The 70147-nt window shown below is 49.5% G+C and overlaps 1 protein-coding gene across 1 annotated transcript; it reads left to right on the top strand.

Annotated features, from left to right (window-relative positions):
• Positions 1 to 21795: 21795 nt before the first annotated feature.
• Positions 21796 to 58344, top strand: RHOBTB3 (Rho related BTB domain containing 3). Its single transcript, XM_054178943.1, has 12 exons — positions 21796 to 22008; positions 22251 to 22470; positions 32882 to 33074; positions 37886 to 38037; positions 39096 to 39207; positions 40475 to 40843; positions 41786 to 41898; positions 45811 to 45922; positions 48569 to 48742; positions 52009 to 52175; positions 54401 to 54497; positions 57833 to 58344. Coding segments are annotated over exons 1-12 (1827 nt in total). The 5' UTR covers positions 21796 to 22006; the 3' UTR covers positions 57949 to 58344.
• The last annotated feature ends 11803 nt before the right edge of the window (positions 58345 to 70147 follow it).

The following is a 70147-nucleotide window of genomic DNA, read 5'->3' as shown; positions in this document are numbered from 1 at the left end:
ATGGAAGATCCATCAGGTCAAAGCCTTGCAGGGCCTTCAGATGCACCTGCAGTGACTCAGGTGGCTTCTTAGATGGCATTTTGTATGTCTTGGTTGTTCCCCCCACCCCCTTTAAGGTTCTGCACTAATAGAAACCGAGTTATTTGAATTAATTTGAATTCATTAAGCTCAGTTTAATAAATGACAGTGGTGAGCCATGTGCTGCTGCTGCCTGTCTGACATTTAGTGGAATGTTAGTAACAGGAAGTTTTATCTGCCAGTTCCACGGGCACCTATCAGGGGAAGGGAGCTCAGGCTTCTCCAGAGCTGATTTTCTGGGGGGCTAAAAGCCAGCAAAGTGGTTAATAATATGTTTACTGTTAATCAACTCTTGGCCAAGCTGTCAGCTCGTGGCTTGGACAGCAGCACTCTGTGCTGGGTTAGGAACTGGCTGGAGGGCCGAGCCCAGAGAGTGGTGGTGAATGGTGCCACATCCAGCTGGCAGCCAGGCACCAGTGGTGTGCCCCAGGGATCAGTGCTGGGCCCCATCCTGTTCAATATCTTTACTGATGATCTGGATGAAGGCACTGAGTCCATCATCAGTCCCCTCCATTTTATTTGGCTGACTTCCAAGGCACTGGAATATGCACCTGATTTTTAAAACCCCACCATGAATGACCCAAAGTTGACCATTTCTGAAGCTCTGGCTCCTGCCAGCCCTAAGTCTCTCTTTGTGCTGATCCATCACATCAGGACAAAGAGGAGATGAGGGCTGTTCTGAAAGGCAGCTGCCCAGGAGATGGCTGGGGACAGATGGAGGGCAGATGTTGCTTTCATGGGGGAATCACAGGGTAGTTTTGGTTGGAAAAGACCTTTAAGATTCTCCAGTCCAGCCATCCTCTGGCTGTGGCAAGGCTGGTGCTAAACCATAGCCCTCAGCACCACATCTCTGCAGCTTTGGAACACGTCCAGAGATGGGGATTCAGAAACCTCCCTGGGCAGCCTGTGCCAGGCTTTGAGAACCATTTCAGGGAAGAAGTTTCTTCTTATGTCCAACCTAAACCAATGTACAACATTGAGGTAATTTCCTCTTGTCCTGACATTAGGGAGCAGAGCCCAAGCCCCAGCTGGCTGCAGCCTCCTCTCAGGGACCTGCAGAGAGCAAGGAGGTCTCCCTCAGCCTCCTCTGCTCCACACCAACCCCCCCAGCTCCCTCAGCTGCTCCTCCCCAGCCCTCTCCTCCAGACCCTTCCCCACCTTTCTTGCCCTTCTCTGCCCCTGCTCCAGCCCTCAGTCTCCTTCTGGCAGTGAGGGGCCCAGAGCTGAAGGCAGCACTCAAGCTGCAGCCTCAGCAGTGCCCAGCCCAGGGGCACAAGCCCTGCCCTGCTCCTGCTGCCCACACCATTGCTGCTCCAGCCCAGGCTGCTGCTGCCCTTCTTGCCCCCCTGCCCACTGCTGCCTCAGCTCCAGCTGCTGCCACCCAGCACCCCCAGGGCCTTTCCTGCTGGGCACTTCCCAGACACTCTGCCCCCAGCCTGCAGCCTTCCTGGGGTGGTCGTGCCCCAAGGGCAGGTCCCAGCCCTTGGTCTTGTTCAGCCTCATCCCTTTGGCCTTGGCCTGCCCAGGTCCCTCTGCAGAGCCTCCCTACCCGCCAGCAGAGCACCACTGCTGCCCAGTTTGGTGTCATCTGCAAACTGACTGGGATGCAAGGAAGGAAACTGGGAGAAGGAAACATCAGTCAGGAAAAACAGAAGAGGCAGCAAAAGGCAGTTTTTGGGAGCCAGGAGTCCGAGGCAGGCTGGGGAACAAAAAGCTGCCCAGGGAATCGTCCCTGGTGGTGATGGAACAAGGTTGGGATGTGGCTGTTTACAAAGAGAGGGAGGAGGGAGATGAGGAGGGAGGGAGTTGAGTTAAGGCAGTGGAGCTGAGGTGGTATTTAAGGGCAAGAAAGAAACAGAAGGAATGAGTGGTTATGGGCAAGAGACCAACATCTCAGTGTCTGGATAATTAGAGCTTCCTGGAGAGATGTGTTAACGAGAGTGATGCTGAGACCAACCCTCCAAATCGTTCAGGGGGAGTGGTTTGTGGGTGATAGTTGTGGGGTTTTGTGACTTTTTTTTGGGGGGGTGGAGGGGTGGGTTAGTTTAATTTGTCAAATGAGCAAACACCATCTGCTTTCCCATCATTAATCACCCAGACAAAGAGTAGAGCAAACATCTTCAGCGCTTTGGAGTGAAAAATGTTGATGATGACTCTGGGAGACCTTCAGGCTCCTGTGGAGCTGCCTGAGGATGGGTAAACAAATTGTGTTTATCCTGTCATGGAGCCATCTCTGTGACTGCAGTGGCATGAACTGCAGCATCAGCCTTGGCCTTGGCCACCAGAAAACTCAATGAGATGATATAAGGCTGAATGTTGTCCATTCCCTTCCTGCCTGAAGTACCTGGTTCTGCAACATTCTCCTTGGCTGCATTTGGTGCTGCAGACAGAATAGAGGACACCTTCAAGGTAAGAAGGGTTGTCAAGCCAAGGTGGAGGAGTCCATGATCCTGTTATTTATAAATATCTGAGGGCTGGGGGTCAGGAGGGAGTGGAAAGGCTCTGCTCAGCTGCACCCTGCCGTAGGCCGAGGGGCAATGGATGGAGCCCTGGAGCAGGCTGCCCAGAGAGGTTGTGGAGCCTCCTTCTCTGGAGCCTTTGCAGCCCTGTCTGGATGTGTTCCTGTGTGACCTGTGCTGGATTCTCTGCTCCTGCTCTGGCAGGGGGTTTGGAATGGAAGATCTCCAGAGGTCCCTTCCAACCTCTAACATCCTGGGATCCTATGAAGGGCTTGGAGAACTGGGTTTATTCAGCCTGGAGAAGAGAAGGCTTAAGGGAGACTTTATTACCACATAACAGTCCATAAAGGGTGGCTACAAGGACAATGGAGACTCCCTTTGTAGAAGGAGTCCTATGGAAAAGACAAAGGGGCAGTGGGAACAAGTTACTCCTGGGTGGAGATTCCAGCTGGAATCCAGAAGAAAATTTTCCACAAGAAGAAAAAGTTAGAGAGTGGACTCCCCTAGACTGCACAGTTTTAAGTTGGCCATGGTGCTCCTGAGGGTCTGCTCCAGCCTGGATGTTGCTGTGAGTCTGTGATGCTGTGAAGAATTAAGCACAGTTTTCAACAAGATTCAACAAGGACGAGTGTGGAGTCCTGCACCGGGGGAGGAGCAATACCATGAACCAGTACAGGTGAGAGAGGGACCTGCTGGAGAGCAGCTCCATGGAGAAGGACCTGAGAGTGGTGGTGGACAGTAAGTTCTCCATGGGACAGCAATGTCCTCTTGTGGCCAAGAAGGCCAAGCATCTCCTTGGGTGCATGAAGAAGAGTGTGGCCAGCAGGGCAAGGGAGGTTCTCCGACCCCTCTGCACTGCCCTGGTGAGACTACACCTGGAGTGCTGTGTCCAGTTCTGGGCTCCCCAGTTCAAGAGTCAGAGGAAACTGCTGGAGTCCAGTGGAGAGCTCTAAGGTCAATGTAGGAACTGAAACATCTCTGCTATGAGGAAAGGCTGAGAGGCCTGGGGCTGTTTAGTCTTGAGAAGGCTGTGAGGGAACCTTATCAGCATCTACAAATGGACAGGGATACATACATACATAGAATACATACATAGAATAAACCAGGTTGGAAGAGACCTTCAAGATCACCGCGTCCAACCCATCAACCAATCCAACACCACCCAAGCAACTAACCCACAGCACCAAGCACCCTGTCAAGTCTCCTCCTGAAAACCTCCAGTGACGGTGACTCCACCACCTCCTCAGGCAGCCCATTCCAATGTGCAATCACTCTTTCTGTATAGAACTTTTTTCTAACATCCAGCCTGAACCTCCCCTGGCGCAGCCTGAGACTGTGTCCTCTTGTTCTGGTACTGGCCGCCTGGGAGAAGAGACCAACATCCGTCTGTCTACAACCTCCCTTCAGGTAGTTGTAGAGAGCAATAAGGTCACCCCTGAGTCTCCTCTTCTCCAGGCTAAGCAACCCCAGCTCCCTCAGCCTCTCCTCGTAGGGCTTATGTTCCAAACCCCTCACCAACTTTGTTGCCCTTCTCTGGACTCGTTCCAGCAAGTCAACCTCCTTCCTAAACTGAGGGGCCCAGAACTGGACACAGTACTCAAGGTGTGGCCTAACCAGTGCAGTGTACAGGGGCAGAATGACCTCCCTGCTCCTGCTGGCCACACTGTTCCTGATGCAGGCCAGAATGCCATTGGCCCTCTTAGCTGCCTGGGCACACTGCAGGCTCATGTTCAGCCTACCATCGACCAGCACCCCCAGGTCCCTCTCTACCTGGCTGTTCTCCAGCCACTCTGACCCCAGCCTGTAGCTCTGCATGGGGTTGTTGTGGCCAATGTGCAGAACCCGGCACTTGGATGTGTTAAATCTCATGCCGTTGGACTCTGCCCATCTGCCCAGCCTGTCGAGGTCCCTCTGCAGAGCCTCTCTACCCTCCAGCAGATCAACTCCTGCGCCCAGCTTGGTGTCGTCAGCAAATTTACTGATGATGGACTCGATGCCCTCGTCCAGATCATCAATAAAGATGTTAAAGAGCATGGGGCCCAGTACTGATCCCTAGGGCACTGCTGGGGATCTGCTGCAGGGAGTGCAAGAGAGGCTATGAGGATGAGGAAGGGTCTGCTCCATCTGTGTGATGAGGAAAGGCTGAGGGACTGAGGCTGTTGAGCCAGGAGAAGAGAAGTGCACAAGTCCTTGCCCTCAGCATTGCTCTCTATTCTCCACCCAGCCTGGACATGAGCTTGGGATCAGCCTGAGCCATCTGCAGGACCTTGCACTTGGCCCTTTGGCCCAGGACGGCACAGCAGGGCAGTGCAGAGGTTACCTTCCCCTCTTATGAGGAGACTTTGCAGTGCTCCTGGCACCATGCTTGCCCAGCACCATTATCTGGATGGGAAGGGCAGTAGCTGCCCAGGAGGCTGTGTCACCTTGCAGCACTCATGGCACTTTTCATAAGACTCAGCACTAAAGCTCAGCATCAGCTTGGAGATGCAGCTGCTCAGGTTTGGCTGCTCTAGCTTGTGCTGAGGAGAAAGGAGGCTTGGTGATGTAAATCCAAGGGCAAGGGCAAGGGCAAGGGCAAGGGCAAGGGCAAGGTCCTGCACATGGGTTGGAGCATCCCTTGGTATCAGTCCAGGCTGGGAGTGAAGGGCTGGAGAGCAGCCCTGAGGAGAAGGACTTAGGGGTGCAAAGCTGGAGAGGAACTAGCACGGAGTGCTGCCAGCCCAGAGCCAGCCCTGCCCTGGGATGATCCCCACCATTGTGGGCAGCAGGAGCCCCTCTGCTGTGCTCTGTTGAGACCCCTCTGCAGTGCTGGGGCAGCTCTGGAGTGCTTAGCACAGCACACACAGGGACCTGGTGGAGCGGGGCCAGAGGAGACCACAGCAGTGCTGGCAGGGCTGGAAGCCCTCTGCTGTGAGGCCAGGCTGGGAGGCTTGGGGCTGTGCAGCCTGGAGAGGAGAAGGCTCCAGGGACACCTTCTGGTGTCCTTGCAGTGATTCAAGGGAACCAGCAGAAAGCTGGGGACAGACTTTTTCTCAGGGCCTCTTGTGCCAGGACAAGGGGGGAGGGTTTGGAGTGCAAGAGGGAGACTGAGAGTGGAGAGAAGGGAGAAATGTTTGAGCCTGAGGGTGGGGAGAGCCTGGCCCAGGGTGCTCAGAGAGGTGGGAATTGCCTCATGGCTGGCAGCAGTGGGGGTCAGGTTGGTTGTGGCTGTGAACAACCTGCTGTGGTTGGGGATGTCCCTGGAGGCTGCAGGGGGTTGGGCTGAAGGATCTTGGAAGGTCCCTTCCATCCCAAAGCACTCTGTGACTTCATGACTTTGTGTAGGGTTTTACTCCTGCTTGCTTTCTCCATTGCTTTTTCAACAGCTCACCACTGTAAGGACACAGAGACCCAAAATATTGGTATTTAAACACAAGTGCTCCTCCTGTGTTGATGCTTTGCTTGCATAACTGGGGCCAAGATGCTTTGCTGGTAATTATAGAACCATTGAGCTTGGAACAGACCCTTAAGATCAGCAAGTCCAACCTTACCTCTTCATTTCTATGGATTTCTTCTGCAAGATTACTTTTTTTCCTGCTGTGTAGAATGGAATAATCCTTTCCAAGAAGGTTCACAACAGCAAAACACAGCAAGTCAATGAATTTGCCTCCTGTTTGCCTGCACTTTCAAATGTTATCAGTCACTCCTTGGTGAGTAAGATCATCCCAGCTTCAGAGCTGTGAAAGTGAGGCAGAGATTACCATATCAAATGGTCCCTAGGTTTGGTAAAGAGGAGCATTAGGTCTAGAAAATCAAATCAAATCAAATAAAAACTGCAAGTACTGAAAATGAAGCAAAAATAATGCAAACCCCCCCCCGTTGTTGGTTTTTTTTCCCCCTAGTGCTCGCCCAAATGCTCTCCCCCACTGCAAAATGGAAGACAGAAGGAATCCTGAAGTTCCTTCAGGCTAAACACAATAAACCTGATGGCTTATAATTCAGGATGCAATCACAGCATCCCAGCATGGTGATGGGGTTGGAAGGGACCCTTGGAGATCACCCAGTCCAACCCCACTGCTCCAGCAAGGCACCCACAGTAGCTTGTCCAGCAGCACAATGCCCAGGGGGGGTTGGAAGCTCTCCCCACAAGGAGACTCCACAACCTCTCTGGGCAGCCTGCTCCAGGCCTCCAGCACCCTCACACCAAACAACTTTCTCCTCCTGCTCACATCCAACCTCCTGCCCTCCACTTTCTGCCCCTTGGCCCTTGGCCTGTCCCTGGGCACCACTCAGCAGAGCCTGGCCCCAGCCTCTTGCCCCCCACAGCTCCTTTAGCTCTTGCTGAGCATTGCTCAGCTCCCCTCTGGGGCTGCTCTGCTCCAGGCTCTCAGCCCAGGGCTCTCAGCCTTTGCTGCTCACAGAGCTGCTCCAAGATCCTCAGCAGCTTTGCAGCCTCCACTTGGACTTTCTCCAGCAGTTCCCTGTCCCTCTGGAACTGGGGAGCCCAGAACTGGACACAATACTTCAGATGTGGCTTCTCTCCCCAGGGTAGAGTAGAGAGGGAGGAGAACTGTTACTGGTGTAAAGGAGCTGAAGAAAGCTGTAGATGAGCTGTGAATTGTTATGTGCTCAGAAATCAGCAAGAAGGAGTTCTGCAGGATCTCAGCTCAGACATATGGGCCTGAACCAATGTAAAAAAGCACCATTTATGTTAAATTTTTGCCTTGTTTTACAGAAATTATGTTTTTAAGGTTTACAGTGAAAATGTGGATGTCACAGTGATGCCACCTGGGATACAACACAGAGAAGAGCTAAGGTACAACAAAGCTCAGCAGTCAGAGAATACTTAGTATTGGGTTAAGTAATAGAATCATGGTATTGTTTGGGATGGAAAAGACCTCCAAGCTCATCCAGTCCAAGCATCATCCCAACCCCACCATGGCCACTAAATCATGGCCTCAAGTGCCATAGCCACACTTTTCTGGAACACCTCCAGGCATGGGGACTCCACCACCTTCCTGGGTACAGCCTGACCAAAATCAGGGCATTAGATCTCGAATCACATGGAACATTTTGTCTGCCTGTGTCCTTATTCACCAAATGAACTTTGCTAATTGACTCTAACCATGAGGTCCCCATATCTCGGTACATGGACTCTCTGTTAAAATCTCCTGCTTCTTTCATCTCTCCAGAGTATTTTCCCACTAAATTCCAGTCTCTCACAGGTTTGCATTTGAGAAAAAGGCTGATGTGAGGCACGACTCATCCCCTGCATCATGCCAGGCGAGGCTGCGATGGGCATGCTGACAAGGTGGGATTCCGGCACAGCTCAGGCTGTGCTGCACAGCCAGGTGAAAGCACTGGTCCAAAATCAATTGCTAGCTCATGCCCTCAAAATGAAGAAATTATCTCTAGCTGCTGCAGTATCCCTGAATCACAAGGGTTATGTTTGTGTGTGGGAACTGAGAGGGAATCTTCTCATAGAATACATAGAATAGAATACACAGAATAAACCAGGTTGGAAGAGACCTTCAAGATCATCGTGTCCAACCCATCAACCAATCCAACACCACCTAAACAACTAACCCACAGCACCAAGCACCCCATCAAGTCTCCTCCTGAAAACCTCCAGTGATGGCGACTCCACCACCTCCCCAGGCAGCCCATTCCAATGGGCAATCACTCTCTCTGTGTAGAACTCTTTCCTAACATCTAGCCTGAACCTCCCCTGGTGCAGCCTGAGACTGTGTCCTCAATGATGATCAACAGCTGAAGGACAAGGAGCAAGGAGCTGGGGCCAGGCTCTGCTCAGTGGTGCTCAGGGACAGAACAAGGGGAACAAACTAGAGGTTCCATCTGAGCAGGAGGAGAAAGTTGTTTGGTGTGAGGGTGCTGGAGGCCTGGAGCAGGCTGCCCAGAGAGGTTGTGGAGTCTCCTTGACTGGAGACATTCCAGACCCATCTGGATGTTTTCCTGTGTGACCTGCTCTAAGTAATCCTGCTCTGGCAGGGGATTTGGTCTGGATGATCTCCAGAAGTTCCTTCTACCATGGACCATGATTCCATGAGTCTGTGATTCAGTGGTGGTTTCAGGTAAGGACTCTGCACTGGAGTGAATCACAGCATGAAGTGTCAAGGAAATGAGGAATGTGTGGTTAGTCATCACACACCAACACTGGTTCCAAGTGGCTTGCCTGAATTTGCTTAAGAATTCCAGCAAGAAAAATATTCTTCAAGAGTAAGCAGAGATGTTTTTTTCATTTGTGTGGTTTTTTTTCACATCTGCAATGAACTCATCCACTCAACCTGTAAGTCACAGCAAAGTTTTGAGACAAGAACCTCTCCATGCTATCATGATCGTTGCTGCTGTCTCAACCCAGCTGCTGTCACCTTGGTAATGGACTTGAGAGCCTGCATCCTTGTTTCAGTCTGGAGGGTGATGAGGGAAGTGAAGTGCTGCAGGAAAAGGAGAAGGTGGAAGGTTCATGGAGAGCCAGTCAGCTCAACAGGAGCCTGAAGTGGTGACCTGTAGGACAAGGGGCAAGGGGCTCAGACTGGAACCCAGGATGCTCCATCTAACCACAAGGGGAAACTCCTTTGGTGTGAGGGTGCCGCATGAATCACTGCACAAAGACTTGACTGAAAAATGACTTTCAGAGGGGGAAAGTAAGTGGAAAATCAGGGTGGTTTGTCCTAGCAGAAAACACTTTTGTCAAAAACAAAGAGGAAAAAAAAAAAGAAAGGAGAACTAGCTGTTTTGTAGGGATGTTGTTAAGTGAAGTTCTGTCATGGGAAAGTCTAAGAAGCCAAAGATTTATGGAACCCCCCTGCTGCTATTACAAACACAACAGTTTGTTCCTTGGAAGTTGTTTTTCACTTGTTTCATCTTGTTCCCAATTGTTCTGCCCTTCCTGGTCTTTCCCAAACACCATCTTAGAATTCTAAGTACAAACCCAGGCTGGCTGAGGAGTGGCTGAGAGCAGCCTGCAGGAGAAGGCCTTGGGGGTGTCAGCTGGTGACAGACTCCCCAGGAGCCAACAAAGGTCCCTGGCAGCCCAGCAGGCAGCTGTGTGCTGAGCTGCAGCCAGAGCAGGAGAGCAGCAGCACTGGGAGGGGATTCTGCCCTCTGCTCTGCTCTGACCCCTCCTGCAGCACTGCCTCCAGCTCTTGGGCCCCCAGCACAAGAAAGACCTGGAGCTGATGGAGAGGCTCCAGAGGAGGCCACCAAGATGAGCAGAGGGCTGCAGAACATCCCCTGTGGGGACAGGCTTGGAGAGTTGGGGCTGTTCAGCCTGGAGAAGAGAAAGCTCCAGGGAGACCTCAGAGCAGCCTTCCAGTACCTGAAGGGGCTCCAGGAGAGCTGGGGAGGGACTTTGGACAAGGGCTGGGAGTGCCAGGATGAGGGACAATGGCTTGGAGCTGGGAGAGGAGAGATTAAGAGTGGAGAGGAGAGACTGAGAGTGGAGAGGAGGAAGAAATTGTTGGCAGTGAGGGTGGGGAGAGCCTGGCACAGGTTGCCCAGGGAGGCTGTGGCTGCCTCCTCCCTGGAGGTGTTGAGGGCCAGGCTGGATGAGGTCTTGAGCAAGCTGGGCTGGTGGGAGGTGTTCCTGCCCATGGCAGGGGCTTGGAGCTGGATGAGCTTTCAGGTCCCTTCCATGTGACCATGTTCCTACTTCCCCATTTTTCTGGAATGCAGAGGAACTCTCAAGCAGCCCTGGCAAAGGGTTCTGGAGGTATCAATCTATCCTCAACCCCGCAGCTTTCTGAGCTGCTGCCAAGTGCATAATGAGAAATCAAGATGTGATTTAAGACTCTTTACTGTAGAAAACAGAGAGGAGATGAGTGATGATTCAAATTTAAGATCAGACCCAGCTAATAAACAAACAAGAGCTACCCAAGAGTTTCCTGCAGTAAAAAAAACAAAAAGCCTGATCTAGTTTTTCGTTAACCAAACCCCACACATCAAATGTGTGCCTAAAAGTGTTAGTTTTTAGCAGTATTTAGTGTTCATGCCTATGCTGAAATATTTCAGACCATCCTATGTTTTTTTTTTTGGGAGGCTTCTGAAGATGAAGTAAGCTAAAACAGGGCCTTTGAAATAATAAATTCAATGCTATTTGTGATTGTCTACAGTTCTGAACTAGGAAGTGAGTCATACAATCACAGAACTGTCAGGGCTGGAAGGGTCCCCAAGGCTCATCCAGTCCCAACCCCCCTGCCATGGGCAGGGCCACCTCACACCACAGCAGGTTGCTCAGAGGTACATCCTGGGCAGGCTGTGAAGATTATTTTTGAAAGCCTGCATCCATTGTGTTGGTTTTGACAATTTGGTAGGGAGGAAAAAAAATACAAAGTTAACTTAAGTAAAAGAGAAGAGAAGACTTATGCAATTCAGAGAAAATGGAATGTATAGTAAGAAAAATGATCTTTTGTTGAGGTTAGTAGAAGAGAAATGATGGAAATAGATCATGTATATATTGTTATCAGAACAGCAACACCACTGCCATCAAAAAGAAAATTTGAGGAATTAAAAAGAAAAAAAAAAGGAAGTAAAAAAGGGAAGTTTAAGGTTTCAATGTTTGCCAGACCTTTGTAGATGGCAAACCTCATGTACAGCTTCCAAGGGGAAATCATAGAATCACAGAATGGTTTGCGTTGGGAGTGACCTCCAAAACTCACCTAGTCCAACCCCCTGCAGCCAGCAGGGACATCCCCAACCAGATCAGGTTGCCCAGAGCCCTGCCGAGCCTCACCTGGAATATCTCCAGGGAAGGAGCCTCAACCACCTCCCTGGGCAGCCTGCTCCAGTGTTCCACCACCCTCATAGGCAGGAATCCCTTCCTCACATCCAAACTAAATCTGCTGTGCTCTAGTTTGAAGCCACTGTCCCTGGGCCTGTCCCTGCAGGCCTTTGCAAATAGCCTCTCTCCATCCTTTTTGTAGCCCACTCCAGGAAGGCTTCTATTAGGTCTCTCTGGAGCCTCCTCCTCTCCAAGCTGAACACCCCCAGCTCCCTCAGCCTGGCCTCCTAGCAGAGCTGCTCCAACCCCCTGATCATTACTGTGGCCCTTCCCTGGACCCTCTCCATCAAGTCCATGTCCTTCCTGTGTTGAGGGCTCCAGACCTGCACCACAGGTGAGGTCTCAGCAGAGCAAAGTGGCAGAATCACCTCTGTCTCTGCTGGCAACCTGGGCTGGTGGGAGGTGTCCCTGACTGTGACAGGGGGTTGGAGCTGCATGATCTTTCAGGTCCCTTCCAACCCAAACCATTCTGTGAGTCTATGAGGATAATCCATTTATTAAAGGCACTTTGAATTATGGCAGTTTCTCACTCACTCACATCTCCATTTATCACCCAGCAAAGGCTCCTGAGCCTGGTTCTAGAATATGAGATGTGTGGTGCAGCAGACATGCTGGAGGGAAGGGATCCATACAGAGGGACCTGGACAGACTGGAGAGCTGGGCCCATGACAACCTCATGGGGTTCAACAGCACCAAATACAAGGTCCTGCAGCTGGGTCAGGGCAATCCCAAGCACTGATATAGTCTGGGCAGGGACTGGCTGGAGAACAGCTTTGGAGAAAAGGCCTTGGGGGTGCTGGTGGAGGAGAAGCTCAACCTGAGCCCCCAGTGTGCACTGGCAGCCCAGAGAGCCAAGCAGAGCCTGGGCTGCATGCAGAGAAGTGTGGCCAGCAGGGCCAGGGAGGGGATTCTCCCCCTCTGCTCCACTCTGCTCAGACCCCACCTGCAGCTCTGGGTCCACTTCTGAAGCCTCTGTTCCAGGGAGGGTCTGGAGGTGCTGGAAGGTGTCCACAGAAGGGCCCTGAGGAGCAGCAGAGGGCTGGAGCTGCTCTGCCATGGAGACAGCCTGAGAGAGTTGGGGTTGTGCAGTCTGGAGAGGAGAAGGCTCCCAGGAGACCTTCTTGTGGCCTTCCAGGATCTGCAGGGGGCTGCAGGAAAGCTGGGGAGGGACTTCTGAGAGTGTCAGGGAGTGATAGGACTGGGAAGGATGGAGCAAAACTAGAAGTGGGGAGATTGAGATTGGATGTGAGGAAGAAGTTCTGTGATCCTATGAAAGGGTTTGGTCATGGTGAGTTGTGGTGCAGAAGGCAACTCCTAACATCCCTGAACACTTTACAGCACCAGAGCTGGAAGCATTGGGATGTCCACCTTCAGGGAGAAAACCTTCCTGCATTGATCTGCTCTTCCACAGCCACAGTTATCAACCTTGCTCCATCTCCACCTCAGGTGTCTTTGCACTGCTGTGTGGGATGGCAAGGGGCATCCCCCTCTGCAGTCATCTGGGACATCCCCAGCTAGAAAGAGTTAGGAAGAAATTCTTCATGGAGAGAGTGTGACCTCTTAGTGGGGGAGGGGAAGCTGGGCCTTTCCTTTCAACCCACCACACTGAGTGATTTGCCATTGGAATGGGCTGCTCAGGGAGGTGGTGGAGTCACCATCACTGGAGGTATTTAGGAGGAGACTGGATGGGGTGCTTGGTGCCATGGGTTAGTTGATTAGACAGTGTTGGGTGATAGTTTGGATGCGATGATCTTGAAGGTCTCTTCCAACCTGGTCTATTCTATTCTATTCTATTCTATTCTATTCTATTCTATTCTATTCTATTCTATTCTATTCTATTCTATCCCCTCACACCAAACAACTTTCTCCTCCTGCTCAGATGGAACCTCTAGTTTGTGCCCCTTGGCCTGTTCGTGAGCATCACTGAGCAGAGCAGACATAGAATCACAGAATCACAGAATCATAGATTCATGGAATCATGGAATCATAGAATGATGTGGGTTGGAAGGGACCTCCAAAGGTCATCCAGTCCAACCCTTTCTGCAGTCAGCAGGGACATCCTCAACTAGATCAGGCTGCATTTCCCACTTCTCTGAGCACCCTCCAGGTCAGACATTTCTCCCTTCTCTCCACTCTCAGTCTCCCTCTTGGGGTCCAAACCCTCCCCCCTTGTCCTGGCACAAGAGGCCCTTAGAAAAAGTCTGTCTCCAGCCTTCTGCTCAGCCTTTAGGAACTGCAAGGCCACCAGAAGGTGTCCCTGGAGCCTTCTCCTCTCCAGGCTGCACAGCCCCAACCCTCCCAGCCTGGCCTCACATCTCAGATAACTTTGTTGTAAGTATACTGCATGGTAGAAATTTATTTCAGGATGATATTTATTCTTTAACTTTCTCTCCCCCAGATGCACATGAGCTCACTTGTTTAGCTGACATGGGGAGGTCACTTTCACTCACCTGGTGCAATGGGTGCTGCACCCCTCTGCTCTGTTTTACTAAGGGGAAAGCAGAAACCTCAGGCATTGCTGAGCAAAGCAGTGGGCAGGCAGAGGTCAGAGTTTCTGCAGGAGCAGGTTCAGCAGTTTGAGGCACTTCTCCCCGCTAGAACTCACGTGCTGGGTCACTTGGTCTTAAGAGCTTACCCAGGGGATCATAAAGTGGATTAAAATAGCCCAGACCTTTCAAAATATGCTGAGCAGATGCTATCCCTTCCCTGCCCCCAAGATACAGCTGCATCTCCTGCCAGCCTGGCCCCATGCCTCTCCCAGCACCATGTGGAAGGGCACACCAGGCAGCAATGACCCACAGAGTGGTTTGATCACTACATTTGGCCAGCTCCTCCTGGAACAGATCTGGGAGAGGGTCCAGAGAGGGACCAGAGTGACCTCCCTTCTCTGATGGGGAACACTTGCCCCTTCCCCATTGCCCCTGGGGCTTGCTCCATGCCCACCTCTCCCTGCAGCTCAGCCTCAGCAGATGGCCAAAGCAAGCTTGGCTAGGAGGTGAGGATGGTGCTCCTCTGTGTGACAGGATGTTTCACATCCACCTTGGAGCAGTGGCTTCAGGTGCTAGCCCATCAAAAACAGCACAGAAATCAGTGGTTTGATCCTTGGACCTGTAGTCTAATGCAAGCAGTAACACATTGAACCGTGGCATGAGAATTACACGGGGGTGCTGAACATCTGCATTGGGGTCTCACCACTCTGAGGGGGTTGTCTCCTCCTGCAGCATGTGGGCTTTCAGCCCTTCATCTCTGCAGCAAGTTGGGGCATGCAGGCACCAGGTGTGTCCCCTTCTTGCTGCCTTAGCTGCTGAAGGAAGCAAGCTCTGGAGGGCAGGCTTTGCAGTGAGCATCCGCAGCACCAGAGCTGGCTTCTGGGAAACCATGGATCAGCCTCCCACTGCTGGCAGCTCTCCACAGCTCAGCAGCTGCTTTCACAGCTTTGTTCTGCTGCAAAGTGGATCAAGGCTTAAGTTTAAAAATTGTCATTTTCCCTTTCTCCTCCTATGGGTCATTTCCCACCCGCTTCGTACTCTTGATGCACTGCTGGTCTGGTGTTGCATTAGGTGAACTGATACTAGAAAACAATTAAAGGAGATGTTAGTAAGTGGCCAGGAGTATATAAAAGTTATGAGAGTGACCCTCAGGAGCTCAGGTGAGAAACCACAGACCTGGGTGTGGTGTCTGTGTATCAGAGGAGGTGCCATCAGGCACTGACTGCCCCAAAAACTGCATTACCAAGGTCAGTGAAAGACAGCAATGGAGCCATCTGCCATTCCTGGTGAGATGATGCAGTATGTTGATAAAGAATGAGCTTAAGGGACATTGTGGGTGGACAGAGTCTGCTGGGAAGGAGCTGGAGAGGCTCCAGTGCAGTCCAGCATCGCTGGTGTTGGGAGGAAGGGCAGTGAGCAGGGGGTCGTGTGGGCAGAGTAATCCTCTTGTGTTTTCCAAAAGCCTTTGAGAAGCTTTTTTGGGTGTTTTGCAAAGCTTATTAAACCCTGTAGAGAAAGTAAAGTTGCCACAAGATTGGACAAGAGGTTGGTTTGGGAGCTGAGAGCTGTTGTAAGAAGAAGAGGAAGTGAAGGGCAGAGCTTAGTGGTCACTCTCCAGGAAGGAGGGGGATTTGTGGAGTCAGGGAATAACTGAGGTCAGAAGGGACCTCTGGAGGTCATCTAACCCAGCCTCCACTCCAAACACATCTAATGAGCTCAGATTGTGCAAGTACTTTTCCAAGTGAAACCTTGAATGCCTCCAAGAATGTGGATTCAACAGCTTGGCACAAAGGACTTGGAGTTCATGATGAGTTTTTCTTGGTGTCTCCACCAGTGACCTCCAGAAATCAGTCACCAGTAAAATCTGTTGGGCTGGAGAGACAGCTGGAAGTGCCTGTTGAGTATTCCTGTGGGAGAGAAAAAAAAAAACCCGAATCCAGGAGTGCTGACCAACCCAACACCACATTTGTGGCATAGATTCACACAACGGTTTGGGTTGGAAGGGACTTGAAAGCTCATCCAGTTCCAAGACCCTGCCATGGGCAGGGACAGCTCCCAGCAGCCTAGGTTGCTCAAGGCCTCATCCAACTTGGCCTAGAACACCTCCAGGGAGGTCAGTTCTGCTGGAAAATAATAGTGGTCCTTCACACTGTCCCATCATTCTTCCCTCACTTTCCCACACACAGGTGGCTCTTCTTGGTTTGGATGTGGCAGATGGCTGCCACAACAGAAAGAAAAAACCTCCTTCTGTTTGCTGGTGCTTTGGCCATGCAGATCCTGCTGCAGTGGTCTCTGGTGTGGATGAGCATGAAGCACAGCAAGCCTGCCAGAGGTTATGTTTTTAGGATGTTAGAAGGAAACCTTTCTGTTCAGCAAAACCTGTCACTGCTATCTGGAGCTACCTTCTGTCCTTGAGTGTAAACCCTGGAAATTCACCTCTGCTGCAACAAGGCAGGTTATTGTGCAGCCAAAGGTGCTCAGAACATTAGGAGCTGCAGTGGACTTGCACTAACTTTGAATCCAAGTGTTCTAAGTCCCCTCACTCTGAAAATCACAGAATCATGGAATGGTCAGGGTTGGAAGGGACCTCTGATGACTCCACGATCTCTAATCCTTTTGGCACCTGCCCTGCAGCTCTTGCTGAGCATTCAGAAGATCCCTTCTCAGGCTCCTCTTCTCCAGGTTCAACAGCCCCAGGGCTCTCAGCCCTTCCTCCTCACAGAGAGGCTCCAATATGAGATTCAGTAAGGCCAAGAACTGAGTTCTGCACTTGGGTCAGAGCAACCCCATGAAGGATCCAGGCTGGGGGCAGAGTGGCTGGAAACTGCCTAGCAGAAAAGGACACTGGGGGTGCTGGGTGGCAGCAGCTGGAGCTGAGCCAGCAGTGCCCAGGTGGGCAAGAAGGGCAGCAGCAGCCTGGCCTGGAGCAGCAATGGCGTGAGCAGCAGGACCAAGGTGGGGGAGGGTCTGGAAAACAGGTCTTGTGAGGAGTAGCTGAGGAAATTGGGGTTGTTTAGCCTGGTGAAGAGGAGCCTGAGGCTGAGGGAGACCTCATGACTCTCTACAGCTCCTTGAGAGGAGGCTGCAGACAGGAAGGGATTGATCTCTTCTCCTAAGCTTCTAGTGATAGACAAGAGGAAATGGCCTCAGCGTTGTACCATGGGAGGTTTTGGTTGGACGTTAGAAGAAACTTCTTCCCTGAGAGGGCTGTCAGGCACTGGCCCAGGCTGCCCAGGGAGGTGGCTGAATCCCCATCTCTGGCGTTGTTTAAAAGCTGCAGAGGCGTGGTGCTGAGGGCCATGGTTTAGCACCAGATTTGGCAGTTAGGTAATGGTTGGACTCTATGACCTTAAAGGCCTTTTCTAACCAAACCAGTTGTGAACATCTTTGCAGCCTCTGCTGGATGCTCTGCTGAGACTCTCTGTCTCTCCTGAACTGGGGACCCAGGACTCCAGTTGTGGCCTGAGAAGGGCAGAGTGGGAGGAGAACCTCCCTTGACCTGCTGTTGCTCTCTCCTCCATGCACCCCATATGGAGCTGTAAGCTGTGTCTAGATTGGTGCAGGCAGGGCTACACCTTCCACAAGGATGAAATCCTCATCCTTGGCCTGGCTGCAGCTATCTCCTTGACATGGAAAACCATCATATTCCTGCTGTTAGCAAAGGCTGCTGTTTGTTCTCCTCACTTTAGCTCTGATGCTGCTAGAAGCTTCATCAGAATTAACCTAAACCAAAACAATCATGTTCCAAGGTGCAATGCACAAGCCCAGATGTGATGTTATTGGCCAAAAGTGCCTTTTCTGCAGGGTTTTTGTCTCTGTGTGTCAGCAGCAATGGTAAATCCTTGCTGGCTGAAGCATTTGCTGGCCCCAGGATACTCCAGTTCCCCAACTGCCAAGCAGGGAACAGTCAAGAAATCCCCTGTAATCCTCTTCTCCCTCTTAAGACAATCTCTTTATGGCTTCCCCTCACCAGTGCCCACATCATCTGTAGGGTTTTTCTAGGCGGAGGTGCCAAAAGTCTTCTCCACGATGTTTGCCACCACAAATTTAGAACCACAGAAATGTTGAGGTTGGAAGAGATCCTTGGTTGGAGATCATCCAGCCCAAGCTTACCCAGAGCTCACAGTACCACCACTGCTGCTGAGACACAGCCATGGCACCAGAATCACAGAATCAACGAGGTTGGAGAAGACCTCAGAGATCTTCAAGTCCAACCTGTCACCCAACACCTCATGACTACTAAACCATGGCACCAAGTGCCACGTCCAATCCCCTCTTGAACACCTCCACGGATGGTGACTCCACCACCTCCCTGGGCAGCACATTCCAGTGGCTAACGACTCTCCCTGTGAAGAACTTTCTCCTCACTTCGAGTCTAAACCTCCCCTGGTGCAGCTTGAGACTGTGTCCTCCTGTTCTGGTGCTGATTGCCTCGGGGAAGAGACCAACCCCCTCCTCCCTCAGCACCACATCCAGGGGGCTTTGAAACACCTCCAGGGATGAGGACTCCACCACTGCCCTGGGCAGCCCTGGGCCAGTGCCCAAGAACCTTTGCTGGGAAGAAATTGTTCCTTGTGTCCAACCTGAGCCTCCCCTGGCACAACTTGAGGCTGTTTCCTCTTGTCCTATTCTTGTTCCCTGGGAGAAGACTCCAACCCCCACTTGGCTCCAGCCTCCTTTCAGGGAGCTGTAGAGAGCCATAGGTCTCCCCTCAGCCTCCTCTTCTCCAGAATGAACAACCCTGGGTCTCTCAGCTGCTCCTCAGCCAGGAACTTACTTCCTTTCCTCTTTTTCCTTTGTTTGTTGGAAACATACCCTGCGGTCCCCTCAACAGCAAGGCACTGGACCTCCTTCCACAAGAAAACAAGCCACATTTCCATCCAGCTTTAAGGATTGGTTTGCAAATCTTATGTTTTATGCCTCCTGATTGCTAAAGCAGTGCAATTTCAGTCCTTAAACTTGAAGTGCGGCTCCTCAGGTGAGATGAATCCCACACCTACCATCTGCATCATGAGCTGGAAGAGATCCTAATCAGTTTTCTAGGTGGTTCAAGAGAAGAGTGAGAAGTAAACAGGAATCTGCAACCAGTGGTGCCCATGCCCTTCACACCTGGTCTGCAGAAGTGATCAAGGGGTGTTAGTTTGGGTTTGGATTCATTTGGTCCCTTCTCACTAGGGCTGCCTCATTTACCAGCCCAGGTTTTCTTTGTCTCTATGTCTGTGCACATCTCCATGTGTATATATCCCCAAATTCCAGCATGGTGTGGGTTGGAAGGGACCTCTGGGGATTATCCAGTCCAAACCCCTGTTCTAGCAGGGCACCCACAGCAGCTTGCCCAGCAGCACAATGCCCAGGGGGGGTTGGAAGCTCTCCACACCAGGAGACTCCACAACCTCTCTGGGCAGCCTGCTCCAGGCCTCCAGCACCCTCACACCAAACAACTTTCTCCTCCTGCTCACATCCAACCTCCTGCCCTCCACTTTCTGCCCCTTGGCCCTTGGCCTGTCCCTGGGCACCACTCAGCAGAGCCTGGCCCCAGCCTCTTGCCCCCCACAGCTCCTTTAGCTCTTGCTGAGCATTGCTCAGCTCCCCTCTGGGGCTGCTCTGCTCCAGGCTCTCAGCCCCAGGGCTCTCAGCCTTTACTCCTCGCAGAGCTGCTCCAGGACCCTCAGCAGCTTCCCAGCCTCCCTGGACTCTTTCCAGTATATTCCAATCTTTTCAACTAGGAAGCCCAGAACTGGACCCAGGACTCCAGATGTAGTCTCACTAGGGTAGACTAGAGAGGGAGGAGAACCTCTCTTCTCCTGATGGCCACACTCTTCTTCATGCACCCCCGGAGACCACTGGCCTAATTAATTGACCCTAATTAATCCAATTAACCCCATGAGGGCATATTGCTGGCTGATGATGAACTTGTTATCCAGCAGCACTCCCAGATCCTTCTCCATGGAGCAGCTTAGCAGAATATCTTCACACTGCTCTCTCCCTCACCTGTGATGGTCCCATGCTGCTGGTCCCTCCTCTTGATGCAGTGGAGTTGGGCAGTGACCTGGTCCCATGGGACTGGTCCTCACCAGAAGCTTGCTCTGCACTAACAGAAATGGTGACATCCTGGAAGAGCACCAAAATCGTTTCTATTTACCTTCAGATAAGGGGAATCCCATTCAGATGTGATCATTCCTTGGGGGGAGCACTGAAACCACTCCACAGCCTGCACTGTGCAAAGGTTATGATGTCATTTTGCAGGCTGAAAACTGCCTGCATTTGGGCTTCTTTTACAGAAAAGAACTAACTAACTAACCAACAAACCAACTAACTAACTACCTGACTAACTAAGGATTTTGTTTTCTTGCTGATAAAGATTTGGAGAGAGAGGGCCTGAGATGCAGAGTCACAAAAAGGAGCTCCTGTTGACCCCAGCTTTCTCTTCTCCTCCTCCCAACCTGCCTTTTCCCTCTGGCTGCTCAGGCTGCCCAGGCTGAGACCTCTCTCCACAAACATTTGCTTTCCACCCTGCCTAATCCACCCCAATGTCACTGGGGTCTTATCCAGGAATTTCCACAGGGATTAAGTCAGTGGAGTCACTGCCGCAGTGTCCTTTACTCCTTCAGCATTGAGGGGAAGGGGAAAGGGAAGGGGAAGAGGAAAGGAAGGGGAAGGGCAGGGCAGAGAAAGGAAAGGGGAAAGCCCATAGCATTCCTAGGAAAAAAAAAAAAATCAAAGGGAAAAGACCAGAAGCATCCCCAGGAACAAAGAAAACACAGAAATTACCTTTCTATAAACAATTGTAAGAGCAATGACACAGTGTTTTGCATCTCTGTCTGCTTACATTTAGCAAATAACTGTGCACAGTGATCTGAGTGTCAAATAAATGATAGTGATAATGATAACAAGGATGATAGTGATCACAGAATCACAGAACACTAGGGGTTCGAAGGGATCTTGAAGGATCATCCCACCCAACCCTCCTACTGCCAGAGCAGGCTCACCTAAGGCAGGTCACAGAGGAATGCAGCCAGGTGGGTTTGGAGTAACAATGATGATAATAACAACAACAACAACAACAACAACAGAAGAAGAAGAAAGAAGAAGAAGATGAAGAAGAATAACAGGAAGACGAAGAAGAAGGAGAAAGGAGAAAAAGAGAAAAAGAAGAGGAAGAGGAAGAGGAAGAGGAAGAGGAAGAGGAAGAAGAAAGAAGAAGAGGAAAAAGATGAAGAAGAAAAGAAGAAAAATAAGAAGAAATAATGAAGGTTAATAAAAAATAATGAAGCAAAAGCCCCATAATGATGAATAATCAGGTTTTCAGTAAAGAGCACATCTGGAGAGATCACCTACCCACAGAGGAGAGGGCAGCAGCTTGTGAGAGAGAAACTTTCTGCAGCATCTCCAGGGCTCTGCAGCATTCCCCTGCTTCTATTTTAGCTGCTTTTACTCCTTGCAATAACTAAACCAGGAATGAAATCCTGCAATAATGGGAAACAATCTAAAATAAGAAACTTCCTGCAGCACCTCCAGGACTCTGCAGCATTCTCTGCTTCTATTTTAGCTGCTTTTTCCTCTGCAGTAACTAAAACAGGAACGAAACCCTGTAATAAAGGGAAATAACCTGAAAGCAGGGTGCATTCCCCCCATGTTGGAGGCTGTGCACCTGCCTGGCCGCCACGGGGTGGCCTTTCTTGTCTGACCTGGCTCTGCCCGCCACGTCACCTGTCTGTGCCCCTGGCGTGTGCCCCTGGCGTGTGCCCACTGCGTGTGCCCTGCTCCCGCTGGCTGACGTCAGGGCTGTGATGGCCGTGGCCGAGCGGGCCGGTCCCGGCGCACCTCGACTTCATTCATTTGCAGACAGCGAGGAGCACAGACCGCTGCTAGAGCTGCTGCTGCTGCTTCTTTTCCCACCATTCCCACCTTTCACAGACACACCCCCACAACCCCCCACCCACCCCATTTCCATCGCATTCCACCACTGGAGGTCCAGCGAGCGGCCGCGCTCCGCCGGCCGGAGCAGCCAGGCTGTATATAGAGGAGGGAATGCGGCAGGAGCCCCGGAGGTGACGACGGCAGCAGCGATGCTGTGAGCGGACAGGGACAAATAAAAGCCATCGCAGCTGGCGGGGAAGTGTGGGGGTTTGTAATGCCAGCGGCGCTGCCAGGCTGCTGCTCCGGCGCTGCGCTCTTGTCCCGCTGTCGGGTCGGAGATCATGTAGGTGTTTTGTTGTGAATTACAGTCAGGGGGGTTGGGGGGTGTGTGTGAAAATCTGGGGAGGGAAGGAAGAGGATTCGGGAGGGTTCATTTGTTAGTTGTTTTGTTTAAGGGGATTTTATGACTTTTTTTTCCTTTTTCTTGTTTCCCTCTCCCCTTCTCCCCCTCCCTCCCCACCCCCCTCCCCTCCCCCCCCCGCTTTGCTCTTCGCCTTTTGTCTTGATTGTTTTTTTCCGTTTCAGGTCAGTTACTATTGTAGCCTTCGGGAACGAAAGGGACAGGTTTTCTGAGGACAACCAGCAGCCCAGCCTGATCTGGAGCTATCTGGGGAGAAGTGCTCTCATTTCCCAGATCGATAGCAGCCTGTCTGCCGCTCACGCCGCTGCGAACCGAGGTTTCACCGAATACCAAGCCTGCGTGTTTGGAAATGTCAGGCTGCTGGTGCACGACTGCCCTGTCTGGGTAAGAAACTGCTCTCAGTCTTTTTAACCACGGAGTCAGAACTTCAGCTGATTTTAGGTTCTTTCCATTGCATTTTTATCCCTATTTTAGTTATTGCAAGGACTAAAAGCACCTAAAATAGAACCAGGAGAACGCTGCAGAGTCCTGGAGGTGCTGCAGAGTCCTGGAGGTGCTGCAGGAAGTTTCTTATTTTAGATTGTTTCCCATTATTGCAGGATTTAATTCCAGGTTTAGTTATTGCAAGGAATAAAAGCAGCTAAAATAGAAGCAGGGGAATGCTGCAGAGCCCAGAGCCCTGGAGATGCTGCAGAAAGTTTCTCTCTCACAAGCTGCTGCCCTCTCCTCTGTGGGTAGGTGATCTCTCCAGCTGTGCTGTTGAGTGAAAACCTGATTATTTCATGATTCTTCATTAGTCTTCATTTTTCTTCATCACTATTATTGATCCTTATTAATAATTATTGTTATAATGATTGTCATTCTTTGACACTTAGCTCACTGCGCACTTCATTGAATATAAGTAGTCAGAGATGAAAAACACTGTGTCATTGCTCTTAAAGTTGCATTTAAAGGAGGTAAATTTGGTGTTTTCTTTGTTCCTGGGGATACATCTGGACTTTTCCCTCTCCTTGATTTGCTCCTGAGAATGCTTCTGGGCTTTCCTCTCTCCTGCACAGGGGAAAGCAAAGGTGCTAGTGTTTGCTGAGCAAATTGCTTGGTGAAGGCCCCAAACTCCAAGGCAGGCCAGATCAGAATGAGGTTATTTCAAATGGGACCTTCTGTCTGAGTCCTGCATGTTCAGGGAGGAATTAGAATAGCTGCAGGCTGAGGACAGCTTTGTGTTCTGCAGGATGCTGCAGAAATAAAGAACATAATCGCAGTCCTTTCCCCTTCCCCTTCCCCTTCCCCTTCCCCTTCCCCTTCCCCTTCCCCTTCCCCTTCCCCTTCCCCTTCCCCTTCCCCTTCCCCTTCCCCTTCCCCTTCCCCTTCCCCTTCCCCTTCCCCTTCCCCTTCCCCTTCCCCTTCCCCTTCCCCTTCATGCTGAAGGAGTAAAGGACACTGCGGCAGTGACTCCACTGACTTAATCCCTGTGGAAATTCCTGGATAAGACCTCAGTGACATTGGGGTGGATTAGGCAGGGTGGAAAGCAAATGTTTGTGGAGAGAGGTCTCAGCCTGGGCAGCCTGAGCAGCCAGAGGGAAAAGGCAGGTTGGGAGGAGGAGAAGAGAAAGCTGGGGTCAACAGGAGCTCCTTTTTGTGACTCTGCATCTCAGGCCCTCTCTCTCCAAATCTTTATCAGCAAGAAAACAAAACCCTTAGTTAGTCAGGTAGGTAGGTAGGTAGGTAGTTAGTTAGTTAGTTGGTTTGTTGGTTAGTTAGTTAGTTCTTTTCTGTAAAAGAAGCCCAAATGCAGGCAGTTTTCAGCCTGCAAAATGACATCATAACCTTTAAAGTCTTGCAAAGTGCAGGCTGTGGAGTGGTTTCAGTGCTCCCCCCAAGGAATGATCACATCTGAATGGGATTCCCCTTATCTGAAGGTAAATAGAAAGGATTTTGGTGCTCTTCTGGGCTGTCACCACTATTACTAAGTGAGATGATGTGTGTGAGCAGATCAACCATTGTGCAAGAAATGATACTGATAATCTAAATTAAAACGTATGTAATGACTTCTTAGTAACCTTAATAAACAAACAAAGTTTTGCAGCTTTTAGAAATTAAAAAAATAATCAGTTCCAGCTCCCTAATTCTGTCTTTAGATTGATTTCCTTTTTGCAGTGAGGGAAACTTACTGTGGAGTCTGCAGGAAGTGTGACAGTCCCAGAGAGGCAAGACCAGGAGTTTGTAACCTCACCACCAAACGCCTGTGCTGCCTGTGCTGGTTCAGAAGGTCATGGGGATCCTGTTTCCTGCATGTGCAGTTTGTTGGGAGTCACTGGAGTGCAGCAATGACCTCCTGAATATTAATCAGGGCTGCAGGACTTCAAAGGACTGTTTCAGAGGATGGGGAAGGGGATACTGGTGAGGAAGGTAGGATGGCAGGCAGGGATAGCTGGAGATGGGTAGAAGAAAAGGCCTGGGCTGGAGATGCAGTTTTATGTTGGTTGGTTTGCTTGTGCTCTTCTACAAAACAAGGTTCTTCAGTTCTACAAACATTTTTTTTCCCTTGAAAATCTGGTTTCTTGTTTTCTGCAGCATTATGTTGTTGAACCTCTTGGATTTTATCCTTTCTGAGCTGAAGGAAGCAAGATCATTGTTAGTGGGAGGGATGAGGAGCAATTGGTGTCTTTTGGCTTAGAATAAGACATTTCAGGTACTCTGCAGGAAGTTGGTTGGTTGTTTCTCCTTGCCTGGGTTAGGCAGAACCAGGGCTGGGTGCTTGAGGTTTGTCAGGTCCTGGTGGTCCTCTCAGGACTGTTCCTCTGCTAGCCTGGGAAATGGTAGCGAACAACTCAAAATGAAGACTGATGTTGCCTCCAAACATGTTCTGCAAGGAATGTGATTCTTGTAGCACTGCACTAAAAGAGGGAATCAGTGGAGGCCAGGGGTCTCCTGGGTGCATGATGAAAAGTGTAGGCAGCAGGCCAGGGGAAGTTCGCCTCCCCCTCTAGTCTACCCTAGTGAGACTACATCTGGAGTCCTGGGTCCAGTTCTGGGCTCCCCAGTTCCAGAGGGACAGGGAACTGCTGGAGAGAGTCCAAGTGGAGGCTGCGAAGCTGCTGAGGGTCCTGGAGCAGCTCTGTGAGGAGCAAAGGTTGAGAGCCCTGGGGCTGAGAGCCTGGAGCAGAGCAGCCCCAGAGGGGAGCTGAGCAATGCTCAGTCAAAGAGCTAAAGGAGCTGTGGGGGGCAAGAGGCTGGGGCCAGGCTCTGCTCAGTGGTGCCCAGGGACAGGCCAAGGGCCATGGGGCACAAAGTAGAGGCCAGGAGGTTGAATGTGAGCAGGAGGAGAAAGTTGTTTGGTGTGAGGGTGCTGGAGGCCTGGAGCAGGCTGCCCAGAGAGGTTGTGGAGTCTCCTGGTGTGGAGAGCTTCCAACCCCCCCTGGGCATTGTGCTGCTGGGCAAGCTGCTGTGGGGGCCCTGCTGGAGCAGGGGGTTGGGCTGGGGGAGCTCCAGAGGTCCCTTCCAACCCACACCACGGTGGGATTTTGGGATTATCACATTCTATGACACTGGAAAAGAAATGGCAGAAGAAAATGTCACTGTGAGTGTCCCCTTCCTGCCTTGCCTCCCTTGTTCTTTGTTCTCTAATTGGGATCAGTACTGAAAGGACATCAGAGATGTTCAGTCATGTGGCTCATTTGAATGTTTATCCTTTGTAAAGCCACATGGGTTTAATTTTTTTGAATTTATGTGTGGTTTTTTATTTGGTTTGGTTTATTTTTTCTTGTGTTTTGGAGGAGTTTGGAGTTTTTATTTTGCCTTTTTATTATTTGTTTGGGGCTTTTTTGTTCTTGTTGTTTGTTTGGTTTTCTTTCTTTTCCCTCAAGGATCACCACCTCACCACCTTCAGAAACATTGTGTGGTTTCCCTTGGTTCATAAAACCTGCCCAGTTTCTCGAGGATCACTTGGAGGATCACATCAGCCCTGTTCCCAGTAGCAGAAATACTATGGAGTAGTTTAAAAAAGGCAGCAGCTGGGGGTTGTTTAGGAGGTTGCCTTGCTCTGGGGTGGATGCTCTGCTGTCTTTGTGCCTGCTCAGGGGCTTGCACAGAGCTTCCAACTTCCATGGGACTTCTAAGGCTCAGATATTTCAACTGTGGTCTTGAGAAAATGTTTTGTGAATTATGTTTGGGGTCCCCCCCCCCCCTTCCAACAATCTTTTTCCATGAGCCTTTTTCTCAGGTCTATTCCTGCTTTTTAGGGCTTTTTTTGTGCACCACCAGCAGCAGTTCCCTGAACACAGCTCCTTCATCTTGAGTTCCGCATGGCACAGCAATGTGCCCTGGGGGACAAGAAGGACAAGGGAGTCCTGGGGGGCATTCAGAGGAGTGTGTCCAGCACAGCCAGGGAGGTTCTCCTCCCCCTCTGCTCTGCCCTGCTGAGACCTCACCTGGAAGACTGCAGCCAGCTCTGGGCTCCCCAGCTCAGGAGGGACAGGGAGCTGCTGCACAGAGCCCAAGGGAGGGCTACAAGGATGAGGAAGGGCCTGGAGCACTACCTGGGGAGCAGAGGCTGGGAGCCCTGGGGCTGTTCAGTCTGCAGAGGAGAAGGCTGAGAGGGATCTGATCAATGTCTCTCAAGAGCTGAGGGCTGGGGGTCAGGAGGCAGGGGACAGGCTCTGCTCAGCTGCAGCCTGCCAGAGGCCAAGGGGCAGTGGATGGCAACTGCAGCCCAGGAGGTTCCAGCTCCAGAGGAGGAGGAAGTTCTGCAGTGGGAGGCTGCCAGAGCCCTGGAGCAGGCTGCCCAGAGAGGTTGTGGAGTCTCCTTCTGTGGAGCCTTTGCAGCCCTTTCTCAGTCTGGAGCGGGAAAGAGACTCAGCTCTTTTGAATATCCTGTGTTGTGAAACTAGAGGCACAAAGGAGGCCAAAATATCAACAGCCCTTGAGACTATTTATGAACAGAATAAAGTGGATGGAACAAAAGAAGGGAAAGAGAGAGGGAAAATAGAGAGAAAGAGGGAGAAGAGGGAGAGAGCAGAGGAAAGGAATTCTCTTACCACACCCTCACCCCCCAGGACAGTTTGGGTCTGTGAGGAAGCCTGCTGCAGCTTTGGCCTGGAGGAGAGGTCATCCTGGTTGGCTGCACTGTCCTCCAGCAGTGGAGGGGAGGGAGAGATCCCAAAGTCCCAGTCCAAGCCCTTCTCTGAGCAGCCTCTTCAGCCCCAGGAGTTGCAGCAGGTGGAACTTAGAATACAATTAACCAGGTTGGAAAAGACCTTTGAGATCATCAATTCCAACCTATCACCCAACACCATCTAATCAACTAAGCCATGGCACCAAGCACCCCATCAAGTCTCCTGAACACCTCCAGTGATGGTGGCTCCCTGGGCAGCCCATTCCAATGGCCAATCTCTCTTTCTGTGAAGAACTTCTTCCTAACCTCCAGCCTGAACCTCCTCCTGCTCTGTTGCCCCCAGGCTCCATGGTGATGTCTTCTCCTGTCTGTCCTTTTCTCTCCTGGTATTCTCTTGCTTTTTCTTCACAGCAGCACTGCCCAGGTCTTTTCCCTCTCCCCAGCCAGGAGTTGCTCAGGTCTTTGCTACAGCTGTTTAGGGATGTGTCCAGGTGGTGACTGTGCATACTCCAGAGGGTATGGACAGCAGTGGCCCCTGCCCATTGTTTCCAGGGCAGCTGCAGTCTGGTGAGCAATCTTGCACCATCCTCCCTTTCCAGGGTAGCTGATGGGCAGAGATGATTTTGTCTGTGCACATTCCAGAGAGTCCTTATCCAGTGGCCAATGTGTATCTGCCCAATACACATCAGCTATTGTCTGGGCAAGCAGCAAAGGTGATTTTATCTTTGTTGAGTCACATCAAGAGAGACAAGATTTAGTCTCTCCCACAGCTTCATCTGGATGTGTTCCTGTGTAACCTGTGCTGGATTCTATGGTCCTGCTCTGGCAGTGGGGATGGACTTGAAGAACTCCAGAGGTCCCTTCTAACCCCTAACATCCTCTGATGCTGTGATCTCCATGGTGTTCTCCATGGGGCAGTTACCTGGATGCAGCAGCAGCCTTGGCAGGCCTTTAACACATCTGAAAGTAATGGAATTTGATGCACTCTGAAATTTAACACTTTTAGTATCCCCACTCCTTTGCTAGTTTAATACACAACCACAGATTCCATTTTATTTTACTGTGCCATCCTTTCTTGTTTTGGGGCTTGTCTGTCTGAAGTTGGCAGTTTACAGATGGTTGTATCCTACCAAATTATTTCCCCTGTTGTCCCTTCCCTTCCCTTCCCTTCCCTTCCCTTCCCTTCCCTTCCCTTCCCTTCCCTTCCCTTCCCTTCCCTTCCCTTCCCTTCCCTTCCCTTCCCTTCCCTTCCCTTCCCTTCCCTTCCCTTCCCTTCCCTTCCCTTCCCTTCCCTTCCCTTCCCTTCCCTTCCCTTCCCTTCCCTTCCCTTCCCTTCCCTTCCCAAACCTTCCCTTCCCTTCCCTTCCCAAACCTTCCCTTCCCAAACCTTCCCTTCCCAAACCTTCCCTTCCCAAACCTTCCCTTCCCAAACCTTCCCTTCCCAAACCTTCCCTTCCCTTCCCAAACCTTCCCTTCCCAAACCTTCCCTTCCCTTCCCAAACCTTCCCAAACCTTCCCTTCCCTTCCCAAACCTTCCCTTCCCAAACCTTCCCTTCCCAAACCTTCCCAAACCTTCCCTTCCCTTCCCAAACCTTCCCTTCCCTTCCCAAACCTTCCCTTCCCTTCCCTTCCCAAACCTTCCCTTCCCTTCCCAAACCTTCCCTTCCCTTCCCAAACCTTCCCTTCCCTTCCCTTCCCAAACCTTCCCTTCCCTTCCCAAACCTTCCCTTCCCAAACCTTCCCTTCCCAAACCTTCCCTTCCCAAACCTTCCCTTCCCAAACCTTCCCTTCCCTTCCCAAACCTTCCCTTCCCAAACCTTCCCTTCCCAAACCTTCCCTTCCCAAACCTTCCCTTCCCTAACCTTCCCTTCCCTTCCCTTCCCTTCCCAAACCTTCCCTTCCCAAACCTCCCCTTCCCCTTCCCCTTCCCCTTCCCCTTCCCCTTCCCCTTCCCCTTCCCCTTCCCCTTCCCCTTCCCCTTCCCCTTCCCCTTCCCCTTCCCCTTCCCCTTCCCCTTCCCCTTCCCCTTCCCCTTCCCCTTCCCCTTCCCCTTCCCCTTCCCCTTCCCCTTCCCCTTCCCCTTCCCCTTCCCCTTCCCCTTCCCCTTCCCCTTCCTTACTTTATGAGAGGACACAGGACAATGCCTGCCTTCATTAATTTTCTTTCTGGCTGAGCTCAACCAGTCAAAGCTCTTTTGGAAAGCCTTGACTGGAAAACAAAAGCATTCCAGGGTCCTGGCCTGAATTCCCTTGGTTTCTGACGAAGATGCTTCCTTCTGTGTGCTGCATGTTACTCAGATGAGCAAGTTCAGGGTTCCAGTGAGTTATGGAGAGTGCACCCACAAGATTTGTTCTGTAGTGGACTTGAGTGATGCTGAGAAACCTTGCAGGAAAAAAAAGGGGAGAGCTCTGGGGATGTGTTTTGGAGAACATTGCTGGAAAGAAGCTCTGTTAATGGAGGATGGTTCTCTGAAGTGGAACTTCTCATAGAGTCACAGAATGGTTTGGGGTGGAAGAGACCTAAAAGATCATCCAGGTCCTGCCATTGGGCAGGGACACCTCCCACCAGCCCAGCTTGCTCAAGGCCTCATCCAGCCTGGCCTGCAGCACCTCCAGGGAGAAGGCAGCCACAGCCTCCCTGGGCAACCTGTGCCAGGCTCTCCCCACCCTCACTCTCAACAATTTCTTCATCTTCAGTCTCCCCTCTCCCAGCTCAAAGCCCTTGTCCCTGGTCCTGGCACTCCCAGCCCTTGTCCCAAGTCCCTCCCCAGCTCTCCTGGAGCCCCTTCAGGTACTGGGAGGCTGCTCTGTGGTCTCCCTGGAACCTTCTCTTCTCCATGCTGCACATCCCCAACTCTCACAGCCTGTTCCCACTGGGGAGGTTCTGTAGCCCTCTGCTCATCTTGGTGGCCTCCTCTGGAGCCTCTCCATCAGCTCCAGGTCCTTCTTGTGCTGGGGGTCCCAGAGCTGGAGGCAGTGCTCTAATACCCCCAGTGCAGCTCTCTTGGATCCAAGGGGAAGTCCAAGGGGAATATTCCTTAGGGTGGTTCAGGCTCCCTCACACCCCCTCCCCAGACATTTGCTCTTGCTGTTGCCCCACACCCAGGGCTAGTTTAGGTGGAGATGGAGACATTTCCAAGAAGCTTTTAGAAAGAGTGTGGGCATTGCAAGGGCACAGAGGCTTCCAGGGCCATTCCATGAAGGCATTCATAAATTATTGCTAACAAGGCAAGCATTGTCCTCTGGAGAGGTCATGTGGTTCTGTAGGGAAAAAAGAAAAATCAGGTCTTCTTTGCCTCCAAAGGATTTGGTTTTGATGTTTAGTGTTTGAGGAGCCTGATCAACTAATGGCAAGAACATATGAATGTGTAAAATAGAGGCAGGCAAGGGAAGAATGAAGCTTTGTAAAGTAGTAAGTCCTGAAGAGTATCAACAAAAGTATAATAATGTTTCTTTTTTTTGGGGGGGGGACACCACTTCTGCTTAACATCTTTATTGACAGCTTTGATGAAGTCACAGAGAGTGTCAGCAGTCTCTGGGCAGATGGCTCCAGCTGAGGTGGAGAGCTGATCTGCACCAGGGCAGGGAGGCTCTGCAGAGGGACTTGGACAGATTGGATCCGTGGCCAAGGTTACCAGGAGGAGCTTCAGCTAGGCCAAGTGCCAGGTCCTGCACCTGGGGCACAGCAACCCCAAGCAGTGCTGCAGGCCTGGGGCAGTGTGGCTGGAAAGCTGCTGGCTCAAACGGCCCTGAGGGTACTAATGGACAAGCAGCTGAAGAGGAGCCAGCGGTGCCCAGGTGGCACAGAAAGCCAAAGGCATCCTCCTGGCTGGGATCAGAAGTGCTGTGCCCAGCAGGAGCAGGGAGGGCACTGTGCCCTGGGACTCAGCTCTGGGGAGGCCACAGCTCCAGTGCTGTGTCCAGTTTGGGGCACTCAGCACAAGAGAGATGTGGAGGTGCTGGAGCCAGGGCAGAGCAGGGCAAGGGAGCTGTGAAGGGCCTGGAGAAGAAAGCTGATAAGGAGAGCCTGAGGGAGCTGGGGATGGTTAGTGTGAAGCAGAGCAGGCTGAGGGCAGAGCTCATGGCTGTCTCCAGCTCCCTGAAAGGAGGCTGTGGAGAGCTTGGTGCTGGCCTCTGCTCCCAGGGAATTAGTGACAGGACAAGAGGGAACAGCCCCAAGCTGCCATTGGGCAGCTTCAGACTGGACAGGAGGAAAAAGTGTGGTCAGACAGTGGTGGCAGAACACCATGGCAGAAGGCACAGATCTCCACCAACCTGCTGCAAATTGCAACCCCACACACCTTGGAAGCTGCTAGCAGCTGCACCAGGTTCCCACAGGGTTTCTTTCTCTGGTAGCTATGAAAAGAGTTGAATTAATAGAATCATGGAATGGTCTGAGTTAGAAGGGACCACCAAAGGTCATCCAGTCCAACCCCCCTGCAGTCAGCAGGCATGTCCCCTACTCGATCAGGTTGCACAGAGCCCTGTCCAGCCTCACCTTGAATATCTCCAGGGATAGAGCCTCAACCACCTGCCTGGGCAACCTGTTCCAGTGCTCAGCCACCCTCCTGGTGCAGAACTTGTTCCTCACATCCAATCTAAATCTGCTCTGTTCTCATTTCCAAACATTGTCCCTGGTCCTGTCCCTGCAGGCCTTTGGGAACAGTCCCTCTGCAGCCTTCTTGAAGCCCCTTCAGGTACTGGGAGGCTGCTCTTAGGTCTGCCTGGAGCCTTCTCTTCTGCAGGCTGCACAGCCCCAGCTCTGCCAGCCTGCAGAGCTTCTGCAGCCCTCTGCTCCTCTTGGTGGCCTCCTCTGGAACCTCTCCAGCAGCTCCAGGTCTCTCCTGTGTTGGTGTCCCCACAGCTAGACACATGGCACTTGGGGTCATGGTTTAGTGGGGGTGGTGATGTTGGGCTGAAGGTTGGACTGGAAGATCTCAGAGGTCTTTTCCCACCCAAATCACCCTGTGGTTGTGTGATTCTGTGATATTAACACTTGTTGCTGTGTGGATGCTATGTTGAAGCAGAGGAAAATCACAGACAGCTGAGTGTGGATGTCCAAAATGAAGGAGCAGAGCTCTGTAGAAACCTCATCCATGAATAATGGTTTTGTGTCCATTTTGCACTGAAGCCCTTTTATTTCATTCAAGAAAACATTTCAAAATTAATTACTCAAGAGAGTAAAGTTTCTTCCTGCAGAACATATTCTAGTGGGTCCAAAAGAGGCCAGCAAGATGAGCAGAGGGCTGCAGAACCTCCCCTATGGGGACAGTCTGGGAGAGTTGGGGTTGAGCAGCCTGGAGAAGGTTTCAGGAAGACCTCAGGGCAGCCTTCCAGTACCTGAAGGGGCTCCAGGAGAGCTGGGGAGGGGCCTGGGATGAGGGCTGGGAGTGCCAGAACCAGGGACAATGGCTTGGAGCTGGGAGAGGGGAGACTGAGAGTGGAGATGAGGAAGAAATTGTTAAGAGTGAGGGTGGGGAGAGCCTGGCACAGGCTGCCCAGGGAGGCTGTGGCTGCCTCCTCCCTGGAGGCGTTGAAGGCCAGGCTGGATGAGGTCTTGAGCAAGCTGGGCTGGTGGGAGGTATCCCTGCCCAATGGCAGGACCTGGATGATCTTTGAGATCCCTTCCAACCCAAACTACTCTGTGGTTCTGCATTTTCTGATGGGTGTTTCTCCTCCTCAGGACATATTTGACAGCGACTGGTACACCTCCCGCAGCCTCATCGGCAGAGCGGACATCATTGTGATCAAATACTCTGTCAACGACAAGACTTCCTTCCAAGAGCTGAAGGAGAGTTATGTCCCCATGATCAAGAAGGCACTGAACCACTGCTCAGTTCCAGTCATCCTTTCTGCTGTTGGGGCAAGGAAAAACGGTGGGTACAGAGCCTGCTGTGGCACCAGGGAAACGTCCCACTGGGAATGTGCTGCAGCTGGAGCAGGAGCTGGGTGCTGGCCCAGCTTGTTCACTGTTGTGCTTTAAGCTTTCCCAGAGTCCAAAAGCACAAATGGAACAGATTGAGGTTGCCTCCCCTCTCCTTTTTTTCCAGGTAGGGGAAAGCAAATTAGGTAGGGGAAAAGAGAGATGAAATCACAAAAGAAACAGCCTGAAACGGATTTGGAAGTGAAAAGGTAGGTTTAACAGAATATCAAAAGGCATTTGAGTAACAGGAAGGTTACAAAGGTAGATGGAAAATAGGGTAAATAAAAATACATACAAACCCAGGCACAGATGGCAAAGGACCTCCTGGCTGCAAATGTGGATTCTCTTTAGATGCAGTCCTTGGGAGTCTGGGGCAGCATGGAGCAGGCCCCACCTCGTGCTTGCTGCATTATCATCATCATCAGCAGCAGCAGCAGCAGCAACAGCAAGGGCTCAGCATCTCAGGGAGGCGAGGGCAGGAGCAGAAGAGCAAGCTGGGAAATGTCTCCCCTTAAAAAGGCTTAGGGGCAGGAAGTCTCTACATATGCTTCAGACTTCCCCTACACTGGACAGTTTTAAGACTCAGCTTGATAGGTGCTGGGCCCTCTCATTTCAACTCTACTATTACCTAGAAAGGTTGGACCAGATGAACCTTGATGCCCATTCCAGCCTGGCATCCTCCTGGAGGTCCATTCCAACCTGACATTCTGTGATCCTGTGTGATTCTTTATGAGATGGACCCTGTGGGCATAAATTCTCTCAGGTCATGGCTCAGGGGGAAAATAATGAGGTTAAAGCTAAATACAGCATCTTGCAACCACAGCAGAGAGGTGGAGGGAAGTCTCAAAATTCTCCAGGACTTCCTCTCAGGGAGCTGCAGAGAGCAAGGAGGTCTCCCTTCAGCCTCCTCCACACCACCCCCCCCCCCAGCTCCCTCAGCTGCTCCTCCCCAGCCCTCTTCTCCAGACCCTTCCCCACCTTTCTTGCCCTTCTCGGGACCTGCTCCAGCACTTCTCTTGTGGTGAGGGGTGAAGGAAGGGACATTTTCCAACCCAAACAAATACATTTTTTTTTTCATTCTATGATTTTATACAGAGAAATATTAGGCTTAATATTAAGAAATGTAAATATTTTGATATCTTAAAAAATACTAACCTTTCTTCATATCCAGGAATGCTAAGCTGCAGGCAGGAAGTGTGTCTTCTATGGACATAACACTGAGTTTTGCTAGGTTCTACTGATATATCTTTCTGGGCAGTGATTAAAGAAGCTTTTAAAGGACCTCTATATATTTATTTTCTTCCTTTTTAGCAATTAATTAACATCTTTATACTCTGATTTATACAGGGGAGATAAACCTGCCACTCTAAAAGTGAGGTCTTGCTGAACCAGTATTTGACTTCCCCAGCACCTTGTCTGACACCATTTAGATAAGCACAAGGTGCCACCAGCCTGAGTGGCTCCACCACTGATATTTTCCTTCTCCACTTGTATTGTCCTCCCCCCTGCCTGTCTCCCAAAATAAGGTGACTGTGGGAGAAGTCAGGCTGCCCAGCCATGGGTACTCTATGGGACCTGCTTGGAGCAGACTGCTGAGCAGACACAGAGCCCTTTTGTTTCTGGGAGGTATTTGTGAACACAGCAGTTTGCTCATACAAATTACTAAGACTTTAATCCTCTGCAGTGCTGCCAAAAGGAATAATAATAATAACAATGATAATTTAAAAAAAAGAAGAAATAAAAATCAGTGTTGTTACATGTTATCTACAGATCTGAGCAGCGGGAAGACATTATAGAGCATGCACAGCACAGCCATGGCCAGCAAGGTCATCAAATCATAGAGTCACAGATTGGTTTGGGTTGGAAGGGATCTTTAAAGCTCATCCAGCCCAGCTCCCTGTAGCCCCCAGGGACATCCCCAACCAGAGCAGGTTGCTCACAGCCACAAACAACCTGACCCCCACTGGTGCCAGCCATGGGGCAGCTCCCACCTCTGGGAGGTACCAGGCTGTCCCCACCCCCAGGGTCAAACATTTCTCCCTTTTCTCCACTGTCAGTCTCTCCCTCTTGCACTCCAAACCCTCCCCCCTTGTCCTGGCACAACAGGCCCTGAGAAAAAATCTGTCCCCAGCTTTCTGCTCAGCCTTTAGGCACTGCAAGGCCACCAGAGTAACATCTGTCTGCTGCAGGAGATCAGAGCATTTTAGGGTTTTGAGTTAATTTTCAGTTCTCTGGATCAGTTCCAGATTTCAGTCAGGAGTTTTTGACTGGGCACAACAGTCCCTGAGATGCAAGGGTCAAAAATTCCCTCCTGCTATCTAGTCTGATTTTTACCAGCATTAAGCAAAGCTGAACCAGAGTGGCTGATGGATTTGGAGCAGTTAACCAGCATGACCTTAAAAATCCCCTGCAGGATTCAAAAACTTCAGTGTGAAGTGTGTGTAATTGAATCAAGTTCTCAGCACCCACACTCCTGTGGCAGCTGGGACTGCAGAGGAGATGTCCCCACTGCTGCTGTGCTGCCTGCATGCACAGGGCAAAATAACTCAACGAGCTCAAGGCTGATATTCATGACTGGGAACCACAGCTGTGCACATAAGTGCATGAAGAAGAGTGTGGCTATTAGGAGCAGAGAGGTTCTCCTCCCCGCCCCTACTCTGCCCTAGTGAGAGAAGCCACATCTGGAGCACTGGGACTAGTTCTGGGCTCCCTGCTTCAAGTCTGTTGGAGAGAGTCCAAGAGGAGATTACAAGGCTGCTGAGGGTCCTGGAGCAGCTCTGTGAGCAGCAAAGGCTGAGAGCCCTGGGGCTGAGAGCCTGGAGCACAGCAGCCCCAGAGGGGAGCTGAGCAATGCTCAGCAAGAGCTAAAGGAGCTGTGGGGGGCAAGAGGCTGGGGCCAGGCTCTGCTGAGTGGTGCCCAGGGACAGGCCAAGGGCCAAGGGGCAGAAAGTGGAGGGCAGGAGGTTGGATGTGAGCAGGAGGAGAAAGTTGTTTGGTGTGAGGGTGCTGGAGGCCTGGAGCAGGCTGCCCAGAGAGGTTGTGGAGTCTCCTGGTGTGGAGAGCTTCCAACCCCCCCTGGGCATTGTGCTGCTGGGCAAGCTGCTGTGGGTGCCCTGCTGGAGCAGGGGTTGGGCTGGGGGAGCTCCAGAGGTCCCTTCCAACCCCATCATCCTGGTGGGATTTTGGGATTCTGTGATAAGGTCCCTGAGGCCCTAGACCAAACATGGCTTTTGGAAGTCCTGCTTGACTCTTCCATCCTTTCCAACCCAGCTGTAAAGCAGCACTAACGCAATGCATGATGAGCTTTGTGCAGCAGCTGATATTTTGGGTTGATCAACAGGAAGTTGGGTGGGTTTTTTTTTAAAGTATTTATGGATTTGCTATTCTAAAATTACTGTTTTCATTTCCCTCCTTGTTATTTTTTTTAGGTAATAGACCTTTACAATTGTTAAGTCAAGTATTTCCCCTTGACTCTGCTCTGCTGAGACCCTACCTCCCATCCTGCCTCCAGACCTGGTGTCCCCAACACAAGGACACAGAGCTGCTGGAGAGAGGCCAGAGGAGGCCACAAAGATGCTGCAAGGGCTGGAGCAGCTCTGCTGTGAGGCCAGGCTGAGGGAGCTGGGGTGTTCAGCCTGGAGAAGAGAAGGCTCCAGGGGGACCTCAGAGCTGCCTGCCAGGACCTGAAGGGATCCTGCAGGAAGGCTGAAAAGAGACTTTTCCTGAGGGTGTCTGGAGACAGGAGCAGGGGGAATGGTTTGAAGCTAGGGCAGAGCAGGGTCAGACTGGAGCTGAGGAAGAAGTTCTGCAGTGCCAGGGTGGTGAGACTCTGGCACAGGCTGCCCAGGGAGGCTGTGGCTGCCTCCTGCCTGGGGGTGTTCCAGGCCTTGAGCAGCTGAGTGCAGCTGGGAGGTGTCCCTGGGCATGGTGGGGAGGTTGGAGGAGATGTCTCTGAGCTTCCTTCCAACCCGGGCCATTCTGTGATGATTCTATGTAGTACTCTGGGTTATTTGGCAAAAATAACCTTCCTTCCTTCCTTCCTTCCTTCCTTCCTTCCTTCCTTCCTTCCTTCCTTCCTTCCTTCCTTCCTTCCTTCCTTCCTTCCTTCCTTCCTTCCTTCCTTCCTTCCTTCCTTCCTTCCTTCCTTCCTTCCTTCCTTCCTTCCTTCCTTCCTTCCTTCCTTCCTTCCTTCCTTCCTTCCTTCCTTCCTTCCTTCCTTCCTTCCTTCCTTCCTTCCTTCCTTCCTTCCTTCCTTCCTTCCTTCCTTCCTTCCTTCCTTCCTTCCTTCCTTCCTTCCTTCCTTCCTTCCTTCCTTCCTTCCTTCCTTCCTTCCTTCCTTCCTTCCTTCCTTCCTTCCTTCCTTCCTTCCTTCCTTCCTTCCTTCCTTCCTTCCTTCCTTCCTTCCTTCCTTCCTTCCTTCCTTCCTTCCTTCCCTTCCTTCCTTCCTTCCTTCCTTCCTTCCTTCCTTCCTTCCTTCCTTCCTTCCTTCCTTCCTTCCCTCCTTCCCTCCTTCCTTCCCTCCTTCCTTCCCTCCTTCCTTCCCTCCTTCCTTCCCTCCTTCCTTCCCTCCTTCCTTCCCTCCTTCCTTCCCTCCTTCCTTCCCTCCTTCCTTCCCTCCTTCCTTCCCTCCTTCCTTCCCTCCTTCCTTCCCTCCTTCCTTCCCTCCTTCCTTCCCTCCTTCCTTCCCTCCTTCCTTCCCCCCTTCCTTCCTTCCTTCCTTCCTTCCTTCCTTCCCTCCCTCCCCTGCCATGTTTGTCCTCCCAGGAGTGCCTTGCACCTGCCCCCTCTGCACTGCAGACAGGAGGAGCTGTGTCACCACCTCCGAGGGGGTCCAGCTTTCCAAGGAGCTAGGAGCCACTTACCTTGAACTGCACACTCTGAATGACTTCTACATACAGAAGTACTTTGGAGGAGTGGTGAGTGGGAAGGTGCTGGGTTGAAGTGGGGTGGCATACAGGGGGCATGCCAGGGCTTGGAGAGTAAGTAGAGGCATGCCATGAGGTTCACTAAGAGCAAGTGCAGGGTTGAGCACCAGGGCTGGGACAATCCTCACTGTTAATCCAGGCTGGGGATGATGAGTCTGAGAGCAGTCCTGCAGAGAAGGACTCAGGGTGCTGGGGGGCAGAAGCTGGAGAGGAGCCAGCAATGGGCACTGGCAGCACAGAAGGCCAAGGGCAGCCTGGGCTGCATCCAAAGCAGTGTGGCCAGAGCTGGAGAGAGGGGATCCTGCCCCTCTGCTCTGCTCTGGGGAGACCTCCCCTGCAGGGCTGTGCCCAGCTGTGGGGACACCACCAGAGGAGAGCCCTGGAGCTGCTGGAGAGGCTCCAGAGGAGGCCAGCAAGATGCTGAGAGGGCTGCAGAAGCTGTGCTGTGGGGCCAGGCTGGCAGAGCTGGGGCTGTGCAGCCTGCAGAAGGGAAGGCTGCAGGCAGAGCTGAGAGCTGCATTTGCATCTCTGCAGGGGATCTAAGAAGGCTGCAGGGGAACTGTTCCCAAAGGCTTGCAGTGATAGGACAAGGGACAATGGCTTCAAACTAGAGCAGAGCAGATTTAGATTGGATGCAAGGAATAAGTTCTTTACCAATGAAGGTGGCTGAGCACTGGAATATGTTGCCCAGGGAGGTCATTGAGGCTACATCCCAATCAAGGTGAGGCTGGGCAGGGCTCAGGGCAACCTGATCTAGTTGGAGGTGTCCCTCCGGACTGCAGGAGGTTGTCCTAGATGACCTTTCCAGGCCTCTTCCAACCCAAACCTTCCCGTGATTCTATCATTCTGTGACCTGCTGGAGCAGGTCCAGAGGAGGCCACAAAGGCAATGACAGGGAAGGAGCACCTCTGCTATGGGGCAGGCTGGGAGAGCTGGGGCCACACAGCCTGGAGGAGGCTCTGAGGAGACCTGTATGCAAACCATTTCAATATCTTCTGTTCTTCTGAAACAACCAAGATGTAAAAATAAAAATACCTTTTGTGTTCTAGTTGGAGTATTTTATGATCCAAAGCTTGAACCAGAAGTCATCCCAAAAAATGAAGAAAAAGAGAAAGACTCAGAAGTGCCATCGAGTTCAACCCCCTCAGCTGGAGCAGCCAGGTGCTTGCTGGGGGCTGGTCTCAAGTATCCTTCCTTGGGGGTCTCCCATCCTTTGAGCAATTAACACTTTGTAATCATGATTTTGGGCTGTTCTGCCCTGTCATCAGGCCTTCTGGTGATGTAGCTCTGCTGTCATCATCTTTCAGTGATGCCTTGGGGAGAATTATGAAGGGATATGTTTAATGTCATTGAACTGCTTTATTTCAGGTAAAAAATATGGTTTATTTCCTCCCGGTGCCCTTGATGAAATCATGCAAAGGTGAATTAATAAAAGCTTTAAATTAAAGCTTTATAGACAAATTAAAGTACAAGGTCATTGCATCAGGCTTTAATGTTCTGCAGTTTCATCAAGTCACATTTTTGCTTGCTGAAAATAAACCAAGGGAGAGGTCTAGAGCCTTTCACATGATTTCAGAGCATCTGATCGCTCAGCATCTGATGCATTTATGCAGTGAGATAATTGCTGTCTGCTAATTACATCCAGATGCCTCTTCTTACACATGCTAAAAATTGATTCAGATGCCTGAAGCTGGGGATGCTGGGGAGTGAGAAGCTGGAGAGGAGCCAGCAATGGGCACTGGCAGCACAGAAGGCCAAGGGCAGCCTGGGCTGCATCCAAAGCAGTGTGGCCAGAGCTGGAGAGAGAGGATCCTGCCCCTCTGCTCTGCTCTGGGGAGACCTCCCCTGCAGGGCTGTGTCCAGCTGTGGGGACACCACCAGAGGAGAGCCCTGGAGCTGCTGGAGAGGCTCCAGAGGAGGCCAGCAAGATGCTGAGAGGGCTGCAGAAGCTGTGCTGTGGGGCCAGGCTGGCAGAGCTGGGGCTGTGCAGCCTGCAGAAGGGAAGGCTGCAGGCAGAGCTGAGAGCTGCATTTGCATCTCTGCAGGGCAGCTGCAGGCAGGCTGGGGAGGGACTGTTGAGAAGGGGCTGTGGGGCTAGGCCCAGGGGCAGTGGTTTGGCAGTGGAGCAGGGCAGGGTTAGGTTGTCCCTCAGGAAGGAGTTGTGCAGAGGGAGGGTGGTGAGAGCCTGGCACAGGCTGCCCAGGGAGGTGGTGGAAGCCTCATCCCTGGAGGTGTTCAAGGCCAGGCTGGATGTGGCTGTGAGCAACCTGGTGTGGTGTGAGGTGTCCCTGCTCATGGCAGTGGGGCTGGGACTGGATGAGCCTTGAGGTCCTTTCCTACCCTAACAGTTGTATGATTGTATGATCAGGTAGAGCTGTCCTGCAGGCCCTTGCCCGAGTCCTATAGCCCTGCTCGTTGTCTCCCGCAGAAAAGATGCCGATCCTGAAAGGAGAAGCCTCTCACTACGATGCAGACCTGCACAACCTGCTCTGCTGCTGCCAGTGTGCTGATGTGGCCTTCTACCCTGAGGACCTCAGCACCGTGGTGGAGGCTCACAAGGTCATCCTCTGCTCCGTCAGCCACCTCTTCATGCTGCTCTTCGAGGTGAAGAGTGCTGCTGACATCCGTGATGCCTCCATCGTGAGCATGGCTCAGAGCCTCTTCACGGTGGAGAGCAGGGACACCTCCCCCACAGACACCCGTGATGGACCACCCTGTGTCCCACCAGTGAAGGTGGTGGTGAAGGACTCTGTCTTCTGCTCTTGTCTCCCAGACATCCTCCACTTCATTTATTCAGGTATGCCGTGGGGATGGGTCTGACTGCTCACGGTATCCCCTGGATCCCAGCATGGTGGGAGTTGGAAGAGACCTCTGGAGTCAAAGTTCTGTGATCTGGTTGTGGTGAAAGAGATTAAACTGGTAGAATATTGAGTGAAAGACATAAAAATCCCAGAATCCCAGCATGGTGATGCTGGAAGGGACCCCTGGAGCTCACCCAGTCCAAGCCCCCTGGCTCCAGCAGGGCACCCACAGCAGCTTATAGAACCATAGAATCAGGGGACTGTCAGGGTTGGAAGGGACCTCAGGGCTCATCCAGTCCCAACCCCCCTGCCATGGGCAGGGACACCTCAGACTAGATCAGGTTGCTCACAGTCACATCCAGCCTGGCCTTAAATACCTCCAGGGATGAGGCTTCCACCACCTCCCTGGGCAACCTGTGCCAGTCTCTCACCACCCTCACAGGGAAGAACTTCTTCCTCACAGCCAAGCTCAATCTACCCATTTCTATTTTTTTCCATCCCCCCCAGTCCTATCACTCCCTGACACCCTCAGAAGTCCCTCCCCAGCTTTCTTGTAGCCCTCTTCAGATCCTGGAAGGCCACAAGAAGGTCTCCTCTCAGCCTTCTCTTCTCCAGACTGAACAGCCCCAACTCCCTTAGCCTGTCCTCATAGGAGAGCTTGCCCAGCAGCACAATGGCCAGGAGGGGTTGGAAGCTCTCTCACAGGGAGACTCCACAACCTCTCTGGGCAGCCTGCTCCAGGCCTCCTGACACCAAACAACTTTCTCCTGCTGCTCAGGTGGAACCTCCTGGGTTCCAGTTTGCATCCACTGTCCCTTGTCCTCACAGAAGACACCACCAAAGATGTTTCCCCTCCTCTTCAGGTGGAATCTTTTCCTGGACTCCTAGGGCCTGTGGCTGGTTGATTTATAACCCTGCTTTGCCTGGTCTTGTGGTAGGTGCTTTCCAGTGGGAGCGACTGGAAGAGGATATAAAAAAGAAGTTGAAGGATCCAGAAAAAACAGAAAATGTGCTTGAGAAGGTGAAATGCATCCTGAAAACTCCAGGGAAGGTACATCTGCCTCTTTTGGGTCACCCTTTAGTGACTCAAATTCTTGGGAAACTGCTTTTGCAGGCAGCATTTCCATGTCTGTCTGGGCTGTGCACTCAGTTTGGCTCACAGATCTCTGGTTGCTTCGTCTGTGAGCTGTTCCCAGGCAGACACAAAACACAAACTGTGCACATCAGAGATGCTGCTGCAGTGTACAGAATGGATGTAACTGGTGGGAAGCTCACAGGGAGGTACCCTGGAAGGATTACCCCTGTTCACAGCTTTGCACATGTTCTAACAACATGATTGTGTGTGGCTAATTCCCATGTAATAGAGGCTGCCCTGGAAAGCTTTGCCTTGTTGAGGATGTGCCAAAAGCTCTGCCTCTGCAGCAGGTCAGGAGAGATGGTTTGTCCTCATAGAATCAAAGAATGGCAGTGGTTGGAAGGCGCCTCCAGAGCTCATCCAGCCCAACCCCCCTGCCAGAGCAGGGGCACTCAGGCTGGGGCACACAGGAACACATCCAGGGGGGCTTGGAAACTCTCCAGAGAAGGAGAGCCCACAACCTCTCTGTGCAGCCTGCTCCAGGCCTCCAGCACCCTCACACCAAAGAGTTTTCTCCCTATGTTGCTCCAGTTTGTGTCCTTGTGCCCTTGTTCTACTGCAGGACAGCACTGAAAAGAGCCTGGCCTCTTCTTCTTGCCCCTCACCCTTCAGCTATTTGTAAACCTTCCTAAGATCCCCTCTCAGCTTTCTCTCCTCCAGGCTCAACAGCCTCTCTCAGCCTTTCCTCCTCACACAGTTGTTCTATTCCCTTCAGCATCCTTGTAGCCTTCTTTGGATTCTCTCCAGCAATTCCCTGTCTTGAACTGGGGAGCCCAGAACTGGATGCAATGCTCCAGATGTAGTCTCACCAGGGCAGAGTAGAGGGGGAGGAGAATCTCCACCGAGCCACTGGCCACACTCCTCTGTGAATGTGTGGAAAGCTGTAACTCAATATATTTAATTCATCAGGAAAATGTGATTTATAGAATCATGCAAGAAGAGAATCATATTGGTTGGAAGAGACCTCTAAGATCATCCAGTCCAACCATTAACCCATCACTTCCAGGTCACCACTCAACCATGTCCCTCAGTACTTGGTGCCACATTATCATGTTAATAAAAAATTACAGTATAGAATTTGTTTTAACAGAGATTTTCTGGTAGGGCTTCAACAGTAGGGCAACAAATGTGGGGAAGGGTTTGGAGAACAGGTCTGGGGATGAGTAGTTGAGAGACCTGGGGGTGTTCACTCTAGATTAGAGGAGGCTGAGAGGAGACCTCATTGCTCTCTACAGCCCCCTGAGAGAAAGCTGGAGTGTGGTGGGGGTTGGGCTCTGCTCCCTAGTCTTAGGTGACAGAAGGAGAAGTATCCTGAAATTGTGCCAGGGGAGGTTTAGGTTGGCCATGAGGAACAATTTCTGTGCTGCCATAGTGGTAAGGGATTGGCTCAGGCTGCCCAGGAAGCTGGTAGAGTCCCCATGGCTGGAAGTGTTGCAGCAAGCTGTGGCCGTGGCACCTGGGGCCAGGGTTTAGTGGCCATGGTGGTGCTGGGTTGAAGGTTGGATTGGATGATCTCAGAGATCTCTCCCAACTGAAACCATTCTGTGATTTTCTGATAATACAGAACTTGCACAAAACATTTATGTCAAATTAAATGGGAAATCATCTTGAACTGTGCTGAGATACTGTAATGCAAAGATCAAAAGGTCACTTAGCTGCTTTAAGCTTCTGATGGCTCAGCTGTAGGCCCACACCTCTTGAGTGTCCACAGCTGGACACATTGGTAGGGCTGGACTTTGAAGGTCCTGAAAGCTCTTTAGGAAACAAACCTCAATTGCTGTTTATTTTTTTGGGGGGTATTATTCCTTAGAATAGAATAGAATAGAATAGAATAGAATAGAATAGAATAGACCAGGTTGGAAGAGACCTTCAAGATCATCGTGTCCAACCTATCATCCAACACCACCTAATCAACTAACCCATGGCACCAAGCACCCTATCAAGTCTCCTCCTGAACACTTCCAATGATGGTGACTCCACCACCTCCCTTGGCAGCCCATTCCACTGGGCAATCACTCTCTCTGTGTAGAACTTCTTCCTAACCTCCAGCCTAAGCCTCCCCTGGCGCAGCCTGAGACTGTGTCCTCTTGTTCTGGTGCTGGCTGCCTGGGAAAAGAAAGCAAACTCTGCCTGTCTACAATCTCCCTTCAGGTAGTTACAGAGAGCAAAAAGGTCTCCCCTGAGCTTCCTCTTCTCCAGGCTAAGCAACCCCAGCTCCCTCAGCCTCTCCTCACAGGGCTGTGTTCCAAACCCCTCACCAACTTTGTTGCCCTTCTCTGGACTCATTCCAGCAACTCAACCTCCTTCCTAAACTGAGGGGCCCAGAACTGGACACAGGGCTCGAGGTGTGGCCTAACCAGTGCAGTGTACAGGGGCAGAATGACCTCCCAGCTCCTGCTGGCCACACTGTTCCTGATGCAGGCCAGGATGCCATTGGCCCTCTTGGCCACCTGGGCACACTGCAGGCTCATGTTCAGCCTACCATCAATCAGTGCCCCCAGGTCCCTCTCTGCCTGACTGCTCTCCAGCCACTCTGACCCCAGCCTGTAGCACTGCATGGGGTTGCTGTGGCCTGGATAGGTTGTGAATAGGTTCATTTCATAATTGAAGCTTTTGTACTTCAAAGACATGAAGGCTAGAAATCAATTAATTATTTTTATTGATAAAAATTAATCATGATTATCTTGGCAAAAATTAATGATGGAAAATCAGATCAAATGTTCACCACAAATTCAACCTCACCTGCATTTCCCTTATCACAATCAATCATTTTGATGTTTGTTCCTTTGGGTAGCTTTAGATTCCACTTTTACAGCAAGAAGAACAGAACTGGAAGGTAACTAAAAGGGTCTGGATCTTAAAGGTTTTTATGCTGGCATGCCCAGAGGGTTGTAAGTGAGGTCATGCTCCATCCTGCAAGCTCCCTCTCTGTAGTGGCAACATCAGGGAAATGCCAGAAAATACACAATTTTTGGCTGCCTTGACTGAGAGTGCAGCATGGTGCCAGTGAGTGGATGTGTGTCCATCACAGTACCCACAACCAAACTTCTTTTTCTACACCCTTGGGTCAAAACAGGGCAGGCATGAAGAAGGCTGGAGTCCAGAAAACTCACGGTTCACACTCCCCAGTATGGGGGAGATCTGTGCTAAGTCAGATAGGACCAAGGCTAGAGCTGGGGTGTGACTGTTGGAGATATGGACACCTCAGAGGTGCTGCTCTGTGGGAAATAGGACAGACTAGATGGGGAATAAAAGATCACAGGCTCACAGGATCAGAGGATGTGAGGGGTTGGAAGGGGCCTCTGGAGATCTCCCAGTGCAAGCCCCTGCCAGAGCAGGAGCAGAGAATCCAGCACAGGTCACACAGGAACACATCCAGACAGGGCTGCAAAGGCTCCACAGAAGGAGACTCCACAACCTCTCTGGGCAGCCTGCTCCAGGGCTCTGGCAGCCTCCCACTGCAGAACTTCCTCCTCCTCTGGAGCTGGAACCTCCTGGGCTGCAGTTGCCATCCACTGCCCCTTGGCCTCTGGCAGGGTGCAGCTGAGCAGAGCCTGTCCCCTGCCTCCTGACCCCCAGCCCTCAGCTCTTGAGAGACATTGATCAGATCCCTCTCAGCCCTTCCTCCAGACTAAAAGGAGACAGAGATAAAGAGGATAAAGAGGACTGCAGAGGTTTGGATGTGGGAAGACACAGCTGAGTGGTGTTAGCAGAATGACACAAAGCAGACAGCAAAAGGCTGGGTTTATTTTCCTCACAGAAATGATGTCTTGAAGTCTTTGTGGGTAAATCTTCCTGACAGCCTCTGGTCACTGCTTTGTCTTGCAGCTCAGCACTGCCAAGGACTGCAGGTCTCACCAGATAAGACGTCTCTACAGTACCTCTCTCAGGCTTTTCTTTAACACACCTGTCTTAGCTGACGTCATCTTCAAAATACAAGGTATGGAACCACAGCTTCTGTTGATGTTTGTCCTCTCTGCAGGAGTGGGGGAAATGGAGGTGACTGTCTTGTGTGGTGTCAAAACTAAGGAAATACATGTGAGTGCTCTGTCCAGTTTTAGTGCCCCCAGCAAAAGGGGCATGGAACTGCTGGAGAGGGTCCAGAGGAGGGCATAAAAATGAACAGAGGGCATGAGAATCTCCCCTGTGGGAGATGATTATGCCCCTGTACTTCACACTGGTGAGGCTGCAGCTTGAGTGCTGGCTTCAGCTCTGGGCCCCTCACTGCCAGAAGGAGACTGAGGGTTGGAGCAGGGGCAGAGAAGGGCAACAAAAGTGGGGAAGGGTCTGGAGAAGAGGGCTGGTGAGGAGCAGCTGAGGGAGCTGGGGGGGGGGGTTGGTGCGGAGCAGAGGAGGCTGAGGGAGACCTCTTTGCTCTCTGCTCTTTCCTCTCCTCTGAGAGGAGGCTGCAGCCAGGTGGGGCTTGGGCTCTGCTCTCTAGGTTCAGGTGAGAGAAGGAGAGGAAATGTCCTGAAACTGTGCCAGGGGAGGCTGAGGTTGGCCATGAGGAACAATTTCTGTGCTGCCAGAATGGTGAGGGACTGGCACAGGATGCCCAGGGAGGTAGTGGAGTCGCCATGGCTGGAGGTGTTGCAGCAAGTTGTGGCCATGGCACCTGGGGCCAGGGTTTTGTGAGCATGGTGGGGTTGGGTTGGTGGTTGGGCTGGACGAGCTCAGAGAGGTTTTCCAACCCAAACCATTCTATGAGTGTGTGATGGTAGCAATGTAGCCCTCTTAGAGACCAGGATTAAAATGTTATTGGGGAGCAGGTGCTGGCTTTCCATGCTGACCTGCCTGTAGCACAGTAGGAAGTCACAAAGGCTGTTGGAGGCATTGCACAGGTGTGCTCACAAAGATTCCAACTGCTTTTTGGGCAGAATCTGTGCCAGTGAAATATCTTCTGCTGCTCTCTCATGTGCTTGGTGCAGGAGGAAATTTTTTTTCCCCTAGAAATTAAATGGATTCGCCTTCAGACTAAAAATACAGGGTGGGGAGGGGGGAAGTGTTACCTCCTTTGTAAGGATATGAATGAGATGGTTTGGACATGCTGATGATCTTCTTGATTCACCCCCAAAAAAATCCCTACCCTGAATGGGTTTGAAAGTTATTTAAAAAGTGGTGATTTGGGGTTTTTTTCCACCCCTACTACAATGTGTGAACAATATTTCCTTACTGCTTGATAAACCTTCCAACCCTTTTTCCTCTAATTCATCAGCCACAAACAATGGCATGAAAATGGAATAATTACTGAGAGAAACTGAAGGATTTAAGCTTGTTCAAACAAATGGATTTCTTTTTTTCCCACTAATTCCTTGAATCCTGGAGGGGGTGAAGGATGGCTTTGGGTTTTCTGGCTTGGAAAAGTATCACAGTATCACAGTATCACCAAGGTTGGAAGAGACCTCAAAGATCTTCAAGTCCAACCTGTCACCACAGACCTCATGACTACTAAACCATGGTACCAAGTGCCACGTCCAATGCCCTCTTGAACACCTCCAGGGACGGTGACTCCACCACCTCCCTGGGCAGCACATTCCAATGACGAACGACTCGCTCAGTGAAGAACTTTCTCCTCACCTCGAGCCTAAACCTCCCCTGGCACAGCTTGAGACTGTGTCCCCTTGTTCTGGTGCTGGTTGCCTGGGAGAAGAGACCAACCCCTTCCTGTCTACAACCTCCCTTCAGATAGTTGTAGAGGGCAATGAGGTCTCCCCTGAGCCTCCTCTTCTCCAGGCTAAACAACCCCAGCTCCCTCAGCCTCTCCTCAGAGGGCTGTGCTCAAGGCCTCTCCCCAGCCTTGTTGCCCTTCTCTGGACACGTTCAAGTGTCTCGATGTCCTTCTTAAACTGAGGGGCCCAGAACTGGACACAGGACTCAAGGTGTGGCCTAACCAGTGCAGAGTCCAGGGGCACAATGACCTCCCTGTTCTTGCTGGCCACACTACTCCTAATGCAGGCCAGGATGCCATTGGCCTTCTTGGCCACCTGGTCACACTGCTGGCTCATGTTTAGGCTGCTGTCAGTCAGTGCTTGGAAGCCATAGAAAAAGGGAGGGTGGTGTGTGTTTGAAGACTCACAATGTGGCTGAGCCTCTTAATTAGTCATTAGATAGCCAATTAGGTGGACGTACAACAGGATGTGAGTCTTACATCATGGCTGAGGCCTCTTATGTGCATAATTATGTAATGCCATTGATATATTTTATATTACATGTGCATTTGGTATGCAGTTTGAGCAATTTGGAAGAAGAAGCACAGGTGAACCTAGAAGTGGGGAGATTGAGATTGGATGTCAGGAAGAAGTTCTTCCCCATGAAGGTGGTGAGAGCCTGGCACAGGCTGCCCAGGGAGGTGGTGGAAGCCTCAGCCCTGGAGGTTTTTAAGGCCAGGCTGGATGAGGCTTTGAGCAACCTGGGCTGGTGGGAGGTGTCCCTGCCCATGACAGGGGCTTGGAGCTGGGTGGTGTCTGAGATCCCTTCCACCCCAATCCAGTCTGTGATTCCTTGGATCACTGTCAGCAGAGGTCACCTCAACTGTGTTCAAGGTCTTTCTGTGACTGTGAGACCATCCTGGACTTGTATCTTCCAGGTGCCACTGTCCCAGCCCACAGAGCAGTGCTGGTGGCTCGCTGTGAGGTGATGGCAGCTATGTTCAACGGGAACTATCTAGAGGCAAACAGTGTTCTGGTCCCAGTCCATGGGGTTTCCAAAGACACTTTCCTCTCCTTCCTGGAGTACCTGTACACTGACTCCTGCTGCCCAGGTAAGAACAGTCACATGTATTTACACAGACCTTTACAGAGAGCTCTGACTCAGCTTCTAGCAGTGCTGACAGAGCAACGCAGCAGCTTTTATTTCCTTAGGAAATGCACAAGGCCTTGGTGAGGACCAGAGCAGCCAAGCCTAGCTGAGAGGTGTCCCTGTCCATGGCAGGGAGGTTGGAGAGGATGACCTTTAAGGTCACTTCCAACCCAAACCATTCTGTGGTCATCATAAATGTCATTATTGCTGTCTACAACTACCTGAAGGGTGGTTGTAGCCAGGAAGGGGTTGATCTCTTCTCCTAGGCAACCAGCACCAGAACAAGAGGACACAGTCTCAAGCTGTGCCAGGGGAAGTTTAGGCTGGAGGTGAGGAGAAAGTTCTTCACTGAGAGAGTCGTTTGCCATTGGAATGTGCTGCCCAGGGAGGTGATGGAGTCACCATCCCTGGAAGTGTTCAAGAGGGGATTGAATGTGGCACTTGGTGCCATGGTTTGTCATGAGGTCTGTGGTGATAGGTTGGTCTTGATGATCTTTGAGGTCTCTTCCAACCTTGGTGATTCTGTGATTAATAAACTCTTGAATTTGTTTTGTGCTTACAGAGGAAAACTGAGGGGGGAGAAAGGTGAAATGTTATTTCTGGCTCATGAAGACATTTGGAATTTGCTTTTGTCACACTTAGATTGGTTCTTAATTTTAATTCAGTTAATTGGTTTTATTTTAATGTAATTTAAGGAAAATTTAAAGATGTTATAGTGAAGTTTGACATCAACAAGGTTAAATATCTTATTTATGCATATGGATATCTTATTCTTATGGAGAATAACCCAGAACACAACTGTGCCAGGTGCAGTACTTGGCAACAAAAATTGAGCTGGAGCATTCTTGGTGTCTTAACCTTTGTCTTTTTTCATGAGAAGAAAATCCAAAAGTTAAATAAGAAATATGGTTGAAATTCAAAAAATTAAAGAGAGTATTGGTTAACATTAGAAATGAATTAATGTTGTAACATTTCTTTTGCTTTCTTTTCAAGTAATTTTGCCTGATTCTTCTGTTTTCCATGTGTCTTCTTTCAGTCTGTCTAACATTTCCTTGCCCAGGGGTTTAAATTTGTAACCAGTGTACATGCACTTAAAAAATACTGAAAAATTACTTTAAAACTGAACTCTTTTCATTTAATTTACTTACTTATTTGTAAATTTATTTGCATCTTAAGCTGTGCAACAAATGTACCATATTAAAAAAAAGGCAACTTTAAAACTGAAATATAGAAGGGCCACGAGGATGATCAGAGGGCTGAAGCACCTCTCCTGTGAGGATAGACTGAAGGAGTTGGGGCTGTTCAGTCTGGAGAAGAGAAGGCTCCGAGGTGACCTTATTGTGGCCTTCCAGTATCTGAAGGGGGCTACAAGAAGGCTGGGGAGGGACTTCTTAGGATAGCATAGAATAGAATAGAATAGAATAGAATAGAATAGAATAGAATAGAATAGAATAGAATAGAATAGAATAGAATAGACCAGGTTGGAAAAGACCTTCAAGATCATTGTGTCCAACCCATCAACCAGTCCAACCCACCTAAACAACTAACCCATGGCACCAAGCACCCCATCAAGTCTCCTCCTGAACACCTCCAATGATGGTGACTCCACCACCTCCCTGGGCAGCCCATTCCAATGGGCAATCACTCTCTCTGTATAGAACTTCTTCCTAACCTCCAGCCTAAACCTCCCCTGGCACAGCCTGAGACTGTGTCCTCTTGTTCTGGTGTTGGCTGCCTGGGACAAGAGATCAACATCTGCCTGTCTACAACCTCCCTTCAGGTAGTTGGAGAGAGATATCAGGTAGTGACAGGACTAGGGGGAATGGAATGAAGCTGGAGGTGGGGAGATTCCGGCTGGATGTGAGGAGGAAGTTCTTCCCCATGAGAGTGGTGAAGCCCTGGAATGGGTTGTCCAGGGAGGTGTTTGGGGCGCCGTCCCTGGAGGTGTTTCAGACCAGGCTGGATGAGGCTCTGGCCAGCCTGATCTACTGTGGGGTGTCCTTGCCCATGGCAGGGGGGTTGGAACTAGATGATCCTTGTGGTCCCTTCCAACCCTGACTGATTCTATTATTCTTTTATTTATATGTAAATATTAAAATAAAATGTAAATATTTAAATAAAATAACTTTAATAACATAAATATTAAATAATTATATTAAACATTTATAATATTTAACTAAAACTGAAACATTTTAAATGCTAAAAATATTCAGTTTTAAAAAATATTTTTGATTTTTTTTTAACAAGCATCTTAAAAATTTTCAATTCTTTGGAAGATGTATTTTAAATTATTTTATTTTTATTAATTATAATTTTTTTTTTTAAAAAATTATTTTATATTATAAATATTTTAAAAACAGACCTGGTTGCTCCATTTTGCTTTTAGACCTTTTTGCTGTATTTTCTTGTATTGTCGAAGATTATTGTTTTTTTTTAAGACAGAGAAATTAGAAGACTTAATCCTGCTATTAATCACCAATTACTAAATAATCAGCAGCACGTGATGATCTGAAAGGTCTTTTCCAATCCATGCATTTGACAGCATCTTGAAGATGCAGAATATTGACAACTGTTTATTTACCTTCTAAACTAGCTGCTAATTATGTACTAACAACTTTTACTGATAATTAAGCAGTTTATCTGTGACAAGAGAGTGATAACAGCAATGGCAATGATGAAAGAACTAAAAAAAAAAATCAAAAAGGCAAAAAAGAAAAACAATGTGAAATAAAAGTAAAATAGTGAAAGAAATAATGAAAAAAAAAACCAACAAAAATAAGGAAAGTAATGAAAAATAATGAAAATTTAAAGGAAAATAAGGAAAGTAACGAAAAAGTAATGAAAAATAAATTTAAAGTAAGAAGGGAATAACGAGGAAATAAAAATATGAAAAATAAAGAAAAATAAAGGAAAATAATGAAAAGAAACAAACCAAAACAAATAGGAGAAAAAATAATGAAAAGTAAAAAGTAATGGAAAATAAAATAAGAATAATGAAAAATAAACAAGAAAGAAGGGAAAAATAAGGAAATATTTTTAACAATAATGAAAAGTAAAAAAAAACAAACAACAAAAAAAAGGAAATGTAAAATAATGAACAGAAAAGAAACATAATGAAAACTGAAAGCAGTTGTGTTTTGTGTTGATTGCTGGGTGTTATAGGAGGTGAGTGGTGCAGTGTCTTTATCCCAGGGTGAAAGAGGTGACCTCTGCTCTCCTGTTCTCCAGCCAGCATCCTGCAGGCCATGTCCCTGCTGGTGTGTGCAGAGATGTACCAGGTGATGAGGCTGCAGCACATCTGTGAGCTCTCCATCATCACCCAGCTGCAGAGCATGCCCAGCAGGGAGCTGGCATCCACCAGCCTCAGCATCGTCAGCCTGCTCAGAAAAGCCAAGGTAGGTGTGGCATGCCCCAGAGATAGGCACTGGCACTAATTACTGGGGAATTCTTAATTGCTGAGGATTTTCAGACCTTAATAATTCCTGTTCTGCAGGACAAACTTCAGTGTACAGCCTGTTAGTGGCACCATAAAATAAAAACAAACAAAATTAAATTAAATTGAAATAAATTAAAACAAAATCATTAGATTAAATTTTAAAATTAAATTAAACAAAATTTAATTACTTCAATTAAAAATAAATTAAAATTTTAAAAATTAAATAAAATTAAACCACATTAATAAAATAAAATAAAATAAAATAAAATAAAATAAAATAATTAAAATAAATAAATAAAAATTAAAATAAAATAAAATAATTAGGTTAAATTATAAAAATTAAATTCAAGGAGAATTTAATTACTTCAATAAAAAATTAAATTTAAAAAATTTTAAAAATTAAACCACCTCAATAAAATAAAAAATAATTTATTTAAATTTTAAAATAATGTAAATAATTAAATTAAATTTAGTTTAAATTAAACTACATTAGGTAAATAAAATAATAAAAATAATACAAAATAATACAAAATAAAATAAAACTAAACCACATTGATAAAATAAAAAATAAACTAAAATAAATGTTTATAAATAAAATTAAACTACATTAATTTTTAAAAAATTGAATTGAATTAATAGCATTAAATTAAATTTAGAAATGTAATAAAATTAAATATAAAATATATACATATAAAATATATTCAATAAAATTAAATTAAAATAAGACCAAATAAAACATAAAAAATAAAGCAATAATCAAATAGAGTAAAAATCAAATAGTAAAATAAAAACAAAATAAAATGTGACAATAAAAATATGCAAAATAAAAAAAAAAAAGGCTAAATAAAAGAAAATAAAATGACACCATAGTAAAATAAAATAAAATATCCCAAAATTTTACTGGGGCATGTGTATAATATGTGCAATTTCCTTACTTAAGGACTCAGTGTAGTAATTCAGCTTAACTACAGGTTGTGCCAAGAAATATGAGTTGTGTGGAAGCAAAGGTGCTCTTGCTTTCAGCAGATCTGCTGTGATCTGCTGGTGGCAAAGGAGATCAAAGGAGATCAAAGCTGGTAGAATATTGAGTGAAAGACATAAAAATCCCAGACTCCACCATGGAGGGGTTGGAAGGGACCTCTGGAGCTCCAACCCCCCTGCTCCAGCAGGGCACCCACAGCAGCTTGCCCAGCAGCACAATGCCCAGGGGGGGTTGGAAGCTCTCCACACCAGGAGACTCCACAACCTCTCTGGGCAGCCTGCTCCAGACCTCCAGCACCCTCACACCAACAACTTTCTCCTCCTGCTCACATCCAACCTCCTGCCCTCCACTTTCTGCCCCTTGGCCCTTGGCCTGTCCCTGGGCACCACTCAGCAGAGCCTGGCCCCAGCCTCTTGCCCCCCACAGCTCCTAGTTCTTGCTGAGCATTGCTCAGATCCTCTCTGGGGCTGCTCTTCTATTTGCTCCTCACAGAGCTGCTCCAACCCGCCCAGCAGCTTTGTGGCCTTCCCTGGACTCCCAGCAGTTCCCTGTCTCTCTTGAACTGGGGAGGACAGAACTGGATTCAGTACTCCAGATGTGACCTGACCAGGGTAGAGTAGAGGGGGAGGAGAACCTCACTCACTCTGTTGGCCACACTCTTCTGCCAGCTCTCCCAGGTCCTTCTCCATGGAGCTGCTTCCCACCCTCACATAGTAGTGCTTTTCCCCAGTTGCAGGACCTTGTACTTACCTTGGTTGAACTTCATGAGTTTCCTCTCTGCCCAATTCTTATGATAAAATGCACAAAATGATTGGAGACTGAAAGGAGATACTGAGACATTGAAGAGAGGTTTGGAAAACAGAAAGTGAAGATGAAAACAGAGTTGTTTACAAGTCTCGGACAGGACTTTGCAGGCTCCTCTAAATGTCCTTTTTCTGAAGCTCTGCTTCTCTGCAGGAGACAAAACATCCCATGACTTTTGACCGAAGGTACCCTGTGGGTTAGGTCACTCCTCTGGGGATGGAGTTCTGGAGTTCATTCTTGAGTCTACCTTCTGCTTCCCTAGTTTCATCAATGGCTTTTTGCTTCATTTTCTCCTGCAATCAAAATTTACTTACTAAAGGGTGACAGTTGTGGAATGGCCTGGTTGTGTCTCCTAGGCAAGGTGACACTGTCATTTGTGTTTCCTTTCTTCTTCACAGTTCCATAACTCTGATTGCCTCTCAACTTGGCTTCTTCACTTTATTGCCACTAACTACCTCATCTTCAGTCAGAAGCCTGAATTTCAAGACCTTTCAGGTAATTTGTCAATTACTTTTAAATCAGGAAATGTTTCTGGGTTCTGCTTAGAACTGAGGTGCTGGGCAAGACATGAGAAGGTGATAAGGACTTCTGCAGGCCAGTCTAGTCCATTCCAGAACCTACTGGAGCTGGTCTCACCACCCTACTGTGGTGCCAGCATATGAAGAGCACCGCAGCCAGCAGCTGCACCCCCTTATCCTGTGGTCCCTGTCCTGAGGGCCAGGTTATAAATGTAACTGAATCAGCTGGGACAGTTTGGTCCCAGCTACCCTTCTACACTGGAATCAAGGCAATGAATCAGTCCCAACACCTGCTCTTGAAGAGCTGGGGGTTCCTTTGGAGCATCACAGACTGGGTTGGGTTGGAAGGGACCTCAAAGGTCATCTAGCTCCAACCCCTTGCCATGGGCAAGGACACCTCCCACCAGCCCAGGGTTGTCAGGGCCTCATCCAGCCTGACCTCAAACATCTCCAGGGAGAAGGCAGCCACAGCCTCCCTGGGCAACCTGTGCCAGTCTCTCCCAGTCCTCACTCTCAGCAATTTCTTCCTCATCCCTGCTCTCAGTCTGCCCTCTTCCAGCTCAAAGCCATTGTCCCTCATCCTGGCACTCTCAGCCATTGTCCAAAGTCCCTCCCCAGCTCTCCTGGAGCCACTTCAGGTCCTGGAAGGCTGCTCTGAGGTCTCTCTGGAGCCTTCTCCTCTCCAGGCTGCACAGCCCCAACTCCCTCAGCCTGTCCACATAGGGGAAGTTCTGCAGCCCTCTGATCATCTCCATGGCCACCTCTGGAGCCTCTCCAGCAGCTGCAGAACTTTGTGCTGGGGAACCCAGAACTGGAGGCAGTGCTGCAGGTAGGGTCTGAGTAGGGCAGAGCAGAGGGGCAGAATCATCTTCCTCATCCTGCTGTCACACCTCTATTGATGCTGCCTAGGACATGGTGATGCTGAGGGACATGGGTTAGTGGTGACCTGGCATGCTGTTTAACAGTTGGACTGAATGATCTGAAAGGTGTCTTCTAACCCAAACAATTCCATGATTCCACACTTCTGGGCTGCCAGGGACCATGTAAAATGGGATTCTCTCCAGCACATCTCATGAAATCAAATGGCTAATGGCCATCAAAGCCAGTAAGCCCAGGATCCTCCAGGGAGCTGGCACTGAATTTCCCAGACCATGCATTTTGTGTGGCCCTAGAAAATATTTCTCATTGCCCACAGGGTGCCCACAGGTGACCCTGATGAAGATCTTGACTGGTGTAGCTCTGTGATGATGGACAGCCTTGTAGTTATTATGAACAGACTTGATGGGGTGCTTGGTGCCATGGTCTAGTTGTTTGGGTGGTGTTGGATTGGTTGATGGGTTGGACGCGATGATCTTGAAGGTCTCTTCCAACCTGGTTTATTCTATGTATTCTATGTTGGACACGATGATCTTGAAGGTCTCTTCCAACCCGGTCTATTCTATTCTATTCTATTCTATTCTATTCTATTCTATTCTATTCTATTCTATTCTATTCTATTCTAAACAAACAAAGGACAGCTCAGTCTTCCCCACTTTATTTGGACTTTGTCTTCCAGCAGCCCATCTGCACACCCTCTGACCTGTCCTTTTTCATAGCCAGGTCTGGGTGAAGCACGGCAGAGCAGGGCAGCTGCGCTCATAGCTACCCTCCACCAGGGAGTTCTGTCCATGGTGGCCTTGCTTCGCTTCCCTGCATGCTGGTTCAGGTGACATGTGGGACATTCTCCTTTCTTACTACAGGGCTTTGATCCCAACCACCCTGAGGGTCTCCTGAAGCTGTAGGAATCAGGTTGTCCTGTCTGAGGAAGGTCAGAGGTGATTCTGGGTTCCTCTTGGTGAGGCAGGAGAGCCTTCTGATGTAGGGCCACACCAGGGGTCAATCCAGGCATAGCTGCTTAACCATTTTCCTCTTCTGAACTAGGATATCAGTTGATCAGTACTATTGAATGGTTGGGTGATTGCTGCTGTGGAAAGCAGTATCAGAACCTCTGTCTCCATGTTCCATGCATCCTGGTGGGTACCAGGAACACCCTCATCAATCTTTAGCAGCGATGCTTCTAGCAGACAGCACTTACCAGCACTCATCAGCCTGTGCTCTGACAGCACCCAGATAGGGTGAATTGTACAGTTGGTGACCATGTAGAATAATTGGATGTTTGGGTAGGAAAAGCCTTCTATGATTATCCAGTCCAACCTTCAACCCAGCACCACCTTGGCCAATAAACCATGTCTCCAGGTGCCATAGCCACACATTTCTGCAACATCTCCAGGGATGCGGACTCCACCACCTCCCTGGGCAGCCTGTCCCAATCCCTCATCACTCCTGCAGCATAGAAATTGTTCTTCATGACCAAACTCAGCCTCCCCTGGCACAATTTCAGGACATGTCCTTTCCTTCTCTCACCTGACATTAGGGAGCAGAGCCCAAGCCCCAGCTGGCTGCAGCCTCCTCTCAGGGAGCTGCAGAGAGCAAGGAGGTCTCCCTCAGCCTCCTCTGCTCCACACCAAAAATCCCCGGGCCACTCAGCTGCTCCTCCCCAGCCCTCCTCTCCAGACTCTTCCCCACCTTTCTTGCCTTTCTCTGCCCCTGCTCCAGCCCTCAGTCTCCTTCTGGCAGTGAGGGGCCCAGAGCTGAAGGCAGCACTCAAGCTGCAGCCTCAGCAGTGCCCAACTCAGGGGCACAAGCCCTGCCCTGTTCCTACTGCCCACACCATTGCTGCTCCAGCCCAGGCTGCTGCTGCCTTTCTTGCCCCCCTGGGCACTGCTGCCTCAGCTCCAGCTGCTGCCACCCAGCACCCCCAGGGCCTTTTCTGCCCCAGGGCAGGTTCCAGCCACTCTGTCCCCAGCCTGGAGCTTTTAAACTGGAGCAGGGTGCATTTTAGGTTGGGTGTAATGAGGAAGTTCTTGAGAATGAGAGTGGAACAGGCTGCCTAGAGATGTGGTTGAGGCCTCATCTCTAGAGACATTCAAGATCACACTTGATGTGTTCCTGGTCAGCCTTCTTCTAGGTGGAGGTGTCCCTGCTGACTGAGGGGGGTTGGACAAGATGCCCTTTGAGGGTCCCTTATAACCTGCTGCAGTCTGTGAACCTGTTGCATGGGACTTTTGTGACATTTGGTTGTCTTCTAAGGCCAAAGAGCAGTCAGCTTTAGGCTGGCCTCTCTACTCTCCTTGGGTGAAATGGACATCCCTCATCTCTCCTTCTCTAGCTGTGTCTGCACCCTTAATGCTTTTTTAAGCTGCTTTATAGGACTTTGTGCACTGGTGCTGCTTGTGTGGCTGTCCCCTTCAATCCCTGCCTTGCTTTGTTCAGTGGAGGAGCGCAGCTTCGTCGAGAGCCACAGGTGGCCTTCCAACCTCTACCTGAAGCAGCTCGCCGAGTACAGGAACTACGTCCACTCTCAGAAGTGCCACTGTGCAGTGATGTGAGAAGTGACCACAGGCAACGGGCATCCTGAGGGGGAAATTCACAGAGTGTGAAAAGCCAAGAGCAGAGCCAGGTGCTGGGCTCCTCTGGAGGACTCCATGCCACGATGTGTGGCACTCACCAACTTCCCTTGCTTGGATAATAAAAACCTCTCTTCTTTTCCTTAAGCCACTTTTGGTTTCCCTAAAATACTTATTTCCTTAAACTACTTTCCCCCTTAAAACATTTTGCTCCTTAAACCATTTTTCTCTTACACCACTTTTTCCTTAAACTACTTCTTTCCTCAAGCCACTTTTCTCCTTAAACCACTTTTTTTCCTTAAACCATTTTTCCATTAAAACACTTTTTCTCTGAAACCACTTTTTTTAAACCCACTTTTCCCTTTAAACTATTTGTCCCTTAAACCCCTATTTTTCCTTAAGCCTTTTTTTTTCCTTAAAGCACTCTTTTTTTCCATTAACCTGTTTTTTTTTTTTTCTTTTTTAAATTCCCTGAGAAATGTACCATGAAGATTTCTTTCAAGCACAAGGGTTTGGCACCCATGGGGATAAAGCATAGCATGAGACTGTACCATGTCTTCCTCCTTTTAGTATGTTTTTTAGTTTATTTTATTGAATTTCACAGTTATTTTTGTCTGCTAAGCCAGCATGTTGAAAATACATTTATTTATTTTAGTTTAGTTTAGTTTAGTTTGGTTTTTTAGTCAACCTGTGTACAACAGGAGCTCATCAGCAGTGCAGGAAAGCTGAGGAGCCAACTCCTAAGTACTTTAAATATTTCAAAATACACACATTAAAAAAAAATAAAAAAAAAAAGAAAAAAAGTACTGCAGCATCTCCTGGTTTGTAAGATAAAGATTGATAAGCATCTTAGTTATTGACTAATCTTCTACTTCCACATTAAGTATGTAGTGCTCTAAACTGAGACTCTTGCAGTCTGTTGAACTTCAGAAGGGCCACAAAGGAGGTGAAGGGTGTGATGGTTTAACCCACCGACATCAATATCTGAGTCCAGTCGGGGAAGCAAATGGAGCTGTATTTTACAAGCAATAATGGAATGCAATAAATATATAAAAAATATACAGTATTTACAATATTATACAAGGATTCACAAAAAGAAACCAACACAGAAAATCCTCCTTGTGCAGGAGGTTGCTCCTCCCTTCCCCTCCCCCATCCCCATCAGGGACTCTCAGTTGACTCAGGGATCTCGGGGTTCTTAGGGTTCGTGCACAGTAGATTCCTCCTGGATTATTCCTTTGGGCACAATGTTTTATCTGTACAACACTCTGAAGTTAAACTCTCTCAGCTAAAGTTAGATTTCTTTTGGAATACACCAAATTTCTCCATTCTCTTGCATTACCCAATAGGTGTGACCAGGACCTTCAGCTGCAACCACCCTACGGACAAATTTGGCTTCTCCTGATGGATTCTTTTCTCTAACAACAAGAACTCTATCACCTTCTACTTTCTGTAGCACACCTGAGTGTGCAGGTCCAGCTCGATTCACTGAACCTCTACTATTCACCAGCCAGGTTGCTTGTGCTAAATGTTTCTTCCAGCTTTTCAAAGATCTACCTCCCATGGCATTGAAAGTGGTCTTCAGCAAACCATTGTAGCGTTCAATCTTCCCTGCAGCTGGCGCATAGTAGGGAATATGGAAAATCCACTCAATACCGTGCTCTTTGGCCCAGCTCCTTACAAGGTTGTTCTTGAAGTGAGTTCCATTGTCTGATTCAATCCTCTCTGGAGTTCCGTGTCTCCACAGGATCTGTCTCTCCAGACCGAGAATGGTGTTGTGTGCAGTTGCATGTGGAACTGGATAAGTTTCCAGCCATCCAGTGTTTGCCTCTACCATAGTAAGCACGTACTATGGATCTGTCACGAGCCCACTGGTAGGTTGCATCTCTGCCTTGATGTCCTGATGAATCGTGAGCCCACCGAGCTAAGAATATCTCACCTCGGTGTTTCCAGTCGAGATCAAGTTCAGAGTCCTTGTCTACTTGAGAAACTCTTGCAGCTAGATCTGCCTGATGGTTGTGCTGCTGTTCCTCAGTAGCTTTGCTCTTAGGAAAGTGAGCATCAATGTGTCTCACCTTCACTGGAATTCTCTTGATTCAATCAGCAATGTCCTGCCACAGTTCAGCTGCCCAAATAGGCTTTCCTTTCCTCTGCCAACCATTCTTCTTCCAGTCCTTTAGCCAACCCCATAGAGCATTGGCTACCATCCATGAGTCGGTGTAGAGATAAAGCTTTGGCCATCTCTCACGTTCAGCTATGTCGAGAGCTAGCTGGACAGCTTTTACCTCTGCAAACTGACTGGATTCTCCTTCTCCATCCTTCGCCTCTGCAACTTGGCGTGTTGGACTCCACACTGCAGACTTCCACCTTCGCTTGTTCCCGACGAGACGACAGGAACCGTCTGTGAACAAAGCATATTTCTTCTCATCATCAGAAAGGTCATTGTAAGGAGGAGCCTCCTCAGCACGAATTACTCTCTCCTCTGGAGGTTTAGTACAGTTGGTACCTTCAGGCCAACTTGAGATCACCTCCACCAGACCAGGTCTTTCAAGATTTCCCATTCAAGCTCTCTGTTATCAGAGCCATCCACTTAGACCAGGTGGAATCTGTAGCATGATGTGGTGTGGAACCTTTGCCTTTGAACATCCAATTCAAAACTGGTAGTCTAGGAGTTAAGAGAAGTTGTGATTCAGTTCCAATTACTTCAGAAGCTGCTTTTACTCCTTCATAGGCAGCTAGAATCTCTTTCTCTGTTGGAGTACCATTAGCCTCTGAACCTCTGTAACCTCGACTCCAGAAACCAAGAGGTCATCCTTGTGTCTCACCTGGAGCTTTTTGCCACAGGCACCAGGTTGGACCACTGTCACTTGCAGCCGTGTACAAAATGTTCTTAATGTCTGGACCATCTTGCATAGGTCCCAGACCCACTGCTTGAACTACCTCTTGCTTTATCTGGTCAAAGGCTGCTTGTGGTTCAGGTCCCCAGTGGAAACTGTTCCTCTTTCGAGTCACATCATACAGAGGTTTCACAATCTGACTGAATCCAGGGATGTGTAGTCTCCAAAATCCCACTATCCCCAAGAAACGTAGAGTTTCTTGCTTGTTGGTGGGATTTGCCATGGCAGAGACTCTGTTTACCACATCCACTGGAATGTGTCTGCGTCCATCCTGCCACCGCACTCCCAGAAACTGGATCGCTGTGGTAGGACCTTTCACTTTGTCTCTCTTGATGGCAAAACCTGCATTCAGGAGAATGTCCATGATTTTGTTACCTTTCTCGAAGACTTCCTCAGCAGTTTTACCCCAGACGATGATATCATCGATGAACTGGATGTGTTCTGGAGCACCACCTTCCTCCAGAGCATCATGGATTACTGCATGACAGATGCTGGAGCTGTGGATCCAGCCCATTGGCAGTCTGTTGAAAGTGTACTGGATTCCTCTCCAGGTGAAAGCAAACTGAGGCCTGCATTCCTCTGCTATGGGAATAGAGAAGAAGGCATTAGCAATGTCTATGGTAGCATACCATTTGGCCTCTTTGGATTCCAGCTCATACTGGAGTTCCATCATGTCTGGTACTGCTGCACTCATAGGCGGAGTTACTTCATTCAGGGCTCGGTAGTCCACTGTCAGACGCCAGTCTCCATTCGGCTTTCGCACAGGCCACACTGGACTGTTGAAAGGTGAATGAGTTTTGCTGATGACTTTCTGACTCTCCAACTGATGAATCAGATTCTGAATGGGCAACAAAGGGTCACAGTTGGTTCTGTATTGTCTGTGATGCACAGTCCGAGAAGCAACCGGCAATTTAATATCGTCTATCTCATGTTGTCCCACAACTGCAGATTCATCAGGAAGCTCAGGCCTAATAGACAGCTCCAATTTTTGTCCATCAGTTTCTACAGAAGCTACTCCAAAAGCCCATTTGTAAGCCTTAGGGACTTTGAAACGCCCTTCTCTCAGAAAATCAGTTCCCAGAGTACAAGGTGCATCAGGTCCGGTCACAACTGTATGCTTCTTCCACTGTTTACCAGTTAAACTTATATCAACCTCCACCTTACTTAACTCTTGAGATCCACCAGTGACTCCCAGAATAGTTATAGACTCTGATCCCTGATAGTTTGATGGCAATATGGTGCACTGAGCTCCTGTGTCAACCAAGGCCCTGTACTTCTGAAATTGTGAAGTGCCAGGCCACTGGATGTACACATCCCAATAGATTCTGTTATCTGTATTATCCCTCTCCTCCCCCTGGCAGGAGGCAGAGCACCGCTAATTATGAGGAATGTGCCCACATGTGCAATGAGCACACTGGGCAGTGTTAGAATTGGAATCACTGTTGGAGCTATTAGAGTTGTTCTGGGAAACTGTGGAAGTAACAGCTACCCTTCTGGTATTGCTACCTCAGGTTCTGCCACTCTGTAGTTCCCTTAGTCTCCTGAAAAGATTAGAAGTTGGTTGACCATCCCATCTGCTCATGTGTTCACCAAACTGATCATGCAGAGTTATCCAAATGCTCCCACGTGATTGCCTCTGTGGTCTGGTTTGGTTTAATCGGTTTTGGAATGACCTCCTTGGAGGACGTCTGTTTCTAACAGCTGAAACTTGTATCCATCTGGAGGAAGAGTTGGAATTATCTCCTTGTGTCAAATTGGATATGGAATTTAAATTAGAATAGAATAGAATAGAATAAACCAGGTTGGAAGAGACCTTCAAGATCATCGTGTCCAACCTATCATCCAACACCACCTAATCAACTAAACCATGCAACCTAGCATCCTGTCAAGCCTTGCCCTGAACACCCCCAGCGACGGCGACCCCACCAGCTCCTCGGGCAGCCCATTCCAATGGGCAATCACTCTCTCTGTGTAGAACTTCTTCCTAACCTCCAGCCTAAACCTCCCCTGACGCAGCCTGAGACTGTGTCCTCTTGTTCTGATACTGGTTGCCTGGGAGAATAGACCAACCTCTGCCTCACTACAACCCCCCTTCAGGCAGTTGTAGAGGGCAATAAGGTCACCCCTGAGTCTCTTCCTCTCCAGGCTAAGGAGGCTCCAGGCTCCTCTTTCAGCTTTCATGCAGTTCTGAAATTTTCCAGAGTTTCATTGGCTGAAATCAAAGAAATATGTGTGAGACTATCCTCCAGTTGTCTCATTTGGTCAGTGAAATGGCCAACCGTAGGAGGACCTCCACCATAATTTCTTGCCACAATTCTGTTTGCCAAAATAGTAGCATAATTATGAGGAGCAAGTTTGATGAGCTTTTTAACAAGAGCAGTTCCCACAGGAATTTCATCAGGATTCAGAGTGCCATGATCACCATACATCACGTCTCTCACAGCAAACTCTCTCAAATGCTTAATTCCCTCGTCCATGGTGTTCCAGGGTTTAGGATTCTATGGGAGGTCATCTCAGGATGGGTATCTCATCAGAGCTGCCACTAAAAGGTGTGTCCATGGAGAAACCTTACCAAGACACCTGCCTAGATGTCTATCTATTCCACTATCTTTTGAGAGAGTGCCTAGCTGAGATACTGACTTGTCTCCCACTATTAGAGCTGGTGCACCTGTAGTGAAACATCTGCCAAGCCAAGTTAGAATTGGCTCATTCTCTGCTCTAGTGTAATCCTTCCTCACATGCTTTATTTCTTGCCTGAGGGTGCTAGCAGTCTGAATGTCATCCTCTTCTTTGTCTGTGTCATCTTATTGAAGTGGCTGTCCCCACGCTTCTGCTGCTGCTCTCTGAAGGATCTCTTTTAAGCTCAGAAGCACCTTCATTATCTGCTATCTTACCAAAACCTGTATCCTGCCCTGCATCTCCAGTATCCACTGATGGTCTCAATAACTCAGCTATATCTTTAAGACAAACCTTCTCTTCCTCCTCAGCAGGATCTTTTTTAACAGAAGGTCCCTCAGCAGCAGAGGAATCTTGCTGCTCTGCCCCATCAGCTGCTGTATCAGCCTTTCTTCTACCTCTCCTATCTAAAGCTGCTACTTGCTTAATTGGAGCTGTGTTTGAATTTACAGCAGGCTTAACAGAAGCCAACAGGTTTTGAGACAAAGCAGCTGCTGCATAGGACACTTCTGGTCCTGTCGATGAAGAAGGCAATGATTTTGCCTCTCTAATGGCTGCCGAGGACATTGTGGCCACCATCTTAGGAGCTGCCACTACCCCTGGCTGATTGCCAGAATCACCGATAGCCCCATTCAAAGCTGCCTTACTGATACCCTGTTTAGCTCTAACTGTTTCCCCTATCTCGTTATCACTAGAAATCTCTGGATTTGAGTTAGAGCTGTTCCTCTTCCACCTAGGTCTGCATTTAAAAATGAAACTGCTCTTAGATACCCTCCTTTCACGTAGCAGAGCTACTAACAAGAACACATTAATTATTACTAATTATTACCATCAGCAGGATTACACACAACAAATAGATCACTTTTGGATCCCAGCCATCACTTAGAATTACTTTTTCACCTACTGAGATTTTGAACTCATGTATTTCGATAGGCAGTGTTGTGGAAGTCACATTCCTGTATCTCTTAAGCCAAAAGAACCCCAAAAATCGATCATACATACATAGAATACATACATAGAATAAACCAGGTTGGAAGAGACCTTCAAGATCATCGCGTCCAACCCATCAACCAATCCAACACCACCCAAACAACTAAACCATAGCACCAAGCACCTCATCAAGTCTCCTCCTGAACACCTCCAGTGATGGTGACTCCACCACCTCCCCGGGCAGCCCATTCCAATGGGCAATCACTCTCTCTGTATAGAACTTCTTCCTAACATCCAACCTAAACCTCCCCTGGCGCAGCCTGAGACTGTGTCCTCTTGTTCTGGTACTGGCTGCCTGGGAGAAGCGACCAACATCCACCTGTATACAACCTCCCTTCAGGTAGTTGTAGAGAGTAATAAGGTCACCCCTGAGTCTCCTCTTCTCCAGGCTAAGCAACCCCAGCTCCCTCAGTCTCTCCTCATAGGGCTTGTGTTCCAAACCCCTCACCAACTTTGTTGCCCTTCTCTGGACTCATTCCAGCAAGTCAACATCCTTCCTAAACTGAGGGGCCCAGAACTGGACACAGTACTTGAGGTGCAGCCTAATCAGTGCAGTGTACAGGGGCAGAATGACCTCCCTGCTCCTGCTGGCCACACTGTTCCTCATGCAGGCCAGGATGCCATTGGCCCTCTTGGCTGCCTGGGCACACTGCAGGCTCATGTTCAGCCTACCATTGACAAGTACCCCCAGGTCCCTCTCTACCTATACTTAAACCACAGATACAATTTACACATCAGATATCTCCCTAATTTATCTCAAAGGAATCCGACAACATACTTGTACACCACCACTCTTACAGCAGAAAAGATCAGATGTCTAAAAATCCAAAACTCCTTCAATGTCGCTTCCCTAAACTGAGCAGAAATAAATCAAGCAAATAGAGCCCCACGTTGGATGCCAATTATTTTGTGTAATGTGATGGTTTAACCCACCGACATCAACAAAAACTTGGCTGAGCCAAGTCAGGGAACTGAACAGAGCTGTATTTTACAAGCAATAATGTAATGCAATGAATATACACAAAACACACAGTATTTACAGTATTTGTAGTGGGTTGAGGGAAAGGCCCAGCTTTCCCTCCCTCACGGAGAAGGGGAGGAAAAAAACCCCCACAGCTAACCCAGCTGGAAAAGCAAAGGAAATGCTATATTTACAAGCAATGGGAAAATGCAATATATACAGTATTTACAATATATATACAGAAATATACAGCAAAGAAAGATACAGGAACAAGACCCCCCTCCTCCGGACAGAGGGCAGCTCCCCCCTGCACCCCCTTCTCTCCCCCTACCTCCCTTTTTCCCAAAGAGGGTTAGAGAGAGAAAAAAATTAGGTATTAAGGAAGGAAAAAGAATGTAGTAGGCCTTCAAGCACATGCAGGATTAGTGCTTATCTTACCCAAGGTCGTTCTGGCTAGATGTCCAGAAGCAGACAGGCTGGAAGGGGTGAGCAAAGAGGAACTGAACAAGATTCCAACTGCATTAAAAATTAAACCTGCATTCTACCAATCTACCAATGAAATTTGTTTAGAATACCATGTTTACAAAATATTCAGAGTGTCCCAGCACTGTCCCTTTCTTAAAGGCACAGCCTCAAATGGTCATACAAGGGTTTACAAGAAGCAAACAGCACAGAAAATCCTCCTTGGGCAGGAGGATTCCACCTTTCCTCCCCCCAACCTCTCCTGTTCTTTTTCCCCCTGTTAATTAGAAGAAAAGGAGAAAAGGAGTAAAGGGTTAGGGGAATTTCAGTTAGCTCAAAGTGTTGTTATTAAGTCAGTAGTGCTTATCTCAAGGTCATAGATAACTCCCTTGTGAAGCAAACATGCCACAAGAAAGAAATGGAGTGAGAATAGAATGTAAGATTGCATAACTACATCCTATTCATCTACCAGTGAAATTAATTTAGAATTATTGCTTTTTTGTTTTCCTTTTTACACCAACTGTAGTTCCCAGCTTAAAGGCACAGCCTAAACTGTCACACACTTTAAGGTCCCAAGGCCTTGGATCTTCAGCAGTGCTCAGAGGCCCAACCAGCCTGACCTGCAATGATTCCAGGGCTGGGGCATCTCTCACCTGCCGGAGCAGCTTGTGCCAGGACCTCACCCCCCAAGCCTCATCCTTCCCCATGGGCACCATTTCCTATGGACATGCTTCCATGCTTTTCTCCTTCACCACAGACACCTCTGTTCCCATGCCTGTTGCACAGAAGCTGTGGCTCCCACAGGAACTTCTGAAGGCTGCAGCGTGACCACAGCAGAAAAGGGGCACACTCCGGTCCAACCAGCAAGGTTGCCCAAGCTCCATCCCAGAGCCTGCTCCCACTGCCTCCCAGGCAACAACTGTCAGTGGCTAAGCAATGCCAAATATAATAATAATAATAATAATAATAATAATAATAATAATAATAATAATAATAATAATAATAATAATAATAATAATAATAATAATAATAATAACAACTATAACAACAACAACAACAATAATAATAATAATAATATCAGTGTCCGGTGAGGAAATTTCCTGAAATTGTGGCAGGAGAGGTTCAAGTTGGAAATGAGAAGGAATTTCTGCCCTGAAAGACTTCTCAGAAACTGAGAACTGTATTTCCTACCATAATTCTTTGCACCACTATAAGATCCAGTGCGGAGTCTGGCACTTCCTCTTTCCTTCCCTCTCCGAGACTTGGTAACTGGGGGAGAGATCTCCCGGCCATGGGCCTGATTGGGCCCAAGGCCACAGGGGGATGGGCAGTCTCAGGCCTGGCCAGCTGAGACTAGCCCAGCAGAGGGAGGGGGAAGAAGGAGCCCTGGGGGTTTTGCATGCACCCTCAGGTGGGGATGGGATCTTTCTTTGTCACTGCGCTTTGGGTTTTCTGTAACATTCACTGCTTTCTATTTAAACTTTCATCACTTTTGCAATCCGTTTGTCTGAGTTTTTATTTCTGCCTGTGGTGGGGAGGGGACCTGCCCCAACCCATTACACTGGAACAGCTTTCCAAGGAGGTGGTGGAATCCCCAGCCCTGGAGGGGTTTCACAGCCTCAGAGATTTGGTGCTGAGGGACATGGCTCAGCACCAGGCTTGCTACACTTGGATTAGCCTTGAATTGAATGACCTGAAAGGTCTTTCCCAACTGGAAAACTTCCCTGATTCCAGGGCTCTGTGCCTTCACTGGAGCCAGAACCTCCCCCGTGCAGGCCTGGGATCATGGAAGCACAGAAACAGTGGGGTTGCAAAAGGCCATCAGGATCATCCAGCCCAAGCCTTAACCCTACTCTGCCAAGTGCAGCACTCAGCCCCAGCACCACATCTCCCTGGCTTTGAAGCACCTCCAAGGATGCTGACTCCAGCACCCCCTGGGCAGCCTGCTCCAGTGCCTGACATCCCTCGGAGGCAACATTTGCTTCCTTACGTCACCTGCAGTACTGTGTCCAGCTCTGGGGCCCTGCACTCGGTAGAAGATGGTCCTGCCAGCATGGGTCCAGAGGAGGCCACCAAGATGAGCAGAGGGCTGGAGAACCCCTCCCATTGAAGTCAGGCTGAGGGAGTTAGGATTGTTGAGCCTGAAGAAGAGAAGGCTCTGGGGAGTGCTGATAGCAGCCTTCCCGTAGCTGATGGGGGCCTACATGCCTGGGCAGGGAAGCTTTGCAAGGGCTTGCAGCAGCAGGGAGAGGGGCAGTGGTTTCAAAGTAGAGAAGGGTAGCTTCAGACTGGAGAATGGGAAGAAGTTCTTTGCTCTGAGGTGGTGGTGGTGGTAGAACACTAGGGGCACAGGTTGGCCAAGAGGTGATGGAGGGTCCCCCCAGGGATGTCTGGGGCTGGATGGGGCCTGATCAGCCTGATCTAGCTGGGGATGTCCCTGCTTACTGCAGGGCAGGCAGTCGGAAGGATGGCCTCTGGAGGTGCCTTCCACCCCAGTGCAGATGATGACCTGAGCCAGCTCTGCCAGCGTCAGCAGGGAGTTCCTGTGGGCTTCAACAGGCAGCTTGGTGTGAGTGGGGCCACAGAATGGAGCAGGCAGAGAGCAGAATTGTGGAGAAAAGAAATGAACTTTCTTTAAGATGCACAGGTGTCCAGCACTGCCTCTCTTGGGCTCCTCCCCAGGCCTGGGCTTGGGCTGGATGGAGAGGAGAGTGCCAGGCCTCACAGCAGGCTGCTGCTGCTGCACCTGCTGCCCCGTTTGCTGCCCAGGCTGTGTGAGGCCAGGAGCCGGTGTTTGCTTTCTTCTCCATGGGCGTCTTGAGCCTCTCCTTCACACTTTCCGTGGGTGCCCAGGGGAGATGCTGCCTCTTGAGACAGATGCTGCTCTGGGAGTGCCAACCCAGGGAGCCAGCGCCCCTCGAATACCTGGCAGGCACCGCACAGACTCAAACACATTCTGTGGCATCCTGATCCTAAACTTAGGCTTGTCTTATGCTCATGCCAGATGTCTGGGAGAAACTAACCAAGCAGCTTCAGAGCAAACCATTGAATTCACCTCTGATAAGGAAAACAAAGAGATTCTAGAGTGTAGAGCAGGCTTTGGAAATGCCATGGCACACCCAACAAGTCCTAAATCCTTCAGCCTCAGAAGGAACTACAGAGCTATGACTTCTAAACAACTCATTCTCTATTTAACACTACTCCAGACCTATTCCAATTACACTACTCCAATCACAAAGCTTTCTATTCGCTTACAACTATCAGTACTACTGTTCTATTATTATCTATTGCTAGAATCCTTACTTAATCTTACTTCAGTCCCAGTCACTAGTGTCTAATCTAATTATCTATGCTTATTCATTAGACTCATCCTCTATTACAGCCTTCTGACCTGTAGTGTTCTATTACTTCTGTACTATTGCTTATCCTATATTACTCTTTTCTTTATCTACTCTTACTTACTCTCCACTAATGCAAACCCATCATACTTAGGTCTTACTACAATCCCAGTCACTATTGCCTAGTCCTATCATCTGTGCTTATTAATGAGAATCATCCTCTATTACAGCCTTCTAACCTATAGCGTTCTATTACTTAACTACTCATTATTTTTCCTACTGGTAAAGCTGAGTGAGTAGAGGCAGTGAAAAAGCAAATCTCCATGGCAGTGTCTGCTGCAGGCCTGGCAGTGAATTTGTCTGTTTCCAGAAAAAAGTGCTGGCCAGCTGTGGGCCTGAGTGGGGCAGGAGCCTGCCTCTCAAGAGGTTCTTCGTCAGCTCTGACCAGGGCCGATGCTAACGGCAGAGCCTCCGTGAGCGCCACCTCTGCAGGATACCTGCTCTGCACTTGCAAGTTCTCCAGCTGCCACAGCGTCTTCCATGCTGGAGTGAGAACAGGGTAAAAAGTCTTGGGGCCCTCGTCCTGCAGGAGTCAGAGTTGCTCTCCTCCTCCTCCCATGCTGCTCCTGCCTGCTTGTTGCAGGAGACTTGCACTTGCCCCCCAGTCAGTCCCCAGTACGGCTGTGCCACTTCACCGTCAGGCCAGGAGCCAGTGGCTTCTGGGCTGGAGCCAATCTGGGGAGCTGCTTGCTGCTCTGGCTCATCCTGCCGCTGCAGCAGGCTGACTGTTGTCCCCACGGCCCTGTCTGGGGACGTTGGCACAGCAGCACTCAGGCTCAGGAGTGCAGCCAGGTGGG

The sequence above is a fragment of the Dryobates pubescens genome, chromosome Z (assembly GCF_014839835.1).
Source record: "Dryobates pubescens isolate bDryPub1 chromosome Z, bDryPub1.pri, whole genome shotgun sequence".
Classification (NCBI taxonomy): Eukaryota; Metazoa; Chordata; class Aves; order Piciformes; family Picidae; genus Dryobates; species Dryobates pubescens.
The sequence above is the reverse complement of the archived record's forward strand: the minus strand, read 5'-3'. Positions and strand labels throughout refer to the sequence as shown.

Excerpts from the sequence above, each read along its gene's own strand:
- RHOBTB3 (XM_054178943.1), top strand. Across the intron at positions 38,038-39,095 it reads AGAAGTACTTTGGAGGAGTG|TTGGAGTATTTTATGATCCA; the intron begins GTGAGTGGGAAG and ends TTTGTGTTCTAG. Across the intron at positions 40,844-41,785 it reads CCTCCACTTCATTTATTCAG|GTGCTTTCCAGTGGGAGCGA; the intron begins GTATGCCGTGGG and ends GTCTTGTGGTAG.